The sequence below is a fragment of the Echeneis naucrates genome, chromosome 13 (genome assembly GCF_900963305.1).
Source record: "Echeneis naucrates chromosome 13, fEcheNa1.1, whole genome shotgun sequence".
Classification (NCBI taxonomy): domain Eukaryota; kingdom Metazoa; phylum Chordata; class Actinopteri; order Carangiformes; family Echeneidae; genus Echeneis; species Echeneis naucrates.
The window spans coordinates 3,763,815-3,835,903 of NC_042523.1; positions in this window are offsets into that span (position 1 = coordinate 3,763,815).

Genomic DNA, 72,089 nt, shown 5'->3' on the forward strand with positions numbered 1-72,089 from the left:
TCAACCAAGGTGAGAGAAGTGATGTAACCAATAATTTGTGAACGCCACTGAGGTTAAAAACAACTGAAACATGATGTCACTACATGTTTGATCACAAATCTCAATAATGAATAACTCAATAATTCCATAATTACATTCACTGATATCATTCATACCAAATGAGGTCCAGGCAAGCTGGTTTGGCTTCAGAGTAAAAAACAAACAAACAAAGAAAATAATAATAATAATACCATGAAGTAGCAAAATAAACAATTGGCAGAGAAACAGAAATAGCTACTGTAAGTGAAAAATAGTGTGTGCGACAGGTGCTGGTCCCTCCTAATGCTATTGCCCCCACCCTGTGGGATTGAGCTCTCAGATGAGTATCATCCTGTTTGTGCCTTTGTAGTTTTCTCAACCTGCTGCTTTTGACTCCACAGGTTGCACCCTCCAAATGGTGTGGCACTGTGAAATTTGTGTGTGTGCGTGTGTGTTTGTATTCTTGCATCTGACATCAAAGGGGCAGCTGACTGATCCTCCCAACATGATTCGAAACTCTTTTCCCACCACCCTCCGCTGACACGTCACCTCTTTTCCAGGCTTCCTCTTTTACATCCAGCGACCTTGTTTATCCACTTTCCTACTTTTTCCTTACCCTCACTTGTTTCTTCCTCTTTCTTTATCCCTTTTACTGATATTTTTATTTTCTTTGTTCTTCAAACAACTTCCTGAATAGACATAACCTTTTTGATTGTTGTTAAATATCTCCTTCCTTGTGGCTCTCATCATTAGTTGTTTTGCATTTCTTTCTCCCATCTCAGTATTTCTTTGTCTCAACACATACAGAGATTGGAATTTTTACAATTGGGATTAAATTGACTGGATCAGGCTGGTTTAACTCATAATATTAGACAGCTTTCAGTATGTTAACAGTGACTGTGCTAGAACCACCAGAGGACACTTTTCATCCTTTAATTGCTTCCTGTGGACAATGTTATCAGGAAGCACTACGTCAATTTTTATTGCAACATGGATGACAACAACCTGGATTTATCGATGGAGCCAAAAGAAGCAAGTCACACCTCAAGAATGTTTTCTAAATTCAGATTCCCCTAACTGGAATTATTGTCCGTGGCCCTATTGTAACTAACTTAGATAAACCTCATCCGCTCATGTAGTTACTCTGGAGGGCATTAACTTGCCCTCCAGGTCCTAAGGAAGGAACCTTGGAGTTATTTTTGACCAGGACATGTCTTTTGCCTCTCCCAAAAAACAACTCTTTAGGACTCCTTTCTTCCACCTGCACAATATTATCAAAATTGGAAATTTGGTCTGGCTTTTTTTTTTTTTTTGTTTTGTTTTGTTTTGTTTTGTTTAAACAGACTATAGGTAAACTGACCAGCCTAATAAAAACACATCAAGTCCCATGATCAGAATCTTGTCTCAGCAGGTATGCCAACTGTCAAAATTTCATGCAAAAGCATTCTGTGATAGTTCGGGTAAGTCCACCCAAGTCATATCACAATGCATCGTGAATAAAACAAGAGGCACACGAATGCGTGAAGATAATTGAGCTGTACTTGTCTAAAAAATAGTTTTTTTCTGTGTCACTTGCATCGTTGCAGATGGGAATGACAGCCTTCTGTCCTTTTAACACCAAAGTTACCATGTAAAAGGCACAGAGCAAAGGCACAGAAATGAAAGAAATAGGCTGACTGCCGAGCCTCTGTGGGAAGAGCTGCAACTTATTCTGTTGTCCCCTGAGTGCAGTTGAGCTATGGTGTTTCCGGCCCAGGCTTTGATGGTGATAAATGTATTTACAGTTCCTGTGCGCTGATATTACAGAGAATATTAGATTATTGCAACATGGGAAAAAATACAATGAAAATAATTAAACAAATAATGATAATACTGGTGGACATGCAGCAGGCTAACCATGCTCACCTGTGAAATTAAATCTATGGTCTTTTTGTCTGGGCGGATGAGAAGATTGATACCACTCTGGCGTCATTGCACTAATCATGGCGATAAAGCTTACTTCCCATGTTTTTAATCCATTTAAAGCTAAAATGTGAATCTGATGAATTGATCTTAAAATGGGCTTATTTCTTGACCAGAAACTTGCCTGGCAGCTCGTAAAAAAAAAAAAAAAAAAAAAAAAAATGAAATGAATAATAATAATAAAACAGTTAAATAAATCAATTAATAAAGCCAAACGTTATAATGGCATCAATCTGCTCATTCAACTCGCAGCAAGAAAATGAAAAAGTGGATTTCATAAAACATCACTGAATCTATTGAATGTGTGTGAATGTGCAGCCAGGTCTTTATTCATGTGTTTCATTCACCAAAACACACACAAACACACAGATACGGAAGTATTGAGTGGAGTGAACATTGCCGAATTCACTGGTTTGTGAATTCCCATTTTGATGCCTCCAGTTTGCAATTGCACTTTGCAGTGTGAACATGCACCAATACACATATCCTGTCAAAGCCTTCTTTGTTCCTCGTGTGTGATTCCATATGCCCATTAACCATCATTGTGTTGTTGGAGAAGGTTTACTTTGAAGAACTGTTAAAAATATGTGAAGGAAATGGCATCGATGTTTCAAACTTTTCTGCCCCTTCTTTTCTTTGACATTGAAGACTTTACAAAAGATAAAGGAGCGCAAAACACTTTGAACAGAAGCTCAAAGTGTGAGAAAGAGACTTGTAAGTACGTGTGTTAGAGAGAGAGAGAGAGAGAGAGAGAGAGAGAGAGAGAGATTGGTGTTGCATACTTCAGATGGAAATTCGGAAGTGAGAACGTAAAAGTATAAGAAGGAGAGTAACAAAGATGGAAGGACAGACAAAGAAGAGAGCAGATGACGACCAAGGTCCCACAATGTAGACGGAGAGAGTTACTGCTAATACACAGTTACACACATATACCTCAATCACATACACACAGACAGACTATAATACTTCCGTTGAGCAGCAGAGAGGAGGGAGTGGGCAATAAGACAGAATCAGCAGGATGAATACTGATGCTGCTATGCAACTCACATGTGCACAGACACACACAGCCTCCAAAAACATAGAGATGATGAGGAAGCAGAGGGAGGAGTACAGAGACTCGTGGAGTCTAAGAAATTAATGGAATGTACTTTAGACAGATAGACAGAGGGAGAAAGAATAGATTAAGGGTCAGGGCTTGATGGGAACTAAGGAGGAAAAAAAAACATTAAAAGGAAACATAGGAGGAAACAAAATAGATGAAAAGGGAGGACATTGAGAGAAAAATGGAGATGGGGAAAAAAGAAATGAAGAGGAGAGGAGGAAGGGATGATGAAGAAGACGAGTGTGTGATTTATATGTTTTGATCGTGCCAACCTGGGTTCTCTCCACATCCAAGCAGATTAGGTTCAACGCTAACTTCAAATTACCTCTAAGTATGCATCAAAGTGCGAAAAGATTGGTTCCCAATTCATCACACCGAGAAAAAAAAAATAAAAAAACTGAGCGAGAAGTCAGGAATGCCAAAACAAAAATCTAGAGATAAGAATGGTTCACAGTTCATGGAGGTGAAACAAATTGTTGTTAATAATTAAAATAAAGTGGCGAGACACTGACTGCGCTAGCCCATCAAAACAGCAGTCTTAATGGTCATATTAGATTAGCATCTGGATGCAGGCCCTTTTTACCTAAATCATTTCCCATATGAAAATTAACCAATCAAACCATAGAACATGTGACAAAACAAACATGTCGACTCCAGTTTGAAGAAATTGACCTTGACCAAATGAAGGCACAATAATCAACATCTGTTAGACAAAATTCCACAACAAACAATGCGTACTAGACACAATGCAGACAATATAAAAAAGAAACTAGGGCTGGGGGAAGACATCTTTTGGAAAAAGCAAAAGCAGGTGTGATATTAGGGTGTGGCAGACTGAACAAAAAAAATTGAATTAAAAGGAATTAAAATAACCACAAGACACACACAAGTTCCTTCAAATAAAAATAACCCGAAAGCCAAAATTAAATATCAACAAGACTGTAGGTAAAAAACATTAATCTTACACCAATATGTCCAAGTGGAGGATCACATGGGTGATCACAGTATTGTCATCAGCAATAGCAGCAGTACGGTTTTGGTTTCATTTTACTGCCTAACTGACAACCCAGCTGTTAGTCAAGAAGGCAATAAGGTGGAAAACCTACATTAAATGACTGTTAATGAAAGATATCATCATCATATGTCTCAATATATACCGCCTAAAAAGTCGTCAGTCATGATGAACCGTGGGAATAAATCCTTATTGTTTTGTTGGCTTTTTAATTTTCACATGATTTTGTCCCCCTCCCCAACATTTAAATTAAAATGAAGGGCTTCTGATACCGAAACAAATTGCACTTTGTAAATAATGTAATCTTTTACAGTGCAGCAGAATGGCTCATTGCCAGAAAAATATTTGAATCTGTGGCATGGCATTGATGTAACTCATTTGCATCATTAGTTCCCATCCTGGGGCCAGGAGCTGGCACAACTTCTCATCTCCTCATCTCTTTCTCTGGTATCCCATCAGCCCCCAACCCTGTCTCATTCCAGTGTCCCTCTTAGACATTTGGCACCATCATCTCTCTAGCCGCTCCCAAGTGCTCCTATTGAGAGGTGAGGATGGAAGCCTACGGAGAAAAAAAAACTGGAGATAGATGTGCTGGAATGGCCAATTCTACAGAGGACACGATAACGGCTCATTGTTCCTCTTTTTCTTTCTCTTTGCTATCTTTCTGTCTCCTGGTTTTGTTTTTGTTTTGTTTTCATTTGGGCCTAATGGCTCACATTAGTAAAAAAATTCGATCAGGTCACATCACAACCTTTGTATTTCTTACACAAGACAACACACATTCACGCAGGCTTCTGTTTATCTGTTGCTGTGTGCGTTTATGTGTGTCATCCCAGGTGATTCATGGCTTTTACAATTTATGTATTTCAGCCACAGCCTTGCTCAGGATCCTCCCAGATGACAGACGCTATCCTTTCCAGCCAAATAATCCTATTACACATCCACACACATACACACGTAGAACAAGGAGCCCTAGAGGGTATCTAAATCCTTCAGAAATGGACTGAGGTGTTAAATACATTCCCCATATTGAGGAGATAATATATATACTTTAAAATACGCAAAGTTGCACACACACTGTCACTGTATAAACAGTCCCTCGCACACACACACACACACACACACACATTCTCTTCCTTGTAGCCTACACTGTCCACATAGAAGGGCCCCTGAAAAAATCTCAGTGTGACTTAAAACAATGTTACTACTAATGCATCAGAATTTCAGAGCATGGCGTCAAATCCAATATTTTAAGCGGTTAAAGAGTATTATCTTAAAACTGCAATTAGAAAATTTCAGGAATAGCAGGTCATAGCGAGAAGGTCATGGATTTGATTCCAGGGCCTCTGGCCTGGCAGAGTGGAGATTATTATTATTATTACCATATTAACACAGCTAATGGACTTTTACACGACTTCACACTAAAGCACTAGTGTGTGCTGGGGACACTAGTCAACCAGCATGGAATTTATTTTCTTACCTCCCAACAGAAAAAAAGCTTACTGAGCATCAAAGATCAGACCTTTCGCCTAAGGGATAGTTTTTACTCACTCGCTTTTAGTTTTATTGTCTTATTTATTGTGTTTTTATTGTTTTTTCATTGTAGTTACTTTGTTCTTACTTTTATCTATCTCAAAAATGTAGCATGCCCCTTAAACCTACTTGGTGCAAAGGGTTGCAGAATCCCTGGACGTCTGCCCATGTTTCTGTTGGACTCCAATTTCTCTTACAACATTTTAGTCATTGTGAAAGGAAAATCACACATGCATCCTTAATAACAATAACAATTTCTTCAGTTACTTGTTGGTTTCAAGGCACACACTTGTTTTCAACAGAAGCCAGTCTAGTGGCCTTAATTGCAAAATGTCTCATTCATTGCTTCAGACCTTGAGGAAATAAAGGATACTTCCGCGGTCCTGTTGTAATTTTTTTCAGAACCCAAGAATGAGAGATTGGCTGCTATAGCTTTTATTTTAGTAATGAATTAAATCGCTTGATTTTATTGTTATTTAAAATAAAATTTTAACAGTTGACGTCCAAAAATGAGAGATGGCAGCTAAATACAGATGTAATGCCATACAAAGTCTCATGCTCCTAATTTTAGCACATAAACAAGTTCTTGTTTTTTATTTAACCAGACTTCGCATGTACATAAAATAGCAACTAGCAGTGTTTTTCAGAAATGCTGCAACCTCTTATTTTGGATTGAATCTGCATGCTAGTGACACCTTTACAAACCTATTAGGCAGTTTAGTTCCATGCAAAAATACCTCATAAAAGCTATGGCAGTTTATGGGGGGACAGTGGCAATGCTATATCTGTATCTGGTAATTAATGATAACTTGGAAGACATCCAATAATACCACCCTGTGGATTGCAAAAACCACAATCGCTTATCATCTTTCCTAAGTGTGGAGGTACATAGTATCATAAATAAAATAAATAAAAACAGGCATAGCCACAACTCTGAGTCCATTTTTTGATCTCAGCCATGGCAGAAATAACTTCAACTTACGCTTCAGCAATGCCAGAGTGTTTTTTTCTATCAAATTTTTTGGTGTTTTGTTGTAAGTTCATAGTGTTTGTCCAACATATACTGTCCCATTACCGCACTGTCAGTCTCTAGCATAACTGAAAAGATACTGACACCTTCCCTGTGCTGTGAATCATCTGGACAGTCATTTTTAGAATAACTTGTGGTTAAGGACAATGTCAATATTGTAGAGTTATCACTGTTCTATTTGATGCACTCTGCTTCAAAAAACATTGCGTTTCGTTCCCCCAACTCATAAGATTTCCATCGCAAATATAAATAATTGATTGTGGAATCTCAAGGATCCATTTACAATTACAGTTGCTGAGAAGTGAAAAAAAAACAAAAAAAAAAAACATTAACAGCCTTTGTTATCATGAAAAATGTATCTCTCAAATTAGAAAGCTTTTAAAAATGTGATTTTGAGAAAAACAAGTTGATTTGAATTGGATTTCGGTCTGTGACCATGTTTAGATGAGCTGGAAAATTGCTGGAGGTGGAAAACAGTCGAATGAGATTTTAAGTCCAGTCTAAGTCTGTTTTGTCAGGCTTATGGAGAAAAACCAAAAAATGTTTTCTTCCAGATAAGCCTGGCAGTAACAATAACAGAAGTGGACACGAACTGACAGGGAAATTTTATTTTTTTTTATTTTTTTGGCTGTAAATTCATTACTTTCAGTTTGTAGATTCAGTACAGCTATTTGTCATATTCGTCTTTCAGCAGCCTAATGCCTTTTCTGTCGTCAAGACATAGTTTTTTAATGCGAAACTTTGCAATGTCATGGACACAAATTTACTTAATTCCCATTCATTTTTAGCGTTGTTATTGTGAAATGCTTCCCGGGAACAGCTTAGCACCAGAATGCAAAGCTGTTCAGTCAACTGGCATCCATATTATGCCCAAATTGGGGGGTGTAATCAGGAATAAATTTGAAAACTGAAGGATGCGTTTTTCAGAGACAACACAGAGAATCTCACCACATGCAGTAACAGGGACCAGAGTGACAAAGACATGGAGAGAGAGAGAGAGAGCTGCTAACTGCAGTACAAACTGATAAAATGAATCAGCTTATCTGTTTCATCCTCAGGCCGGTGTTCCTGTAAAAATATCCGTGTGAGATGCTCGATAAATGGCTGTGTGTTTCTGAAATCTAATTTGGGGTTGCAGCTCGATTCATTCTCAAGTGTAATGTAGCTGCAGGTTTTCTGTTTCAATCAGAGTTTTTGTTTCTGACCCCTAAGCAGAAACTGGCATGGAAGAACCAGTTGAACTTGGTGCAAGGAGACTTTAATGTGGAAGAAATGGGGAACAAAAGATGGGAGAAGGATGACAACTGGGCGATGGTGAGGGATGAGTGTGGTTGCTCTTGACAGGGAGGACAACTGGAGGCCAAAGAGAAATCAAGAAGTGGTGGTGGCATGGACAAATGACAGAAACCAACAAACGGAACACGTGCAGGAGAACACAGGTTATCAGCAAGCCTACACAAAAGACTCAAAATTCACAAGAGGAATTCAGGCTACTGCCTTGGTGAGGGAGACATCAAAGGTAAGATAGAAACTTGAGAGAGACTGGGGATTTAGGACAGACAGGTTGACAGTCTTGTAGGGACCAATGAACCCGAGGACAGCTTGTGTGACTCCACCTTGGGGGAGGGGGGTTCATAGAGGACAATGGTACCTTCTGTCCTGGTAAGTATAAAGGAGCAGGAGATTGATGCCTATGGGCCTGGCGCTGATCTTCAAGCAGCTGTGTCCTCAGTGCTTGCCACAAAGTTTTCCACACATGGGATGTGAATTAAAGAACCAGATCAGAAACAATGTTAAGTAGCATTCTGGCTGCACACACAGCAAATGAGCAGATTCGCCATCTCTAAAACTGAAGCATGGTTGGGAAGAGGCATAAAATAAAAGTGGTCTACTGGCGTGAGAATGCTGGTGTTACCTTCCGGTGCAGGGTAGCCAGTGACAGATTGAACTGCAGTATGAGACCAGGGTAGAGATGAAATGTATCATAGTTGATGTACTTGTGTACTTTGTATCAGTACATTGGTAATCTCCTTACACATGGATTGTGTTTAGCTGGGGCTGTCCATCTATGTGCCCAAATGGGTTTTCAAAATAAAGGGTGGTTGGACAAATTTCTGAGCACTTCATCAACCACATTCTGATGTTTTGGACTCTAATCAGGCACTCAATGGGACTAAACAGTTAGTTAATGCTCTCTTCCACTCACTCATTGCAAAGTTTTAAGAAGATTGGGGCCTTGATGGAGAGGTGCAAAAGCAGACTCAGTGAGGGGAAGCAGGTATTTGTTATTCACAGTGATGTAATTAGGGTATTCAGTGCAGAGTATGAGGCTCCCATGTCTCATGTTAACAAAGAACATGAGCTTGTTGAGAAAGAGGCGGATGAGTCAAGGCCTCATGGATGCACTTCTCGATTGCCTCCTGTTTGGGTTCGGAGAAGTTCAATAGGCTATTGGAGGAGAGAGAGTATGGATGGTGTGGGGGCAAAATGAAGGCTTCCCCCGCACTGAAAATGTCAGCTAGATCCTGGTAGGTAGCTGGAACATTGGAAAGATCTTGAGGCCAGCATTAGGAATTATACACGTAACACTGTAAGGAGACAACAATAGCTGAGAGGAGTTTTGTCTAATTTAACAACAGAATTATTCATTCATTCAGAAGCACATTGTAATCGTGCAAGACACTGAAGTTATCAAAACAAAACTTCAAACCAAAATTATGCCATTACATCACTCCCCTGCATATCTTTCACTTATCTAGTGTTGCATAAATACTACTGTGATCACAGCATGTCTTGTTGATTTTCATCCATTTCTTTCTTTCCTGCCTCAATTTCTTTGAGTAGGTATGCGACTTGCCTTGGTAATTTGCAGTATTATTATAGGTTGAAGCCTGGTGTACAATGAGACCCGATGAAGTGGATGAACATGTCTGAGTGAATACAAACAGCCTGTGAGGACAGCTGATTGTGCGGAGGCTTAATATCAGGCAGTGATTGAGATAGCTCAGCAGGATTTTTGCATCCAAAGCTTTGGTATGTATTAAAAATTCTTCTTTTATCTTAAGACAGTGGAGAGCTTTTTGACCTTCCAGTTTTATTGTCACTTACTGTTAAGCATTTTCATTCATTATAAATTTAGGATCATTATGTGGAGAAACTGCTTTAATATAAATAAAAAAAAACAATAAAACTTCAAACTTCATATATGCTGCCCATGATGCAACATCCTCAAATAAACAAAATGTATGTGTGTGTGTGTGTGTGTGTGTGTGTGTGTGTGCGTGTGCATGACAGCATGAGTGAACAGATGGGGTTGTTTGGCACATTTTCTCACTTGCCTCCTGCTGAGGTCTCAAGTAATACTGCAGTAATACTCACAGCCTCTGTCTATGGTCACTCTCACATAGGAGGCACAGCCGGGCTGGCTGCCATTCAAGTTAGATCCAGAATAGTCAAAGGCTTGCAAAGGATTTCCCTTACAGGCATATTTATATCACTCACTCCCCTCAACCTCATTTCCTGTTGACAAAGAAACGACAAACAAGCCCACAAAGTAAGGCTTTTAAGGTTTATCAGGTTTTCTGGTAGCATTATGAAGATGAAGTGAAACAAATAAAGATTCAAAATCAAACTAATGCCCTTCACAGTAGTCTGGCGTGCTTAAAGAAATGGGGATATATAAAGAATGGCTTGAGCATTGTAAAATTACAGTCAATTAAGTCATTGCAATGCAATGTTGAAAAGAGAATGAATGAATGAGAGTAAAAAAATCAACCAGTGATGGAAAAATAGAAAAGACTGAAAGGAAACTTTAATACAAGCATGCATAGATCAGCACACAACACTGGAATGCAAAAAGATCTGAATATGACATGAATTATGGAAAAAATGCACTGGTGAGACTCGAAAGTGGGTCAACACCAACACCAACAAATGAAAAAATTAGCACAGCGTAACATGCAGTGCATGTTGTGGGACTGCTACGGCCAGAGTCAGTACAGATGTAGGCTGTTGGTGGTGAATAATGGATAGTGGCAAGTTTTCATTGAGAAACGTTGATGATATATCATGGAACTATTTTCCATCCAGGCCACACAGGCACAGTCATGATCACATAGTAATTTTTATTATTCATTCATATGAACAGAAAATATTTGCACAATAAGTGCACTCAAACTACAACCGTCTGTTGAACAGGCTCTGTACTGAACCAGGTGGATGTAACATAACCGTAACCGTCCTCTTTCTGTCTGTCTCTCACTCTTCCTTTTTGTCTCTCCATACACACACACACACACATGCATGCATGGTGCATGCATGTGTTGGTTGTTGGTAGCTACGAGAAAAATTCAGTCCATCTTCCATCTGTCTACACACAGACTATATGTATATCAGAGTGTACAAATTCACATGTAAGGGGGTGTGAGTATTTTCGCTTTGTTTGTCTTTGATAAACATTTCTGGATGGGTGTGTGTGTATAGGCAGGCAGAGCACTATAGCTCATGTCAGGTGTCCAATGGGTGCAGCTGACAGCAGTCTAGCCACCCACATACCGCCTGCATGAGACGCATACATACGCATACACAAACACACAAATTCATCATCATATTCATCATCATATACAACTCACACAAGCCTTTATATCGCGTTTGACACGACAGAGCACATAACACAAACCAGCACAGACTTCTTATCGCTCACATGTAAGCGCCTACACAATTTTCACAAGCGTCCTATCTTGGCTGTACATTCACACACAAACATGCACACACACACACACACACAGCAATGCAAAAAACGTCATGAACAACTGCACTAGCCATGTTCACATACAGAGCCTCCTCTCTTTCTCTCTGAGCGGATGTTCATTTGCGTGCTCATCTTTGTCTCGTTCTCAGAATCAAACTCGCACTTTAGGTGAACAAAGAGACTGGCAAACTGAGCACTTTGCACTCATGCGTAGGGCTGATATGACACATTATTGCGATTTGTTTTGCTTTTTTGTTTTTCTCTGCTGTATGAAAAAGGTGCAGAAAAACGTATGCCATCTAAAAAAAAAACAGTCTTGTATATTGTGATTTCCCACGTGTTGCTCCTTTCAAACATCAAGACTACAGGGCAAAATAACATAATTTCTGGCTACCAGTTGGAGGTAAAGCTGTTATTATTTTTCACATCACTCTTCTCACACACCTTCTGTCAGCATACAGCTGCTAATATGACAATGACATGCCTTTACTCAGCTCACTTTGTTTATGCTGCAGTTATTTTTTTACAGTTCATAAACAAAACTCACACCACACACCAATGATGTTGGCACTCACCATGTGACCATTGGTCGAGAATAAATTATTTTCAAGTAAAGTGCTGTTACATGAATGGTATAAGCAAATGTTATTAGCAATAAAGAAACTGTGAGTTTTGTTGTTTGGTTTGCTTTATGCAAATATTCTTGTATTGGGTGGAGATGAGTCAGGTTTCATCCACTGTGTCAGTACACACAGAGTGCATAGAGTCACAGAGGCATTTACATTTCCAAAGTTTATCTTGTCTTACCAGCGTTTTTGCTCCCCTGATGATTTGAGGTACAGATGTGCTTTCTAGCAAAACTTTCTCATGAAGTTAAGTAAGTTAGGAACAATCTGGATTAGTTTTCCCCTTTGACTGGCTCGTTGCTGCTTTACTTCTTTGTTTATCCATGGATTCTCAACCGTCATGTTTGCTTGGAACATGTCATCATTCCGAAACACTCATCAAACACACTAATGGCCCCGGTGTGTGATGTCACGGCCCATCAGCATCTCATTCAGAGGCCTGGCTTTCAGATGCTTGATCACCCATAGTAGATACTGTGTTTTTCTGGTCTCAGAGGGAAGGGAAGTTGGTTTTAGTTTATTTCTGTCTCAAAAAATAAATATATAAATAAAATAAGAGAGAGAGACCAAGAGATGGAAAATAAAATATGTAGGCTTTGAAGCTGATTTTTCAGGGAGAAGAAAAAAAAATGCTACGATCAAAATTCTAACTCCTTTGTATTTCCCACAGCAGAGGAATTGCAACAAAATAATTATCACATAACAACAGAAACTTCAAATCCCCTCAACAATAACCTGCATCCCACTTTCCTTTTCCTTAGATTACAGTGTTTATCTCTATAAAATAAAGAAATATTTTTTTTTTCATTCAATTTTTGTGTATACATTATTAGTGTATACAAGTCCTTACCAAGTAATGTAATTTGCTGAAGGTGTGAAGCACTTGGTAATATATATATATATATATATATATATATATATATATAAAATAAAGGAAAAACACCAAGGCATTAAAGAACAGCAATGCTTTCATGTGAGTCAACTTCAGGCCATCATCTTAACAGGTGTTGAGATGATGGCATGAAGCTGAAAACACAGATAGTCATAGTTTAGGCTTATACCAAATCACCATTCCATTTCAGAGAGATGTGAGATTTGAAAGATTTGACCTGGTGGTGACAATGGACCTCTCTTTCAATGAAACCGTTCACGTTACGCACCCTCCATGAATTGCATTTTTATCTGACCCAGGCTGAAATCAGGTTCACACTTTCCAGAATGTCATTCAATTTCATTCTTGTCTCTGTGGAGACTGGAAGTTTCTACACCTTCAACCTGAGAGGGAATTCAAAAACAGCTTACATTTTAATATCTAATGTAAATGTACCGACAGCCGTTGCAGTGTTAAAGTTTTATGCTTAGAGAAAATAGGGAAAAATAGTCTGCGTGTTAGAGAGGGAAACTTGAGCTGGCAGAGGCAGAATAATGTAGAGATGGAGGAGTTAAAACTGGAAGCAGTAGGGCATAGCTGAAATTGGGGAACTGAAATCATAAACAACAGTTTGAGCAAATTACAGAATGGAGAGAAAAGAGAGATGAAAAAATTAGACCTGAGGGAGGGACGTGGTCAAATGGGCAAATTAAACAGGTGTTGGATGGACAGACAGTGAGACGGAGAAAGAGAAAGAGTCATCAGGGAAGTTTAGAGTGATGGGGAGAGATGAGGCTGGAAAGGAAAACGTGGTAAGATGAAAAAGGGGGTAAAAAGGGAACCCAGAGAGGGAGCGGAATCGAGTATTGGAGGCAGCAGCACTGACACAAACAAAGCACCAGCAGCGACAACACAAATTTTGTGTTATGAATGATTCCTGAATACAATTTTTGAGAGTGAAAAGCATATTATTATGAGAAATAGAAGAACATTTCTAGAATTACAAATGTTAACACTATTGTTACGTTTAATCACTATCTAGTTTGAGAATTAACAATGCTCTGGGCAATTCTTTTTTCAACCACATGTACAATGCACTTCTCAGTGCATTTTACTCTCAGACATTTTACCCTTGAAGTTGAAGTGTTAAACGCACATCAACTTTCTCCAATTTTAGACATCACCTGTGGCTTAACATGTATTTTGACAGGTTTAATAGATGGCCAGGAAAAGAGATGAGATGAACCCTTTATTAGGATGGTGCAGAACATGTATCTGACTGTGTGCTAGAATATGCACTTTCATTGGTTTTCAAGGCCCAATAGCTGACAAAAATGAATGAAGGCTGTATTGCTGTAGCAGACACAATGAAATCACTGGGGCTGCTTTAGGTCCCAACAGATTTTTATGGGTCAATACCTAGCCGTAAGACTTACATGTGATGGCATTGAATTGAATTATATCAACTCTCCATCCATTAATCCTTTATCTATAGCATTTATCTGTCAGGGTCATGGAAGGAGGCAAGAGCCAATACTAGCTGACATTGAGCGAAGCGTACACCCTGGACTGATCATACAGAGACCTCCCATAAGGGAAGGGTGCACCAGTTAGAACCCACGCAGGCACAACGAGAATATCAGGGACCTCTTGCGTTGTGACTGACACCTCCTGTATCTTTTTATGTAGTTTTTTTTTTTTGTTTGTTTGTTTGTTTGCTTGTTTGTTTGTTTGTTTTGTTTTGTCAGATCAGGCACGTATCTTTTTTATTTATTAAAGGGACTTACACGCCTTTTATCTAACCAACATTCTCAACACTGACACACACGCTCTCACTCTGTCTCTCTCTCTCCCACCTTCAGTCATTCAAACACACACACTGACACTGTACTCATTGACATCAGTCCAATAAGCCCATTCCAGGATTTGGTGTAGTCCCTGCAAGTCTCAAACTTTTGTCTTTGCGTCAAAGAATATGTGAAAATGTTTTCTAGTTCTTGATTAAAGCATAATTAGCTTAAAACACACAAATACACTTACGTTGACTTTACTGAGTCAACCTCCATGTGGAAAATCATCAGCGGAGATGTTCTTAACTTAAGTGCAATATTGAGGCACTTCAAACTTAAGTGTTTCCATTTTATGGTATTGTACTTTCACTCCACTACACAGGCAATATCCCCCCTTCTATTCCAGCACATTTATTTGAAAACTGCAGTTCTAGTAACATTAAAATACATATTTTACTGATAATAAAATAAGCTTTAAAATTTCAAATATTACATGTTTAGGTCTTCAGGAGAAGAAAGGAAAGATGGTCAAATTATAATAAGAATATATTTTGCTTTGTGTGTTTCTAAATGTGTGTCCTTTGCAGAGGCTGAAGGGCCTGAGAACAGAAATCAGATTAATCTCAGAAGCACCAAATGATATCAAATCATGATGCTAATATTAGCATCATCAGGAAACAAACTAATAGTTGATATTGCATTTAAAAAAAAAAAACAAATTAGTTCAAGTTCTTCCATTTATTTTTCCCTGGAACAAAGCTTGTTCAAAATCAGTCGCAGCACAGTGAACTTCTAAACTGAAATTGGAAATAGATTACTCAAGATGTCACAGGGTTTTATTTCAACTATTAAAATATTGGAAAAAGTCAGTGGCGTGGTCAGAAAACTCCTGTTTTTTGTTAATGATTACGCTGATCTCCATCAATCAGCAGGCAGGAAAGCGAAGAGAAACAGAACACCACTGCAAATTGGAGGGCTGTTACTCTCTCTCCTCCACTTTCTTCTTTTCCCATCAGGATCGTTACTCAGCATGGTACGTTTTTTTCTTGTTGTTTGTTTGTTTTATTTTAGTTTGGTTTGAAGATCACTGAATGTCCTGTTTTCAGCTTTGTTTTGTAAGGTTTTTTTCTCTTCTTTAATTCAGGGCTATTAGGAGGAGCACGTGGGGTATGACAGCTCCTCCTGGCCCTGCAGCCTTCTCTCATTTTGTTCTGCTTGGCCTGGTCTTCTTTGGTTGTGCTTTATTTTGAATTACATCACTTAACCTCGTTTTGCTTGGCTCATGCCCAGATAAAATAAATACATTTTAACCCTTCAAACGCTTTGCTGCTCCCTTTATATGTTTCGGTCTTCAATTGAACTTTGATTTAAGAGGGCCATATCATTCTACAATAACTACTCACCACGTGATAGCCCCTCCCACTATACAAAAAAAAATACATCTCAAAAATTTCATTTATTTCCAGTTGCACATATACAAACAAAACGAATTACACACACACACATATATATGTGTGCGTAAATATATATTTTTCAAGATCATAAATTCAAGTACAATTTGAATGCCTTGTTTTTCAATCTCTGCAAATATTTTCTGTCAAGTTATTTGAATAAAAATACTACAGCTAAACTATAAAGACACTGTTCACGTGACCATGAAAGCATGAGATAAAAATATTTTTTTTTAAGATGCAGGAAATTTTGGTAGCAGGAGAGTGGACACAAAGTTTGTGTAAATGTATGAATAAATGAAAGTAGAGCCAGGTGCAGAAAAGGGGATTTAGCAGTGACGTGCATAGTTGGAACATGTGCTTCGTAATGGAGTTTTACCAATTTGAGATATATAAGCCACTGCCAAGAATGGCATAGAAAGCTCTTCATTTTAGTAAGAAAGGGGGTAAGGGTAAGACACAAAATTTTATTGGACCAACCTCAGGTCCATGTGTCTCTCATCTACCCAGAGTGATTCCGTGATCTGGTTCCCTTCAAGGTAGTATACGCACTGGCCTTTACTGTTTCTGGCACTCACAAAAGGACCTCATGGATATTTTTGGACCCAAGTCACCAGAACTGGAACTTTTGGTGATGCCCGACCCAACCTTTAGCACTGACTGAACATTTGAAGGTTTATAGGGCTCTCTCTCTTTCTCTCTGGGGGAGCAGACCAAAAAGCTTATCAAAAAGCTTATCCTTTCTGATATATTATGTCAGTTTATCTTGTGTTTGTCGATATATTTACATGTGTTTATCTTTATATAACACGGTGTGCACTCCAGCTTTGAAAAGTGCTCAACGAATTGCCCCTTTACTTCTTTATTGTGTCAAAGAAACACGGAGGAAGTTGCACAAAGTTGTGCACGTGTGTTGTCAAACTGATCCAGTTCATTGAACCCTCAGGGCTCCCGCAGAATAGAAACACTTCATGAAAATTAAATCTACATCTATACACTTAATTCGTTCACAATTCAAGTGAGCAGGTTCCAAGAAATGTTGCTATTGTTATTTTATTTACTTTATATATTTGCCACTAGTTTTTGCTTTGATATCCAGCGACCTTTTGCTAGAAAAGAGCTCATGCAGTTGCACATTAGGGATTTATTTCACACAAAATTTGTGGAATTATTGGACACTTCAAAGAGACGCTTACCTTTGTTTGTTCACTGAAACATAGAAGGGGTGTGAAACGCACCAGTGAGCTTGTGTGCTTTCACCAGCACAAATTTATCACACGACCGTGTGTGATACCAGTGTTCGAGAAACTGACAATGAGCAACAGCCTTCTTCATCTTATGTTTTAAGCATCATAGAGATATGGCTGTTTGGATTGATACCAGACACTGCGCTGCAGCTAGCTGCCTTCCAAAATTTCAGAGTGGATCATGAACATAGGCTGTGTGGAGACTCCAAATCTAACCACTGAAGCCAATGCAGAAGTGACTTAAATTTGCATTCTAAACTTCACTCATAAAAAAAAAAAATTAAGTCAGATTGCACTGAAATGGCACTGTTTCTCATTTGATCTACCTTGATTTCATACTAATGAGTCTGTGATCTCTTCAATACAATCTGATACTCATTTTTTAAAACACGGTCCCATTTAAAGGAAAATGAACAAGGGATTCTGGTCTTGCACTGACCTATGTGTGTACAGCCATAAATAGACCTGCTCAGTGAAGAGCCTGGAGCTGATGAGGAAGTCAGAGTAACAAAGCTTGAGAGAAGCCAGCTACGCCTCCCACCTCAGCAGTCACAATCACTTCCATAACCAGGTTACGGCTATGGAAGTGATCACGTGTGTATCTGCTTTTCTTTGTTGTTTGCTGAGGCTCAATTACTTCAAGTTAGTGTGTGCTGTGTGTATTGTGTGAAGTGTCTCCCTTAGCTCAGTAATCATACTACACCTTCCCACACTGCAGTAGTCTGTACTTCTTAACTAGGTTAACCTGTGGGTGTGTGTGTGTCTGGCGCCTATCTCCCAACAGACACGCAATATATGCAGCTATATAATAGGATTAGTGTGTATGTATGTGCTTGTGTGTGTGTGTGTGTTTTGCCTCATGTCACACAGTTTCACATACCCACACACACATACACACAGAACCTTTCAAAACTGGTGTTTACAGAATAAACCCTATGAATGATCCCTTTTTTTTCATCCAAATTCAACATTTTCAGCCCTGCAAGCAGAGTGCGGCCATTCAAAAATAAGCATGAACATCCACACTCTCAAATCACTCTCAATTTTCAGGAACTGTTAACAACAGCAAACTGTACTAAGGTGCAATTTTAAAGTGACACAAATAACTAGATCTTCAAAAAGCACCTGAGCATAAATCAGCACGTCTCCAACCTCATCAGCAAAACACGCGAACAAAACAGTATCTTGGCGCTCTCTGCGTTTGCCTTTGCTTTCAGCTTATTTCCATGGCAGCAGCAGCAGCAGCAGTGCAGGCTGCACTTTTTCAGGCCGCTTTAAAAAAATGACAATTTTAGCAAATTACAGATCATTAAGGCTATTACCATGGCCGGTGTTGTGCCAAGAACTAGCTAAAAGAACTAGCTCAAAGTTCAATTCAGACAAATAAAAATCAGCTAGTTCACATTCAAAGTTATTCTTTGTTTTTCTTTTGAAGTTAGTTCATAATACCAAATCTTGTTGTATTATCAGATATCTCAGTGAAGACTCTCTCACCCATGATCCGTCTCCTGGGTTGTACCTGCTCTGGGGTTTCAGTTGCAACAGAGCCATGAGCCTTAATAGTTTTATTTGAAAGATTGTGAGAGATTTTGCACTTTAATTTTGTAAACTGTGATGGAAGAGAAGTTGGCTATTCTATTAGTGAGCTAAGAGCATCGCTGATGAATGAAATGTCTGTTCAAAATCCTGAAATGTTTTGAAGCGCCGTTGATGAAATGTAATAATGGTTGTTTTATTTCAATAATTGTAAATTGGCCAATCTCGTTGCTAAAACCTGAGAGAAATGTGAGGATGTTTATTTTGTTAGCATTATTGCTGTCTGGCATCTACTTTGGTTTTTCAGTCTCTCAGCATTAATCATGGTGTCTTGTAAGGCTCTTTGGGCTGGGCATATTTTTTTCTATGAAATCTAAAATAGTCTGTTTTTGTGGGAGGAAAAAAAAGTCCCTGTTCAGATGTCTCTAGAGATCAAATCTCAGGTGGCCAGCTGTAGATAGATGTGAACATTTCCGTTCTGATCATCCACCACCTTCAGAGGTGGCCACATTCTTTTTACATTGTGAATGCAAATGCACTCGTTCATTGAATGACCGCCTACTCCACTAATCCACACTCTAATTAATCTCACCTAAGTTTCATTGTGAAGCAGAAATATTTGAATATTCCAAATAGGTTAAATCTAATTTCACTGTTGAGTGGAAAGTGATTTCCCCCAACCCGCTCTCGCTCTTTCTCTCACCCACCCACACGAACAGACAGTGACAATGGACAGTGCTAAAAACAATGCACACACATTTGTGATCAGGTCATTGAATTCAGGTATAAACAGTGCTATTGTTATAGCTTGGATGAACTTCCAACAAATGTCGCAATTTCAAACTAGTAAGGAAAAAAAAAAAGTACACCCATCCAGCCTGCCCCCTGACATTTTGGATGATCAGTTGATTCATTAGAGCTAAAGCAGAGTCGGGCTATTACCACATCTGACAAAGTGGGTGAGAACACATCATTTGTCCCCATATTTATTCATTTCTATAGCATGTTGTCTGTCGTAGCTTCACCATTTCTCTGTAGCAGGCATGCATTTGTTATCGCAGGTTTATTTGTGTTTTGCACTATATTTGGTTTCAGCTAATATACAAAAATAAATTTGTTCAAATAAAACAGAAAGTATCATTAAGCTTAACGTTATTTTGTAATGTTAGCCAGAAATTCATTTAACCTCTCCTGATTTTTACTTACTATGTTGTTGCTTTTTTTTTACATTTTAATATAAAAAACGTTGTAATGTAAAAAAAGAAACAAAACATTATAACGTAAAAATTATGTTTTTTACGTTATAATGTGAAAACTCTTGATAAGCATGATCACATTCAGCTGTTTTTTGGTTAATTTCAAATCATGAGACTCAACAACAAAGTTCAGAATACAGATGAGACATTATTTATCAACCTGTCTTCAATTCTTACTTGACTGTGACTTAAACTGAGTTGTGTGCCAAAACCTGCCATTGCCTTTAGCACTGAAAGGTGCAATACAGCACAGTGTTGGTCAAACAGATTAAAACAACTGTCTGCAGGGAGGCAAGGGCTCATTGCAGGCCCATTTGGCAGGAGCCAGATATCCAGATATGCTGGTCACTGCAGTCTTTGTTTTACCTGCGTTTTATTGAAAGTAAACTTTATAATGCGCTGTCTCAAAACAGATTAATTTAACTGCAATATACAGGAAGTGGGTTTTTTTTTATTATTATTATTATTTGTTATTTCCGAAGTTAATTGATTCCTGATCTGCAAAAATTGTTTTGTAGTTCTTTTATTTATCTTAAATTGGCCAAATAAACTCCATTTACTGCCATAGGGGCCCCTAAAGGATAAAATTGTTGCATAAATGGTGTTCCCATGGATAGATGGCAGATCTGCACCATTAAGTGAAACTGTGTAATATCCAAACTATAGGAGGTCGACTTTTTGATGAAGGTAGAAGTGTGTCACAATGTGTGTCACACAGCCCTTATGAATTATATTTTGTATTTAACAGTTTATTGACGTTGTGCCATTTTGTTCTCAAATAGGGTTTATTTTGAACTATTTTTATACTTGGTGAAAGTTGTCTTTTACCTCAGGGATGCAATCCTAGTGTTTCTGTGTTTGGTTGATGTATTTGCCTCAGCCCATTTAAACAGCTATGTCAGCATTAAAAGAAAAGAAATTAGAAATATTATATAAAGAGCCTCAAAGAGGTTTCCATCACTTAACCTTGCGAAGATACTACATGAACCCAAAAACATGGCATCATCAATTTTCTATATTTTGAATTAAATTGAAATTGATATCCCAATTGAAGGGCAGCACGAGGGATTAGTGGTTCGCACTGTCATCCAACATGGGTTCGGTTCCCAGTCTGGTTCTTTCTGTGCAGAGTTTGCATGTTCTCAGCATGTCTGTCCTCCTGTTTCCTCCCACTGTCCAAACATCATCTTTAGGTTAAACTGGTGACTCTAAATTGACCTTACATGTGAATGTGAGTGTCTTTGTGTGTTGGCCCTGTGATGGGCTGGCAACCTGTTCAGGATGTACCCGCCCCTCGCCCAATGTGAGCTGGGATTGGCTCCAGCATCCCCGCGACCTGGAAACGGACACAGCAGTTGAAGATGAATTAATGAATCCCAATTGAATCCCATTGAAACTGATAAATAGTGTCGTTCACTCAGGTTGGCAGGCTGAATGGTGGCCCTCGACCTCAGAATGCCACCGAGCATGCCCTTGGTCTTGCAGGTGTTCAGCAGGGGGCAGTTCCACTTAGGACCATTGTCAGATCCCTGCACTCCCCTTCCTTATACGCACTGTGATAGTTGAGACATCCAAGTATTTCTGGATGTGTCTGTGCTTCTCATCACTGTCCCTAAGACACAGCTGCTCCGCCTATGTATGCCAAAATCAGGATGTAAATGAGGGATCCACCCCCATCCTTTCCCGTATGTCTTTGGAAACTGGGGTGGTTGGATGCTGTGTGTAAGAACATAATCCTTGTGTAACCACCTAGATCATTCAATAAAGGATGGGCCTGGTGGAGTATATAAAGGATAGCATCATCCAGTCCACTATGTATCGTGTAAGTAAAATCACGTGCCCTTAGCTTGAGGAGACAAGGAAGCAGTTACATAAGGGTCTCTCTGATGTGGGAGGTAAGGGCCACATGTCCTAAATAATTTCTCATTCCCTACATTAGGTGACTTAAATTGTGAATGGTCAGCAAAAGAGCCAAAAACAGCAACATTCTCTCCTTCAGGCATAACAAAGAAATCATGTGTGGTTGTTACCAGGGAACTTCTTAGTGTGTTCTTACTGTTCACTGTTTCAGCCAAATTAGAAAGGAGAAACATGAAGCTCAGAGAGTGGAATTTAAACAACAAAATGCTCGGAGGCAGCGGAGGAATGTTCCAGCACATTCAACCTCCAGTAAATACCTGGCAGGTGAAATGCGAGACAGGGCAGTTTTGGCTTGGTGCTAGTTTGTACAAATGTTTTGCCAGCCCTGTGCTTGTCTTAGCTTGCTGTTTTCTTTCTGTGGTTTATTCACAGCTACTTCTGCAAACAGTTTAAAATAGATTTTCATATAACGTTTGCTGTTCCTGTTGCTTTGCAGCTTTAGATATGAGTTGGCCTTATGCTGCTTAGAAGATAAAGTCAGAAGGGAAATCACAGGAACCAACCACAGGTGTGAACAGAGACACTGAAAAAGTTGCGTGCAAAAGGCAAGAATCAGGTTAGGGGGGACAAGCCTGTGAAAACTACAAATTGCTTGGACAGGCAAGAGAGTTCCGATAGTTAAAATAGACTAAAATTAAATGATTATCTCAGTTTAAAACACAATGGGCCTTTATCAGCCATTAGAAAACAGTGATTAGGACAAAAAAATTTACAAAGTGAATTTAACAGAAGGAATTTACAAAGAAAATTTCAGTGGGACGTCCAATTTGTGTACTCAAAACTTTCCTCCCAGTGGAGCATCCACAATCAGCTTTGTGTATATTTCCCCCGCACGTACAAATATCTGGTCGTTGCGAGTCTGCAAGCAAGTGAGAGAAAGACATGATTCTTGTTTTAGTGTTAAAATTATGATGCAGTAACATCCATGGATTTATTTTAGTGACTCAATGCATTTCCACATCCAACCAATATCCAGTTGAAAAAAAGAATACAAGACACTAATCTTTATGATCCCAAACTCCCTCATTTAGCAAAATAAAGCAACATAGCCATTTTAAAATTGTACCTGCAGTGCGCACACAGGATTACAGCACCCAGCACCTATGAGTACATATGTCTTCAACCAGTGGACCATCTTGCTTCCGAATGAAATAGCGAGAGAGACAGATTTTTTTGACCAAAGCCTCAGCATGACAGAAAACTATTACCAGCTATTCCAGTGTGCCTCTTTTGAAGTTGCTGCTCCACCCATGTGGGCTGCCCCGTGCTGAGAATGAAGTGTCTCCATTATTCCGCCCTACAGTAAGAGTGGGAGACATGGAGAAGAGTTTCCTGGGAGAAGAGCTGTGCATACATTAGAGTAATTAATCTGTAATTAATCTGCAGGAGACAGAAGGATGGCTCGGATTGGAGAGAGTAGTGGAGGGAAGAGAGAGAGAAAGAGGGAAACAAAGACAAGAGAGAGCTAGAAGAACAGAGAGAAAGAGAGGAAAACGAGGGGAGGATAAGTATAAATTAGTGCAAAACAAAAAAAGCGTGTGTGTGTTAAAGTGTGTAAGTAAAACAGGCAAAGAAAGGCCTGACGGGGAGTGATATGGAAAGCCTGAGAAACAGAGAGAGAGGATAATTACAGAGGTTGAGCCACAGGGCTCCTCTATGGATCATTAACCAGCTTAAAGAGCCAAGGCCCTGGCACTGTGTGAAGAGACTCAGCAGAAAAGGTCACAACTTCTGTAGCTTTGGAAGAATGCTTTTGTCGTTGTGTTTTGCCTCATTTATCTAGGCAGTTATGAGATGCAGGTCCAAAGATAAGAGGCTAATAAACTGCTGTGTCCTAAAAAATACAGACATGGTTTCAGCTGAAGTAGGTTGTTTAAAAGGATTGTTTTGCCTTCTAAAATATTGATTTCCTGAACCTGTGGTGGGAGTTCAAAAGGGTACAAAACATTAGCTTGACAAGTATTGAACATTCAGTATGAAAAAAAAAAAAAGAAAAGAAAAACAGAAAAAGAAAACTGTCTGCTGCCAGTAGCTTTTCTGCATAAAAGGATTCAGCAGGAGTTGGATTTACCTGACAAAATACGCTTCAGACAGGGCTCAGAAAAGAGTGAAAAAGCAAAGTTACACAAATTCAAAACCGCAAAATAGGCCGATAGCACATTATATCTTTTTGATAAATGCATATTTTATCAGGCCAGAAAGTGTGTCCTTATGCCAAATGTGACTGAGCCGAATGAGCACAGTTGAGTTGAATCAGAAAATGGAAATCCAAAACAAATATATCCATAACAGATATATTATGTGTTACTTATTAAAAACTGGCTGAAACTAAGCGAACAGTTATCATGACCTGCAATGTTACAAAGGAGATACCTCATTATTGTTACTTTTCCATTATTTATGGCATATTTGTCACAGTATGGTGTTGGGTTGCGGGTGACAGGAAACCAGGAACCAGGTTGTAAGAAAAATAATGCTTTTATGAACAAAACCGAAACTACAAAATAACAGACACTGTGATGCTGCACAAAACCAAAAACTACAAAAACTGAGACGGCGGGACGACAGGTAGACCAGCACAGACTACAGGCAGAGACAACAGGCCGAGGGACACAGTGTTTTTGACATAACACCAAAGATGCAGGTAATGTCTAATACATTAGTTACCTGTCAGCTTATATGGCTTCATCCTTATTATTTTTGCTCTAACTAATGTGCAAAGGCAGTCTGGAAAAAACGTTCTGCTCGTCGATGGATTGCTAAAAGACAGCAAACAGGATTCTGCTGGATAGACTCATTAATGCAAGAAAAGGATTTTTTTTTTTTGTCCGTTGAACGAGAAAAATGTTGCACATTTTGAAGCTCCAGCTGCAAATATGATGTTGCCATGATACAATTAGCAGAAAAAACAGTGACAATTGTTCAAGCTAGGTTATTCACTTGCAATGCCAATAATGCAATTTTGAATTAAACTGAATCGAACTCAATCTCAATACATAACTACAACGTGTATGTGTATGTGATGTGTGTTCTTTTTAACATTTCAGTCTGTTACAAAAAGCAAAAGAGCTGTGCATTATGTATGAAAGCATGACACGTACAGAAACTCAAACTTCATCTTCAGAAGATGACATTAAAGTACCACAGATATGGCTGAGCTGAAGCAGCAGTGAGAGCAGAACTGGGACGAAAAAAATGAAACCTCAAGGATTATCATCTTCCATCATCTGCACATGCAGTCACACACATGCGCATCAAACAGCTTATGGCGTGATCTCTGCAGTCGCATGTGCTGAAACCACAAAATCCATGCATTGTTAAAGTGGAAGCTGTGCAACAGCTGCATCAGCTAATCTTGAAAGTTTCTTTCAATGATATGATGGCTAACGCTGGCTTTTGCTACTTAAAGCGGAGACTTACAGCTTTAAAGAGGCTTGACAGCGCTTCGTATTACCAGGCTAAAAAGCAGGTTTTAAATCACACTGGCTGCAGCCTGTGTTAGATGAAAAAAAGCGACGAGAGAATTGTCATTTCACCTGCACTTCGCCCTGTAACCACAATGACAACTCTTCTCTCGGCACAGCAAATAACCAGACGCAGCTCTTTAATGATAGCAAACTGTTCCATGATGTGCAGTTTGTAGAAGCGCAACCTTTTTGAAGATACTGTTGCTGATTGTTGGGGGGTTGTGGTGCTGCATGTGAGGGAGTTTTCTCCTGTCCACTGGCGTGATTGTATCGCTCCCCGACCTTTGCCGTGGTTGACATGAAGGCAGGGGCGGGGGGGTTAGGTGTCGCCCACTCGGATAAAATGGATGTTTTTAAAATAGCTGTGGACCAGAAAGGCGTTTTTGCAACCCTCAGATTTCGTTGGAGAGTTTGAAATTTGGCAAAAGCACCTCCACACTCCGACAGTTGACCCAAGTATGTGTCCTGTACGCAGACAATGTTGGCACACATTTGCACAAAAGACTATAAAAGTGACGGAAGTTTTGATCCTATGGGCTTTTATCATCTGTGTTCCTGCACTGTGTTGATGTGATGACTATAAAGTCCTGCCACACTGACTGCTGAAAGACAACGCCTGACCTCTGAAATGATTATTTTTCCATTGCACCACCTGATGAGTATCTGACTCAGGGTCACTCTGAGGCCTTGCACTGAAACTTACAGGCCTTGAGACATGCAGGCAGCTCCTCCTGACACAGCTGTAGGTTTCTGATGAGACTCCCAGAGCCGGGGCTGATAAAAACCGACGGCATAGTCACATTCTGACATCTTCTCCCTTTTCTTGGTGTATTTGAGTATGAACTATTGATAGTTATCTCTCTCAGGTACATTACGCTCTCCTCAGAGGTTGCTGCATCAGATTTGAGGCGACATTGTGCACGAACACTGCGTTGATGAATCCGCCTTTCTCCTTGATTGTTCAAACCTCGATAAACATCCTCATTCTAAGACATCCTGTATTCCCTACCCCTTTCTTCACAGCTGATGATAAGATTTTCTCTACACTGTTCTTGGACTCTACTTGTATTTTCCCAGATACCATTGTGAAGAAACCTTTGACACCAGTACATAAAACCATTTACCTACTCATATATGTATATATGCTGCTCATATATGACGTGCAGCATTTGTTCAGGGTTCAGGCCACAATACAAACACACAATATGAATATCCATAAATAGTTGACAATACCCACTTAAGATATTCAATTTACCATTTACCATTCAGTTTACTAGACCAGTCCAGCCTGACTTGGTCTGACTTAATATGGAAACAATGTTACTTTAGATACTGTAGCCCTAAATATCATAAAAATAACATAATGAATAGTTTAATTAGAAAAAAATACACGCGTAGACGTTACAACAAAGGAAAATACAACTGCTGTCAAAATTCTATTCTATATTCTAAAAATTTACAAAAATAAGTTGCATCTCTTACATATTGCAACATTTTAGTCCAACCAACTACCGTCTGCGATCAAATTAAAAGCACTTTCATTTTGAATCATAAATCATGAATCCAAAGCCAGAAAATTCAGCTGAGATTTGTGACAGAAATATGTGCAGAAATGTCTGTGCAAACTAAGCCTTTTCTTGTTCTCAACAACAAATCAAAGCTTTCAATCAAACAAAAGTGCATCCCTGCGTTACACTTGTAGGAATATGAAAAAGTATGCTGTTTAAAATACAGAAACCAAAAGTAAAACTGGGGGAAAAGTTTAAGTAAATCAAAGAGACAAAGAAACAGACAAAAGAAAAAGAAATAAATTGAAGAATATCTCGGCTGTATCTTGCAGCCTCACCAGTGCACCTCATCATCGTTACAGGCCATAGCTGCCTGGTTAGACAGCGAGGGGAGAAGAACCAGGGGTGTTTGAATCATTGATCTTTGTCTATTTGCATATAGTGCTGACCGTCACTCAGCTTTCACCAACATTCAAGTGAGGCTGCTGTTGAATAGTCTCTCCAAAAATGTAAGAACATGCTTGCTTGTTTTATGTATCTGTCACTGTCACTCAGTGACTGTTTATCCAGTTTATCCATTATGATCACGGGGACTGCTTCGGGCGAGGACAGGGTCACCCTGGACAGGTCGCCAGTCCATCACAGGGCAATAGAGACATACAAAGACAACCACACACACTAACATTTAGAGCGCAACTTAGAGTCACTAATAAACGTATGAATACATAACTCTGAAAACAGGAGTAACCGGAGGAAACCCACGCAGGCAAGGAGAGAACATGCAAGAAATCAAACCCATGACCTTCTTGCTTTTAACCTGTTTTTAATTATGGTCAGACCCTTTGTTGCATTTTATTCCCCTTCTGTTTCCATTTCCTGCAACTCTCATTAGTCCGATTACAAAAATGTCAAATAAAAAAGCAGTACTTCAAAATTCCAAAAACATGTGATAGAGAAACACCCTGAATTGTTCTCTTTAGATAATGCCCTGATCAATCCAAGAGAATTCCTGGAGCAGTCTCTTTAGAACAGAATTGAGGAAACTTGACTTTAACAGATGCACAAGAGAAACACCAGCAACAGCATCAACACATGTCACACTATAGATATTGTTCTTGTGCAGTGATGATCCACCACATGATTAGAGCCAATAGATAGAATGATGAATGCTGTTATTTTAAATATTATTTGGATCCTCTGGAACAGAAACTGTGACAGTTTGTGTTTAACCAAGATGCAGTTTAAAAGGCAAATGTCATAACTGAATGTAAAGAGAACTGACAAAAATAACCCAAAGATAAAAATCTGAAAAATAAAACAAAGACACTGCAGCTGAAGTGGAATAAAAAAATAATACTTGCCTCCTGTACAAATGTATATCCCAATGTTTGTGTGTATTTGTATATTGCATTATTATATCTGGACATCAGATCTAAATCTTTTCCTATGAAAAAAATTCATCAGTGCTAATTCGCTGCTGCATCTGAAAGTGTCTGTTGAGGTCTGATGATCAAGGCAGCTTACAGCACGACAGAGAGAAATGCAGATTACCGCCACCGATTTAGATGGCACCTGTCATTAATGTGTAGAACCAAACTTTGTAAGCAGAGCTCATGTCTTTGCAAAAGCAAGAAGTCAGTATTGTGCCTGACTCTCAAGGCACAATGCATAACTTCTGCTGTATTTGAGTGAAAGAAATACATTACAGTGTTAATTCTGTACTGTAATATTGTATGGGAGACAGACTACTCTTTGTTTTGATCATCTCACTAAAGACTTATGGCAATAAAGCAGTTTAATTTTAAACCATAATAATCAATTAGTAAACCAGTGGTTGGCTGATTTGCGTTCGTGGACACAGGTTGGCTCTTGGTGGCTGGGAGCTGTGTGCCTTAACATTCACTTGGCTTACCTGATTTGAGATTCCCAAATTCTCAAAATAAATGGGTAAAAAGTGGACTTGATGCTTCTGATGTGCAACTAATAACTGATAAAAATGCAGCCAGATAATGCTGTACCTACATTAAGTCATCTTCAGGGTAGACCATAGACAATTCTTGATTGAAATAATGTAAGAACATAACTCCAATACTACACACTATTCTGTGTGTGTGATATATGCATGTATATTCAATAAGGTCCCTTTAAAAAAAAATAAATAAATGAAATAAAAAAAAAAATATATATATATATATATATATATATATATATATGTGAAATGTTTTCCACAGATCAATTTAATTTGACATGGCAGGCATCTAATCTCCAAGCTCATGGATAAGCAGTTTTGTGCTGGGGTCAAGTTTACTATTACATGTTATAAGTGCAGTATTCTGGAAGTGGAGATTTTCAGGTTATTTATGTAACAAGATGAGAGGGTTAGATCTGTTTCCATTTCATTCATCCACCAAAAAAATTGTGGAAGGATGTAATAGGTAGTTGACAGTCTTACATTCAATAAATGTCAGACCCGAAATGATTTTTCAAAAGCGGAATTTGACAGACTGTTGCACAAAGACATATATTTAAATAGCAAAACTCAAAAACAGGATCTAACACAGCTAGAATATTTAAATCTGCAGTGAAAGAGGAGAGGGAAAAGAAGGATATTAGATACTAATTCCTTATTGATATATTATTCTGCATTTCAAAAGAAGCTTTTCGCTTACTGGTCACGTAATGTGGACATTTTTTTTTTCTTGGGACATTTACAACAAATACACATCCTGGAATTCACTTATTGAGTGTGTTCTGGGTACAGAAAGTTTCAAGGGTTTACTGATACCGCACAGCAGCTCTGTAACCACTCAGATTGTAGGAAAGAATGATAGGACTATGACTCTGAAAGCTATTTTTGGCTGGACAGCAACAGTGGGGCCAGTCCTATAACCCTGAATATACACTTGTATTGGCAGTGAAAAAATTGCAATGCTCACTGCTCAGCCGATGGTCTTTATGTGGGATTCAGCTGACCAATACTGGAACTTGATCACACTGTCAGTCTGTCAATCAGTCAGTCGAAGGCATTTGTAATTATAAGGTCTGGATCCACCCAAATAAATCATGTGGAATCAATTTATATCCCAAATTCTAGTTATTTGACAGACAGATTCAAAAATGTCCAAGTTGATTTAAGACAAAGGTCATATTGGTCATTAATGCAGGAGATGGCAAGAACACAGCAGTCTGGCTGATGAGCTAACACCATCAGGCTGTCACATGGGCTGCTGGAGCCAATCACAGCTTGCATCTCGAGCGAGGGCAGGGTCACCCTGGACAGGTCATCAGTTTATCGCAGGGCCAAGACACAGAGACAGACAGAGACCAACAACCACTCACACTCAGACTTATGGGACATTTTGAGTTACCAGCTGACCTAGACGTGCATGTCTTTGGATGGTGGGAGGAAATCTGTGCCTCTTAACATGCAAACAATATAATTCTTAATGCCGGGGTTGTAATTATTCTAAGGCAAAGTAATTTAAAGCAAAATTGCTTTTTTGGCAAAAGTAAAAAAAAAAAAAAAAAAAAAAAGCTTACAACAAATGAAACACAAAGGTTTGAACTGTAGCCAGGCAAAGCAGTGGACTACCTGTCATGAAACTTGGGGCTTTTCGATAGTTCTGAGCTTCTCTGAACAGCAGGTTATACAAAGCTGGAGCAGTTGAATGCATCAGTCTCTGCACGCCGCAGATTGACAGGAGAGTGGGTGAGATCTGAGTGCCTGCACAGCAGTAGGAAGTGGAAAGAGAGGGAGAGAAAGGTACATGGAGAGGGAGAGAGAGTGTGATGTCGGGAATGTGCGATCTTTCCAGTTTCAGTTTCAAAGGGTTGCTATTGGTTGCACACAAGGTCAGGGACACTGCTGTACGGAGACCACTAAATCTGTGTCTGGGGAGAAAATACTGAGAGGAGAAAGAAAGGCAAGGAAACAGATGTTTAAAAATAAAATATGAATCTTAAATGAGTGTGAAGTCTGTGACAATCATTACAGTAATTTGAAAGATGGACTGGCATCTATAACAGATCAGTCCACGTGTAATCGATTTGTTGCACACACAAAGGGACTTCCCGACTTTAATCAAGTCCTGTTAATCTTTCCTTTTCCTCTGAAATACAGAAACACAAGCACATCTGCAACTTAGCTGCTCATTGCAGGTTGTCAGTTTACTGAATAACACATCTGCCTGCACCTTGCTTAAAGGACCGCTGAGGACACCATGCTGCCCAAAGTCCCTGTGAGAGCTTTACTCATAGTAGCCATAGTAACCATACATTAACTTACTAAAATGTTACTGCTGTAATTGTAAATAATCAGGATATTAATGGGTAAAATAATAATCACTAATAATCAAAATAATTAGCACTGTTACCTCACAATAAGAAGCTTGGGGGTTTGGTTCCTGGCCTGGGGCCTTTCTGTGAGTTTCCATGTTCTCCCTAAACATAATATTACATTATTTCAGCTCATACAAATATACAGTATTATGTTTGTTATGGCACCATACTATATTTTATGTTCACTTTCAACAGTGTGTTCACTGAGTTGTATTCCAGATAAATGCGAACCCTTTTACTAAATGTACTCAGTAGGTGTTGCGGAATGCATTGAGGGTGGTTAGATTGCTTTGACTGATTGACTCGGTGAGAATGGGGTGACCGTGAACAGGCAGCCGCAGTTGGGTTTGAAAAAAAAAAAAATAAAAAAACATTACATTGCCTCCTCTCCACGATAAGAGAGAGAGCTCACCATGGTGACAGCCAGAAAAGCAGAGTTAGCTACTGGCCCGCCAAAGGGGGTGGAGTTAATTCACAAAGGGTTTGGTCATAACATCAACATTTTGAATATACTTAAAGCATTAAAAAAAAAAATGTGGGTAAAAGTTTTCTTGTTCAAAACAAAACAGGCAGGATGCTTTACTAAAAATCTGAGCAGAACTGCATGCAAATCAGTCTGTCCCAGAACAAGCTTGGGTTAAAGACCCTGAAGATCGCCTGATTACTATCAAATTTCTTTTTGACACCTATAAATCTTTTTGAAAGACTGTTAAATGTTTATGTACTGTAGAAAATCCAGACTGATATCCCAGGCCTGGCTTTTATTTTACACCTGCCAGATAAGTTGTCCAAAATGTATTTTGGCAAAACAATAGTCAGTAAAAAGAAACAAAAAACAAAATGACCGCAAAGTTTTTTTTTTGTTTTTTTTTTTTTAAACCTCCACTAGGATGACACTTGCTTTTAACAGTGCTAATTTATTTGAGAAAATAACGACTCACTCTCCAAACAAACTTTCTTCTGCTATCTGCTTGCAGTTAATCGGTTCCAGCTTCAGAAATAAGACCTTTCTTTATTTATTTGAGTATTTCCACTCCTAGGCTTCATTGGTCCTTTAAATAGTGTTGATATTTTGTCAGTTAGTTCATTTAAAACTAATTAGATAACATATTGGGTCTTGTTAAGGTTAGACATCCTAAAGAGATGAATGCTGGAGGCTTTACTTAAGACTATGTTTGCTAGCACTGAGAATTTGGTGACTTAACTCATGATGTTACTTATTTCTCATTGAAAATGCGGGGACTTTTACTCAACAGGTCAATAAATCAGCAGGAAAAATAAGAGGAGTGAACAGATTAATGCAGAAAGGAGTCAAAACAGTGACGCTCTCCTCTCACTGGAGATGTTCTTTGATGAATATTGTCTTTGTTTTGTGAATTGCGAATACTGATACACATAACTAAATGATATGATCATATATTAAATTTCTTTTTTTCTTTTTTTTTTTTACACTTATATTTTATTCAGTTTTTTATTTTACCAGTTACAGTGTCAGGGCATAACAATTGTTTTGTAATTCATCTCGTATCAATGTCCTAGTGTTGTTGCTGGTGCTAGAATTCTGAAATATCATATATTATTTATACAAAAGAGATGTTTGCGCTTTCCAAAGCCTAAACAAGTGATTTGAGCGTCAGAAAAATGTCACCTGTTTGCAAAGTGTGATTTAAGGGAATTGGCAGGTGTAAAGATGTCTCTTATGGAAATAAAAGTGATTTGTGCTTTTCGCCTGAAAATGCATCTAAATAATTTAAAAGGGTGACAGTTCCTTTTAGTAAAACATGTGCAGATTGACAAAGAACAACAAGTGAAGACTCACTAAGATCACCTCATTTTCTAAAAGAAAAAAAAAAATGTGTTCAATGTTCTCACAAAATTCTCATGAAGTTCTCACAAAGATAAAGCCATGCCCTCACATACACACAGGCTACAGTCAAAGAGTTCACTTTCAATGCCTCAAGGGAATAGAAGTTGACTCTTGGCCAATTCATGTACAAAAGCTCCACAAAGCCTGTCTCACTGACTTATGGTGAGGATAATGAATGGAGCAGCCTTCTTCAAACCTGAAAAGACTAAATCCTTCCCTGAGTGAGGCAAACAGAATTGTTTTTCAATTGAAATGGTTACTCAACACCACGATCAAGACCTTGCCTTTGACTTTGCCTACAAAATATTTATAATTCACCATGTATCTGCAGGGAGGATTAAACAAAGGAAAAATAGGATTGACATGAGACAAACCTGAACGATGACGCCATTTTTCCCTTTGTTGTCAAAATTTCATTCACCTCAGTCAGTTGAGTATCAGACTCAAGCCGAGAAAGCCAGCAATCAAAATGTTGCCTGAAGTCCAGGGGAGCCCCAAATCGGTGGCATCCAACTAGCAACGGATGCATGACTTTACATTTGAAAAGTTTAACAGCAGGCAAACATTTCAGTTTCTATGAAATCAGCGGACAATATGAATTAGCCCTGGCTTTTTTACAGTTAAGGAAGAAAATTTGGACGCATGGAGACACACAAACACATGAAGCTCTTCTATCCCAACTCTAACACATTGCCCCAAATTATCTGGTATTGTATTTGCCACACCGATGTAGTAATGTAACTTCACTTCTACAAAGGCAATACTGGGGAACTGCTTGAATATGGCAGCTTTTCATTCACATTATTTCACAAATGCATTTAATTTTTGTCCATCTTTTGGGTGTGTGTTTTTTGCATTAGACTGCTGTTTTTGAAGGTTAAGCCGATGTAAATAAGACGGATGCATAGCTGGAGTAATGCCAGTTTGATTTACTTTTCTCTCTAGTGGGTGCTGACTTTTGATTTTGTATTTTATTTATTTTGTAATATGAATAGGAAATAAATGACAAGTGAAAAAAGAAAAATATTACTAATTAAGAAGCCATTAATATTAAGTTTTGAAAATTACTGAGAATGAATATTGTTCAATAGACTGAATTCAAACCCAGCAGTTGAGACATAAGAATTCTGAACCAAATAATTATTTAAAATACTTTTTACTACTTGCGTTCTAGAACTACTGAGTGGATATTTCTAAAGTTGCACGCAAAAATATGTTTTCCCCAAGATGCAATGACTTTGTCGATTTCTCAAAACTATAATATGTAAAATGATGCTACTTGTGCAGTATGGATGGCAGAATTTCATATCTTGGTCGTCTCCTCACATGTTCAATCCTGCTTAACCAGCTGGATGACAATAAAATTGGAACAAACAAAATTCTACTCTGGCTCTGATTGGCATCATTTTCAGTTAAATTAGGCTAAATTGCCAACCCCTTGGGCAGCACGGTGACATAGCGTGCTGTTTCGCCACAACAAGAAAGCTCCGTTCCCAGCCCGGGGCTTCTCTGTGTGGAGTTTGCTTGTTTTCCCCGTGCCTGTGTGGGTTTCCTCCCACCATCCAAAGACATAATGTTTGGGTTAACTGGTGACTCTAAATCGTCCGTAGGTCTGAGTGTAAGTGGTTGTTGGTCTCTGTCTTGCTCTGTGTGTTAACCCTGTGATGGACTGGTGACCTGTCCAGGTGTACCCTACCCTCACCCAGTGTGAGCTGGGATTGGCTCCAGCACCTCCCACAACCGGGAAACAGATAAGAAGATGAATGTATGAAATATCAGATGTACAAATATTCATTCATCAAATCAACAACCATCCATCTTTTGACCAGAGCTCCAAAGGTAAGCTAACACCACTGCTTCAGCATTGCCTTTTCAGGAACCACGCTAATGACAACTTCTATCTAGCGCCTCAGACGCCCAGAAAGCAATTTTGTGCCACGTCATTTTCATTCATTCATTCATCTACAACCGCTTATCCGACATTTTCAGTGAGATGGCTTTCAAATGCCAGTCACTGAGACAAAAGACATGATTAGTTAGGCAACTGGACTTGCCATAGATTCTACAGACAAATGGGCTCTATGGGAATGTAAGGACATATATATCGGGGAGACTAAACAACCTTTAAACAAACGCATGGTCAAGATCCTGGACAGAGAAGACAGATTGTTTGAAAGAGGGTTAAAATAGCCATCTATATAAAAGTGGAAAAAACATCCCTTAACAGGGGAGGGGTCTGCAACACCACCTATCTCCCATTTACGATGTCGCTCAAAGATCGTCATCCACCAGGTGTACACCTGACCCTAACGACTGTCGTCCACATGTGACCACAACAATGGTCAAGTGAAATCAGTACTTCCACAGGTACCTTTGGTGAACACACCCACAGAGGTTAAATACCTGGGTCTTTCTCCACTGTCTTGGTCAGACTAGTGTGGACTTGTAGACCAACAAGCATGAAGTGATGAAGCCCCTTGGATAAGAGGCAAAATGTCTTCATATTCAAATAAAAGTCCAGTTGCCTACAAATCAATTTTGAGAGGGAGAACAATGACCTGGATGATTGAGAATATTCATAGATGTGATTTGTTAGGTTACTTTTGTTTGTTACACCATGATGAGGCATTCCTACATCGAAACATACCATAAACAGAAGCAAGGAAGTTAATATCAGGCATATTCCGCCGTCTCACAAAGCGCTAACAACAATATAATGTCAGTGGACCATATCTGAAGGACAAATATTTGACATTGAAATCACACATGAATACAGATAGTGTTTGGTTTTTATTAAGTGTCTATTCAAATTGTTGGTGCTGTTATCGTGTAGTGGCAACCTGCAATTGGCAAAAATATAAGCAGGCTGTGTTCGTTGTGACTGAGGTTTGAATTCTCTAAGCAATGATTTTCTCCACTACAAAAGGGACGGAGGTGTAAAGCACACAGAAAAAGTGAAGCTCTGATGGTATGCAGTGAAAAAGGGCTGCAGCAGTGCAGCGTGTACGTCTGGAAAGTGGATAAAATAATGCAAAAATGATGTACGTCAAGCTGCCTACATATAATGGGTGTCACACTGTAAATAGTAAACAACATGAGTTTCTCATTTAGATGGTGTGCATTTTTGCAATCTGCTTAAGTCTTATTGCTCTTTTGTTGGCCTTCTTCCTCTGAATTGTGTTTTTTCCTGACTTCTGTCCCAGATTCTAGGGAAGGCACTGAATAATTCTGACTGCACATGAATGTTTACAGGGCATACAGAAAGTTTCAGAGGGGTGAGGGTTAGTTTTCAGACGCTTTCAAGTTTCCTCCATTTTGTTATGTTTTAGTTTCATCCGAAAATGATTTTTTTTTTTTCTCTTTTCATGTAAATCTACATACAATACAACCATTTTGCCTTGATGCTGTCGTTCACCAGTTGGCTTATATGGCTCCAACGACAGCCATTCACTGGAGGCCTCACATGACTAACAATGGTCAGTGAAACTCCACTAACAGGCAATCGTCACAAAGAGCTTAGTGAACACTCCCACAGATGTTAAATACCTAAGTCCAACTCCACTGTGTTGTCAGAGTAGTGCAAACTAGTCAGACCGATGCGTTACTAACTGATGAAGAGGTGAAATGTCTTTGAGAAACCTAAGTCCGAAGTCCAGTTGCTTTTGATTCAATCGTTGGCCGGATATGACTATGACCTGGATGAATGAGAATATACACAAACATATTGTTCTCTTGAAATGGTCAAGCTTGTTCAATGGCGGAGCCAGAAAGTTTTCAGTGGGGTGGCCAGGGTGTAGCCTGAAATCATTTGGAGGTGGCATAGAATTCACTATTGTACGAACATAAAAAAGTTGAAAATACGGCGCCATATGTTTACACTGTACAATTTTACAAATGTGCTGATATATAGACTCTTTTAGTTAACAGATTATTTATTATTCTATTTTTAAATTCATGTTTGTTTTTAAACTTCTTCCTGGTGAACTGTGCAGGACAGTTAAGCAGCATTTAAGCTGCATGGTGTGCAGCGTAAGTGTCCGGCCCAAAATGCTGTGACAGTGCAGGAAAGTTCCATTCTGCACGTGGGATACCATTGAGCTGTGGTGTTGTGCCAGAGGTGGCCAATAGGGTGGCCAAGACTCAGCGTGAGGCAGCCACCCCTTACCTCCGTCACTGAGCTTGTTGTAGGCAAAATCCAAGTTAGATTGCCAACATTTTATTTTAGAGGAAGACTGTAGAACAATTACCTTTTTGGAACAATTACGTTTTGGTCCTTTTTTTTTATCCTGGTTTCTAGAAATTTTGTTATATTAGTATAGTATAGTATCTAGACTAAAAACATTACCATTCTCATAAAATCATTTTACATATCCATTTGGTGGATATTTGCATTGGCCTTTTTATGTCATAATCTTCATCACTCTTTGTTTTAGTTAGATTGAATCAGTGCAGGGAAGTATTTTGTAAATGCAGTAGAGAGGATGAAAAGGAGAGATAGGAGAGTAAAGTGAGGTGAGGGCTGCGAAAATATGAAATTAGAATGAGGGAAGGAATTGCTGTGCCATCCCTGCGAAGGTTAGCATCATCGGCGTGTACCAGAACCAGAAGATATCTTTGCGATGTGAAATCAGAAGGGTGGAGGCTGTATGGGAGGAAAACAGAGCCAACATTGGAACGGATCTGTAGGAGGTGGGCAGCATGTCTCCATAAGCTAATGATTAATGGCTTAATTTGCTTCTGTTATCCAATGAATGAGCACTAATGAAATCCCATAGACCAAGCTGCTGCTGCTGCATTATTGGTGCACTGTTAGAGAAAATAACTGGCCGCATTTCCTCATTTATTAATCTGTATTGCGATGCACACATGCACACATACACACACACACACACATATAGAATGAAGTGCACTTCACTGTTTCTCACATGAACATGTTAACACTTCACATACATAAGTGACACACTGCCCAGTTCATTAGTGCCTAGTTGGAGACCCATTACCAGACATTAGAGAGGAAGAAAGTCATGAATAAAAGACACCTGCGTTTCAAATGAATTGAGCTCCTCCATTGAGTAATGAGAGATTATCTCTCCACAAAGAAACCGACTGTCCATTAGTGCGTTGCTAAAAGGAAGGCTGGTGAGATGATTAAAACCATTAGTGCTAGGTTCCCTATGAATCATGAAAGATGTTGGGTACAATACTTCAAATAAGCAATTTGTTATAGTTACTAGTTACTACTACTAAAAGTAACTGAGCTAATAATCAAGTTACAGCATCATAAAAGCGACTAGTTACCACAGAAAGTAACGATTGCATTACAATTTATTTTTATTTAGTATGTGTCCTGGTCATTTGTGGTAGAATTGATATGCATATGATTCAGTTTATTCTCTTATATCTGGAGCTCTGAATATTACCCAACCTTGTCTACAGAATGTAACCAGTAAGGCTAACAACTGGTTTAATGACAATCAAATGAGAGTGTGCGGTTTTCTTTATTATTATTATTATTATTATTATTATTATTATTATTATTATTATTATTATTATTATAATAATAGAGTACATAATAATAATGTACTCTATTTTACTCTCCTATTCGTGTGACCCTAAAGAATCCCTCCCAATCACATGCCCAGCCATAGGGAGGTGTTCTGTTGGATAGTGACAGTAACAGTAATGATGTCTGTCACTCTATTAACCAATGACCTTTGATTGCTTCCACACGTGATAAAAGAGTTAAGAGAGAGGCGAAACGATTCAGGGTCTGAAAGTAAACAAATTATGTCATTTGTCTATGGCCCTTTTGCAAAGCTTGACCAATAGGGCTTGACAGATCAATCTTTCTTGCATGGAACTCAGCTGGCTGCGTCATCACTCATGTACTCTATCTTAACAGCAGAGTTACTTAAAGATAAATAAGTGAACCTACTTTTTGCCTCTCCACTGCTGTTGTCATGTTGTGAGCACTCAAACATAAACCAACAAGCATGGAACAGCACAGAACAGAATAGGCGCAATCCAAGTTCTGGCACATGAAAAAAGCTATGGTATTATGGACTGTCTGGGTGGCACAACAACTACAGCGCATATTTATTCCTTTACTGGAAAAGTTGAATCCAGCCTGTGCTGTTTGCTGCATGTCATCTCTCTCTACTTCAGTTTTCCTGTCTATATTTCACTGCCCCTATTACAGAGAGGAAATAAAAAGAGAAATCGATTCAGGAAAGAGGAGGTTTCCAGCCACTTTCCGTTGTACCTCACCATGTTCCATCACATATTTGCTTTCATCAGAGACTCACCTCTAACAAGTAAAAGATGCAAATTCTGGCATCCTCAAAATGATGGCAAATCATTGACAGCTCAATAATATGTATTAATAGCCATCCCATTCTTAATCCGTAGAGTTTAATATGACGCCGGTCCACCCTTTGCAGCTATAACAGCTTCGGTTGTTCTGGGAAGGCTTTCCACAAGGATTAGGAGTGGGTTTATGGGAATTTTTGACCATTCTTCCAGAGGCGCGCTATTGTTCCTGTTGTGGCAGAAAGTGATGGATCGATGAAGATTAAATATCAAAACAGACGCTGAGATGCAGGCATCAAATGGGGATTGCTCCTTTATTCACAGTAGCCCTACTAACAACACAGTCTCAGATATGTCAAAATGTTACAAAACTCTGTGGTGTCTTTTATATGTATATATTTTATCATGGCGTGAGTATGTTCAGCCTGTTTTGACCCAATATCCAACAATATTTCTTAATATCATTTATCCTGGAGATTGCCCAGTGGGTAAGTGGTCATTCTCAACATCGTGTGTATTGCATTGTCCTTTGGCACAACCTTTACTTCTTGACACAAGTGCAAACAAGGTTTCCGGGTGTCTGAATGCTGTGCTGTACTTTGGCCTTATTAGACAAGATTCCCAAATGTTCCCCGGAATCTTGCCAGACTGTTCAGGCCCTCAGCGTCCACATCATGGTGACCTGGCCAAATTAATGTCTTTCTCTTATTCAGTATTCTAAGATTTTCATTCTTCCACATTCTGATTGTAGCAGATGGCATCAGATCTCGACAAGACCATGCTGGGAAGTCTTATTTCATCCAAAGAATATGCTCCCTGACACTTGTGATAACTTGTGGGGGTGGATGTGCATTGTTCCAAAGTGATAATATTGAGGTGGACACAGGCTCCGTCGCAGTCATAAATAAAATATAAAATATCATACAGTGACCTTCAATTGCAAGACACTTATAAATGTCAGACTACTCTTATATGCGTAAGCACGGTCATACACACAAAATTTTCTGTTTTCACCCCACCCCCACCACCACCCCCGCCCCTACATAGAAATGTATCATATATATACAGACATGCACAGAAATTAACAATTAACAAACCTCAACACTACACCCCCCACCCCAACAACCTCCCAATGGAGACCCCATATTCTCCCTGCCCCTCCCACCCTGGATCTCTTCCTCATTGGAAATGAGTAGAATTCAAAGTTATTCACGCTGCAGTTTCACTTTCACTTTCATTTTGTAGGTCGCATCTCTTGCTTGAAATGTCTTAAGGCTATCTACAGCCATGGAATGTTCCATAAATGTTTCACTTCTGTAAGCTTAACACTTTAAGCTACAACAGAGGGCCACAAATAGTCTTCTTTTTTGTCTCATTTCACATAAAAATTTGAAATAAAAACATTTTTTATTTCTCTTCCTTCTTTTTTTCAGAAGGGAGCCAGCTCTGGTAGTTTTAAATTTGGGGCAGCAGTCTTGAGCTAAATTCAAGGAGAACCAGTTGTCTCATCTCTACCTCATGGCGGATGTGTAGCACTTTACAGCCTTAATGTTTCATGACCATGCCATGAAAACTGATATGCAACCTGCAAGTGAACAACTAATCACAATGAATGATGCGTCAGTAAAGGCATGATCCTTGACTCAGGAAGTGATGAGGACAGAGTTGGATGGAGCGAGTGTTAATGTCTGTGTTTGTTTGACAGATGGGTTCACCAGTTAACTGTTCTGGTAATCCTTGCTATATTCAGAAAATATAATTTCATTTGAATAGGAACAAATCATAACAAAGTTATATCATGTAGACGAAATAGACCTCTTCCGGCACTCGTAGACTTCCAGCCTTCATAGATCTTTCATGTCAGCGATTTTGTATGACTGAAATCTGGATACAGCAGTCTAAGTGAATATACAGCTGTAATATTTCACTCCAGCTTATTAATCAAGCCTAGATCCAAACTTAGTCATAAGCCATTTGAAAACGTTACTCTCAGTTTTTCACATGCCATCTGGAATAATCAAAAACCAGTTTTGTTAGTCAAAGTATCTCATCTAATTGCCCCTCACTTAGAGTTTCTATTCTCTCTATTCTTTTTAGGAGTCAATCCTGACTACATACAAAACAATTGTTGAAAAACTGCATTGCAATTATATTCACCAGACAGATTACTTTTTTTTTTCATGGTAGCAATGGCACGCATGCATGATAAAGTTAACCCTGGAGTTTCACAAGGCTCTGTGCTAGGCACAGGAATACTTCCCATTCTCTATAGCCTTCCTTTAGGCAATATTATCAGGAAGACCACATCTTCATTGCTGCGCTGGTGACACGCAGTTGGATTAGCCAAATGGGGCTAATCAGCTATTAATTTTACTTTTAAATATCAGACAAAGCCGAACATATTGCACTGAAGTTAAGCACCTTAGGCAAACATAATCCGATTATGAAATCACTCTGTATGGAGTTGACTTGGCACCAGTTTCTCTCCCTCTCTCTGTTTCTCTCATCCCAACTGATCAATACAGAAGAGCACTGACCCTGGTCCTGTTAAAAGTTTCTTCTGCCCCAAGAGCTTTGTTATTGAGCGATTTATTGGCTTCCTTTATTCTATAATTCTATAAAGAGTTTTGTGTAGACCTGCTCTATATGAAGTGCATTTATTGTTATTGTTATTGATTGTTATTATTTGGTGCTGTATAAATAAAATGACATTTTATGTGTTTCAATGTGTAACAAAATATTTTTCAATTGTAACATAAAAAATATACACAGCTACATTTTATTGACAAAACATTTATCATGTTGTTAACATTTTTATGTGGAATATTATTCAATAATTTCATGCGTGCCAAAAAACCAGAAGATCTTACAATAATTTCAAAGGTCATCATACTCAGGCAGCGTGAATCAATGCAGAGGTTCCCAATACTGGCTGCAATAAGCTCTAATTACAGTGCAAAAATACTGTACCAGGAACACAGAGTTCCAGAAACAGCATTTTTCTTTAGGAAAACATAGCAAACGGACTTGGGATTAACAACACAAAAGGAAAGTTGTACAACATAATCACAAAGTTTGAAAGGAGGTTGTGAATGTTTCAGCAGATACACATAAAAATGATTTACGTAATGTCTCGTTATCGTCTTCTTTTATTATGTTACCATTACATTTCACAATTCACCATGTTTTGTTTTTTTTTTAATATTACTCACAGTGTCATGTTTATCTGCTTATACTAAACAGTTCATTAAATAATTTATCCAATTCCAAGTGGCAATAGTAGTTTCCTTTGTGTTATTTAGTGTTAAATTCAAAAATTTTTTCAGAATCATATACTTTCCTATAGGCAGAGCATAACACATTGAGGAGTTTTGTTTTTATTCCCGTATTTATTTGCCTGTAGAATATTACACTCACTGCTGGATATGTGGCTGCTGCACAGGAAGTCTTATCCAGGGTAGCAGCCGTTTTGATTCTTTCTCACAGACTGAATAGCCTGTCAACCTTTTAGTACTTCTGGGTCCAGATGGGTGAAGCTCTCCCTGGCTTGTAATCCCAGTGGGAAGTTCGGGGTCAGGCCACTCTTTGTGTCTCCAGCTCTCTCATCATTTTCTGCCATCCACAAGGTTTTCAGTCAGTATAGCTCTGTGACTCTTTGACTCACATTAAATCTTATATCAGAAGCTTTTACCCGAAAACTTAGTTCAGTAAAATCATATAATACAAAGTATCTCCCATGTCCCTATGGATCTCTATCCTTTTAAGAATTTAAAATAAGCCACCTGACCTGTTTTGAAGACTAAATTTTTTAGTATGGTGAATCGAAAAACCTCCAGAATGGATTAATACTCAAATGTTTGAGTGAAAACCATACATCCTGTATTTAACAAGTGCTTCTGAAATCTCATATAGAGTATTGGATATATTTACATCATCAGTCAACATTTTGACTGGTGTTAAACAAACCACAATAAATTATGTGTGATATTTTAAATTCCTTAATTTTGTCACCTTTTGCTTTGATGACAGATTGCACACTCTAAGCATTCTCTCATTCAATTTCATAAAATAGAATGATTCTCCAACACTCTTCAAAGAGTTCCCAAAGGTGCTGAACACTTGCTGGCTGTTTTGCTCCCAATATCCAACTCATCCCAAACCATCTGAATTGCAACATTGGAAAATACCCACTTTATAAATGCAACCTTGACTACTCAAGCCTCACATTAGCTTCGTCAAAACATGCATTTAAGGATAAATAAAGGCTCTTTCTTTTTATTTCTAAATTTCACGATTTGTTTCAGCAGTTGACTTAAGGTGTCTTCAGTAACAAATCAGATTTTCCAATAATTTTCAACTACCAATCATGCTGTTATCGCCAAACTTTAAAACTGCAAATCACATCACAAGACAACTGTCTTCTGATTAAAATGCGAAGACACAGGAAGACTGCTCGCGGAACAAGTCAAACATCTAATAAGATTAGTTATCTTCACCTGACAACACATCGCTCCACGAGCCTGGCGGTGTTCTTCCTCGGCTGCTCAGAAGCTCTATCTGTTTTATATCTTTCCCAGAGAGTTTCCCTCCATTAATCACTGTGTTCTCCCGGAACCAGCCTGCTTCTGGTCCTGAGGATCGCCTAAAGCCAGACCTCACCACACCTATCTGTTTCTGCCTCTACTGCCACTCATTTTTTTCCCATCAGCCTTACAGTAAACATTTAAACGCCCCTCAGTCTGTGTCTGCATTTGGGACCAGCTAATACACCACTGTTAAATTTCTACCTTTTGGAATATGGAATTTTAAGTCATCCTTTTTGGGTTTGAGAACATTTTAATGGCCATTTCAAATATTTTTTGACTTTCACAGGTGAAACAAGGTATCTGTAAGTTAACTGGCAATTTAATTTAGAAAAAAGAAGAGCAAGTTTTTGGCCATGTTGTTGTTAGTGGCACGATCGTATTCTTCCAGAGAGGGTAGATTAGAGACTAACCATGTTTATTGCTGTTTCACGTTGCTGCTCAGCTGAAAGGCAGAAGTGAGGAAGAAAGGACAGAGAGGAGGAGGCGGACAGAGAGAGACGAAAAGAGAGGTGATGAGATGGTGTATGAGAAAGAGAGACGGAGCAAACAGAGAGAGTGGGAGGAAAAGAGAGCATTTTGTGTCTGCAGCTGCTTGGTTGACAGACAGAATGTAGAGCTGAACGCAATGCGCTGTGTGTGTGTGTGTGTGTGTGTGTGTACTCCTGCATACCATACTGTGCACATGTATGGCAATGTGCAAAGCCTTTTGAATTCATTTGCATGGTTGTATGTGAAGAAAAGAACCATGCAGAGGGATGAAGAGCTTTGTTTTGGTAGTGAGATGGAGGTGGCATTGACCTAAATACAAAAAAAAAAAAAAAAAGTGCAGGAAAAATACAGCTTCAGCACAGCGACTTATGGAGGATTTAATTGCTCAAAGGATGCTGTGTGAACTCTGTGCAAAATGTAATAAATATTAGAAAATATTTTTAGAAATGTCCAACATTATGATACATTATTAGGCTAACAGAGGTACAAGATAGGGAACACTGGCCACAATCAATAGCTATAGCTTTGTTGTTTGGAGTATTTTAATATTTATTTATATCGTCTTTGGCTTTACCATCCAGTAAAAAGAAACAAAACAATATAATGTAATAAAATATCCATATTTGTAAATAAGGGAATTCAACAATTAAATAAATTTCAAATCGCAGACGACTATTTGTCTCAAATAATTTGCAGGCAAAGTAGGAAAGGACCCTGAGGTCTTTGCACCCCACAAGCGAAAGGCACAAAAATATCAGGTCCATCTCTGTGAATTTCATGACAGCTAACTCCCTTGGATGAATGCAAAGGAGCAGACTACCAATAGAGATCTATAAATATATAGCAGTTCACTCATTTACTGTGAAAGTGTCAGCAAATTCATTGAATTATGCAGTTGTTTCGTTATTTGAATATGCCATTTGGGCATTTCAAAGTAAATTATAACGAGGATTTTATTTTATTTTTTTCGGATTAAATAACAACTTCAATAGCTCTCATGAACTTCTCTATCATTGCTGGCCTCACTGCCGCCTTTACCATGGCACAGAGCAAGCCCCCCAAACACCTGGACCTGTTTGAAGTCTGTCTCAGGTTCTCCATAGACTCTTAAACGGCCATCTCAGACTAGGTGCTTTCTTGGTTTGAATCCCACCTCACTAATATGATCGATACCAGAAACCTCAGTGAGTCAAATTATCAGCTCCGATTAGCACCGTCAACTAACACCTGGTCATCCAAGCCAGTGATGTTCTCGGTTACAAGAAGCAAAAGAAGCAAGGTCAAATTTGACGAGTCATATGAGCTGTATGTCTTCCAGTTCTTTGGTCTGAGGCATGCATCTCTCACCTCAAATACTCCGATCACCATCTGGCAAGCCTCCATTTGTGCACTCTGGTCCTTTGTGCAGTCCACCAAAACGGGCTCATCTCATCAGGTTTAGTTAGCAGCCTATGCTAGACTAGAGCCGAACCCATGTTGTTTATGATTGCCTTCAGAGTAACTTTTGGGACTGCGCTCATCTACTTGAACTCAACCAGGAATGCACTTGTTTTTCGGACACGGCTGTACTCCAAGCATCGTAAGGAGTTGTTGCCATTCCTGCACACATGACAAGGGCAGTCCAGACTGTTCTTGTTTGTGTTTCCCGCAGCGGTGCTGGATGCTACCAGAGCAGGGCTGTCCCTTTCTATCTTCAAGAGTTTCTTGAAGAGTCCATGTTCATATATATATCAAAAGCCTTTAACTCCCTTGTGTTTTTAGGTCTCTGTCTTCCCCTGACTTGTAAGTCAGTTCAAGCTCCTTGTTGTCAGGCCCTGTTGAGTTGCGCATGTTTCATTCTGTTTTGCTTTCCCTTCCGTGCCTGATCGTCTTAACTGTTTTCAGTGAGCATTCCAGCATGCTTTTCTTTGAGTTTTCCTTGTGTGCTGACCCTTTGCTTTGTTTTTTGGATTCCCTGAGAAAGTCTATGTTTTTTTTTGGATTTCTGGTTTTGACCCTGGACTGTATTAAATGGTATTTGCCTTCAACTCGACTTTGCACTTTGAGTCTTCAGTTTCCTAGTCAGTTCATTACGCTTATACTTATTAAAATGATGTACCACTTAATACTCATACCAAGGTCTGCCGCTACAATGTTTTTTTCTTTTTTTTTTGTGATGTCCCCGTCTTTTAAGTCATTCACTGACTAATTGCCCAAGGAGTCATTTCAAAATAGTACTTGCACAGTATTTGCTGTGTCTTGTAAGATATGCATTAATAGGTAGCTTTCTGCAAAACACGATGTGGCAACTAATTTAAAGCACTTGATGTGTGACTAACGTCTCTGATGTCAATGCCTCCATCAGTGTGCTAAAGACTATTGGAATTGTCTTCAAGTCTGTTCACCCTGAGGATCTTCTCATCTTAGCAATGGCTGCAGACAGCCCTGCACAAAAGGAGCTACGTTGATATATGCATCACATGTTACTGTATACTTTTACATTTCATGCAAACAATGAAGGTAGACTTTCCAAAGTCATCCCAACCTAAGGATAATATCTGTCTTTTTCTTTTGGAGGAAGTCACTTTCAAAAATATGTTGTCAGTGCTAAATCATTTTGTTCAAATAAAGTAAACATTTATACATTCGATAAACTAAAGGAGACGAATTATCTTAGTCAATCGTGAGATAAAATCAATATCAGATCACATAATGAATGGCAAACGATGACAAAGAACTTAACTAAAAGGATGACTGACGAAGAGGATATTCTCTAGGGCAGATTAAGCATCAGCCACGCTGTTTCTCTCGTGTACAGAAGACAAGCATTGTGTACAGAAGACATGCATCGCGAAACATCATCACTCATATCATTGCAAACATATTCATCTGCATCGAGAATTTGTCATGGGTTTGGTTTTACTGTCAGGGTTTGAGTTTTTCTGTCATGTTTTGGGTTCTGTCTGGTGTCTAATGTGTTCGGACTGTGTTGTCACTTCCTGTTTTATTTTGAAGTCTGGGTTCTGTCGTGTCTCTCGTTGCTTCACTTCCTGGTTGTGCTCTCCTGTTGATTACGTTCCCTGCCCTAATGTGGTTCACCTGCGTCTTGTCTTGTCACTGTGTATTTAAGTCCTGTTTTCCAATTGGTCCGCGTCAGATCCTTCTCTCTTGTGTACTTGGTGATGGTGTCTCTATGTCTCCTGTTCATTTGTTGATGTTGTTTCTCTGCCTGTGTCCCTGCTGGAGTCTCTGCTTGTTTACCTGTCATCCCTTCATCTTAGTTATTTTGTAGTTTTTGGTTTTGTTCATCGTCAGTACCTCTGTTATTTTGTGTGGTTTTTTTTAAATTTTTTGTTTTGTTTTGTTTGTTTTTGTTAATTAAAAGTACTCATTATCACACCTACCTGGTTCTCGTGGCTCCTTTGTTTGGGTTCTCATTCCCACACCACCACCCTCAACAACAACACCAACATAATGGAATTCTTTTAAATCACTATGAACTCTTTTGACATGATACTTAAATTATTTTAACAGATAAATTAAGATTTCTTTGAAACATTTTAGGATTATTAATTTTTTGTCATTATTTATTCACATAGTCATTAGTCTTTTTGTTTTGGACAGGGCTACATGCAGAACAAATTTCTGTAGAGAAGAGCCCTACACATTAATGAGAAACTGCATGTTGCCCTAAAAGTAGCGCTATAAATTCTATAAAGCAACTGAAACAAATCTAAGGTAATCAGAAAGCATTTTTCTTCCAACTGACAAATCATTAATAAATTGGATGCGTTGGAAACAATACATGTGAAAGAATGCAGGTTATAGCTCCAGAACACCACATCTGTCTATATTAGCTCTTATGATAAGCTGCTCTTCAACATATGAAAATAACAGTGCAAAATTATAACTACAAAACACCACATTTTGTGCCCAGAGTAGCTGTACCTAATAGGTAGGAATTGCTTGTTGGCACAGAGAATAACACCATGAAAGTGCCATAGAAAGCAATTTATTCATGCAACTAACATTTTCACTTGCCAGTTTGCCAGGGACCAGCTTTTGTGTGGTTGTGATTTTCATTTTATCGTACAGATGTCCGTTGCACAGTTTGGAATTGTGTTGTTCCTCGCCGAACAAGTCTGCTCGCACAGGTATGTTGTCCCAAACATACCTTTGCCTTAAAAGTATCTTTTTTTCTTTTTCCTGTTGATGGAGATAGTACTAGATTTGATTTATCGTGTCATACAAATGTCTTATTTGGCTAATTATGCAGTATATATGATACCAAAGTGTGAGTAGTTTAATTAAAAAATAAATAAATAAATAAATCTACAGTACCTTTTACCCCCAAGACAGCATCTTGGGGGCTGGATGACACCTGGTGGCAGGCTGGATCCGGTCCGCAGGCTGTAACTCTGACATCCACAATGTTTACCATGATGCATATAAAGTCTATTTTTGCTCATTCGAATGAGGGTGGATGCAGGCGGGTGGTCCTGATGCCAGAACTTTCTGTCGGGCCTTCTGGCGGTGTTGTGCTATGGTGTTGTCATCTTTACAACCCTTAATTTAAATGATTCACCCAACTTGCATGATGTGCATTTGTTGAGAGTGTACACTATGCTTTTAATTGAGAAAAGAAGCCCATCTGTTGCAAGCAGGCTAGGAATTTTATCATTTTCAATTACCCTAATTCGACTTTAATGTGCTGGAGTGGGGGGTGTTTCTTTAAGGATTGAATCCATATACAATGTTAAAAAGTGCCTGAAAGTGCTCGACAAATGCGGTGAAGATATCCCCTGAAGATTTGGGTGAGACCTCCTGTCTCATTCAACTACACAAGCTTCGGAGAATGCAGAAAATGAATGCTGACTGCTGCCCTTGACTACTGGCTGACCGCTGTCACCCCGGGCCCTACTACCTTGGATCCTGACTTCAGGGCTGACGGGTAGAGGACACCAATGACCGGTGACACCAACAGCAATGTCCTACAGCTTCAACTCCAGTGTCTCAGGTATTGCGTCAAAAACAGTCCTCTTTGTGTGGTACAATAATTAAGGAAGGATGTGCCAATAAACCTGGGTGGAATAAATTTGAAGTGCAGCAATTGGCTGCAGCTAGAGAAGCCTTTAAAGTCGGATCTGAGACTGCAAGGCCTTGACGGGGAGCATTATTTAAGCATAAAAACCTGCTAGGTTTAAATATGCTCTTTGTTTCATTAAGGGAAATTGGGATATAATTAGAGCAGATTTGCTTGTCAGGAAGCTGCAAGATAATAACCACTTTCACATCTAGAAATATGTCAAGGTCATAAATAATCGTAAAGCTCCCTTACCATCACATGTTGAGGGTGTCAGTAGCCCAAACAAAATAGCTGATGTATGATGTGAGCATGCTGTAATCTACTTAACTGCGTCAAATGCAATGCAGTTGTAGTTCCCCCTGTAGACATGATAGTAATATCAGCTAAAGTCTCTGATGGTATGAAGATACTGGATAATAACCAGGCTCGTGGTATGGACGGCATTACCGCAGAACATCTAAAGTATGCCAGCTATTTTTCGACTGTGTCGAATGCTTGTCATGTGCCTCACTGGCTTTATGGTTCATCCTTTCAGACTCCATCAGGTCTGGACTGTTAGCGGGTTACAACAGCTGCTGAAAATGTGTTCTCTGTATTGCAAATAAGATTACATTAAATAGGATGCTGAAAAAAATAAGGTCAAGACAATTAGAAGATGAGAGCACATTAATTCATTTTTTCTTGTCTAACTTGTCTGAGAGCCGTCTTAGCACACACAATGAAATAAAATACCATGGTCACGTTGTTTTTATGTATCCTGTTGACATTAAGGATTTGCTGTTTAGAAGCTGTTACACCTCTGTGTACTATTCAGCTCTGGTGTGCTTACAGGGGGAGCCGTGTGGAGAGGCTCAGAGTGGCTTTCAGTGATGCTTTGAAATTATTAGCCCATGTCCCCAGGTGCCACAGTGAGAGTCAGCTGTCTATGTACTCTAGTGTGCCATGTGAGGCGATAGAGAAATTAATCAATTTCATTGAGTTCATCAGCTCTTTAATGGGCCATAAATGATTTTTTTTAAGTGTTCATTAATGTGTGACAGTGGACATTATTGTGCAATAACTCCAGAATTTTTGTGTTTTAATAGATTTATGTATGTTCTTATTGTTGTTTATTGTATTGTATTATATTATGTATTCTCTATTTTAGCGTAAATGTTTAAGGTCTGATTCCTTGTTTGTTTCTCTTTATTCTCCGTTGTTCTCCTGTGTGTGATGACTTAAAGAGGCTGCTGCCATAACTAGGTAATTCCTGTGAAGGCTAAATAAAATATCCATCATCATCATTAACAACCACCCTTAACTGAACAATCCAACATTTTCTTCATTTCAGCTGCAAAGGCTGGGCATGAGTCCCACAGCATGGGATTACTTTCCAATAATGCATAGCCCGCTAAGCAGCTATGCTGGAGAGGAAGTTAATAAAGAAATCTATCCATCACTTATATGATTGGCACCTAGCTAACCTAAATGCGGACACAGGCTTGAAAGGCAGTGTAAGAATGAGGAGGCAGGTGAGTGGAAGTCTGGCTCGATGATGTCAGTGCACTTGCATGCAACCGTGAGCTAGGCTTATTCAAAAAGGTTTAAAAACATAACGAAAGAAAAAGTAATTTTAAATAGATAAATAAATAAAATAGAGCTTAACCCTTTTAATTCATGAATCATGAAAAACCTCCCGATTTCGGACAATGACTTGTGCTTCTGACATTTTCTGTAGTCTGTCGTCATTCTGCTGCAGTATCTTGTCTCCAAATGCCAAAGCAGCAGATCGCACATCAAGATTACTTCACCCAGATCCATTTCCATTTGCTGAGCCAAAAATAAACCCACTCTATCAACATACAGATCATTCTGGGTGCTGCATGTGACTAGTTAAACAATGTACCCAGAGCCTGGAGGGAGTCCACTAACCTGAAATTAAGGTGCTGCCGAATCTAGAATAAACGATTTGTCACCGCAAGACGGTCAATTTTATACCTGATGAATCATCAATGCAGTTTTTTTTTTTTGTTTTTTTTTTTTTTTTTGCTGGTGCTGTCCAACAATAGGGAAATACAGATGACTTCTGTGAAATTAAATTGGCACATGTGATTTCACTTAGTTGATCATTAATGGCTGTAAAAGTTATTTTTCTAGTTGCCATGGAAAATGTTTTCTTTTTTTTCCCCCAAGTTAAAACACAACCTGATGTTTACTGGAGACTTCACAAATAACTTACATCCCCTTCTTAACGCAACAATCTGTGAATGCTAAAATATGGTTTGAAAGCCACAGTGTTTTATACTGTAACTTTCATTTTTTTGTCACTGTAAATCTACAGCCCCTCTATTCATATTCATTTTCATATTCCTTGTAACATAGTTCAAGGAGGAGTGGGAGCTGCAATATTTCACTCCAGCCCTTTAATCAACCCCGCATCAAAACTTTGTCATAAGTCATTTGAGAGCAATATTCTCAGTCTTCAAGCTGGAAGATTCAGAAACCAGTTCTGCTGGTCAGAGTACGTCTGGTCCTTATTCTGTTTCCGTCTGAATTCTCTGAATTTTTATCACAGTTAGTCCGCAGCATGCATTAAATCATTAAAGTGGATGACGTTCGTTTAGATGTTGGCAGTGACAGCCTCAGTTCCCGCATTCAATTCATTACTGGACTCAAGTGGCTTCTCTCAGCATGTAAATGAACCCACTCACTGTTTTAATTACAACCTCAATCTTGCACTGACAGATGGCCTAAAAATTTAATGTTTAATAATAATTCCTCACAACTCTCTTTTGTCGGAATTTTTTTTTTTTTTATACACTTCAATTTACAAAAAATGGACTTTACACATTTGGGAAAAAATCGCTCTTCAGCAAATGTCTGATCAAGTTATAACTACATTTAAGGAGAAGGTTTCATTGTTCTTTCCATAATAGAGGACAGCCAGCAGAAGTCAGGAAAACTGGAGAGGAAGTGGTGTTCCACAAACAAAAACAACAAACATTTTATCCAACCTTGGGAGCAATTTTACTCCTACTAATCATCTATGGTAGAGACTAAGAACAACCACTTGGATGTTTTCAGTATTGCAGCTGGTACGACTGAACTCTCAAGTGCTGATGAGTTGATGAATTTCCTTACAAATAAGAATTGTCACCTCCAGCCCACGACTGTAATGAACTGCTGTTCATTACAGTCATTCTTAAATCAACTGCAACGCTTATTTTATATTTGAATTCCTTACTTTTTATGCAATCTGGATTGCATAGTTTTATCACCCATATCATCAACTTTGTCTTTCAGACTCTAATTGAGTGTTTTATCGTGAATTGACATTGACATTCCATTGTAGACCTAATCAATTTGTCTCTCTCAATACTTAATATACCCACACTTTTCAGACTGCCCTAATTAAACCTTCACTTAAAAAACTGAGCTGTTCTCGCCTCCCTTTCATCTCTCAGAACCTTGAAAAAACTCTGGCAAACCAATTGGACAATCATCTGCATAGCAATGGTTTGTTTGAAGATTGTTAGGAGTTAAAGAATAAGATTCTAGTTTTAATCATGACTGACACTGAGGTAGCACTTTTCAGTCACTTTCTGAAGGCTGTCTAGGATTGAATTTGGGTTGATTTTAATCAATTGAAACTATATAACAAAAAAAGAACCTTTCTCAATAGCTTTATATATTTAATTGATTTATAGAATGATAACTAATGACACCATTATCCATTTGAATTTGTCAAGAAGCCAGCGCCATGCAACTTTTTGTGTTTGCGTGTGTCTTTACTGTTTGTTTCTGTTCTGCTACCTTGCCTGGTTTACATCAGCTCATCACCCAGTCTGCACTTCGTTGCTGCACCTACCTTCAGCCTCTGCTGGATCGTCACTATGAACATACAGTTTGTGTAGAGAGAGAAGCCTAGCCTTTGCTTGCCAGAGAATTCAACACCTAAACTGTTTTCCTTTTTGTTCAGTTCCTGTCCTGTCAGCCAAACCATCTCCCCAAGCCCCCCTGCAGCTACCTTTCCTTCTGGACCAGAACCCCCTTTTCACCGCACCTCCCGTTGCACAAAAAATCTCTTTTTCCACAATCAATGTCTCATACAGGCTTCCTTGTACAGACATGACAGAATTAAACATAAGGTGAGCAAATGTGTTGAAGATAGTTATCAAATTATACTAAAAGTTCAAAGATTCAAGGTGAATTAAACATTGTGATAAAATATTTTTCATTTGCATGTCTTGCAATATGCAAGACATGCATGTTGCAATATTTGATAATTATTACCACTATTATTATCAAATAGAACAACTGATGTTTGCTTGTTTTTTCCACATATGTATGTCCTCATTGTAAATTTCTCATGTGTATGCTTGAGATGTGTGCTTCTACTGTAGCAAACCAAATTGCCTCTCAAGGGTAATAAAGATTATCCAGTCCAATCCAACATTACATTAAAAAGGTGTGAGTATGGGATTCGGTCGTGGCGATGTCAGTGACATATAATGTATTTCAAGTTGGGAGGCACCATGAGATAGTAGCCTGAGGTGAATGCTGACATCCCTTGATAAACATTTGTGAATTAAATTAGTTCAGGGTGGCGTGGTGATCAACTGGGACTTCTGTGTGTGCAGTTTACATGTTCTCTCCGCGCCTTTGTGCGTTCCCTCCAGTTATTTTCTTCCTGTACCTAATTAATGCCCCCCACAGGACGGGGGGTTGCGGGCATCAACAGGAAATAGGGAAAAAATTATTAAGAATGGTCAACGAAGAGAAAAATGTGCACAAAACACGCAACAAAACGCTTGAGGCCCCCGAGCGCCTGTGAGCAGTCCAGGTTGGGAGACAGGGATCCTGTCAAAGGTAGCATTTGATTTCAGTTTGACAAGTTAAAACAAAGCAAACATGAAAACAAAAGATAACAAACAAACCTAACACCTTCCATCTTCCCAGAACTGAGCACTTCTGTCATCGATGATGGGCCTGAATCCATCACCCCAAACTTCAGATAATGTATTTTTAATAATGAATGCACATAATTCTGCACATGGCAAATTCTGTGATGCAATTCCAAAGTCTTGTTATGTCTCAATTGTCAATATTTTGAGATGATTTTGTGGAATACAGTTCAAACAGTAAAGGAAGTAAAAGGATTCAAGACTATTAGAGCAAAGCAGACCCGAGCTTTTGACTTGATTAGTTAAATGACAGCTCACGTATGCATGATGGGCAGATACTTTTTATTTGGTCATATGCAGAGAATAAATTAATGCTCTAATAGGAAAAGGCGTTCCCTGAGATTCCTCTGCAGACTGATTTGTCTTTGATAGAGTCCTTCAGGAAAAGTTTCTGTTTGCGTTGATGAGATCCTCTCCCTGCTCTCACACTAGAACAGCAGAGAAACCAGGGCACGTTTGAGTATGTCCTGAATTCATTATTGCAGAGATGTTTATTTTGTAGATTCAGCCCCTAGATGGAGGTTATATTCAGGAGATGAGCTAGTTGTTTCCCAAATTGTCAATCCCAGTGGTGACCGAAACATGCTCTGTGACAATGCAGGGCACGGGGAAGAAACTCAGGTAGTTCCCATAACGCTGAAAAAAAATACTCATATCTCTGCTTATGGAAATCATTATTTATCAAAATGATCACATTTATAGGCAATTGTGCAGAAATTATCTAGGTCAGAGCAGCATAAACACACGTGCATACAAATGCAGACACAGATATCCTTGCTTAATAAATTCAGTTTGGGTGCATTAAAGCACCGGGTAAGCACGAAACCCACAGGATCTTCACAGGACAAAGTAATTGCACTGTTAACACATCCTCAAAATATGAAAATATGTTGGATGGCTCACCTTCCCATCCACTATAAAAAATAATAAAAAAAAAAAACTGTAATTGGGTTTATTTAATATTTAATAAATAGGTAATAGTAACTTTTACATAATAAAAAGACAGCATGCAGTTTGGAATTAGATTGTGATGTGTTCAAGAAACCGGGAGGTCTCTGGTTTCTCTGGTCGTTGGATTTAATTGTGCGACATTTGGCTTTGTCATCTGCCACATATTTCAAAGAGTGCTGCTTTCTCAAAGGTAAGACCTGTTCATAACCAAGTTGCTGTATCCATTTCAAATTATTTTGCTGTACGTCAAGTTACTAAACCTGTTGAGTTTACTGCCAGTGAGTCAACATGAGAATTTACTCCAGGGAGACGTATAGTGTACCAATGCAAGGCCATCTGAAGATCTGTCTCTGTCTGATTCAGCCATTCACCTGAGGGTGGTATACAGAAGAGAGATTGGCTGAGGTACCGAGAGCAAAAGGTCTTCCAGACCAGCCGAGGCCCTGATGTGTCACGAATTGCTGGTGTATGCCATGCAGCTCGAACACATGATGGGCCATGAGCCTCGCCATTGCTGAAGCTGAACATGTGATCTTTGTACAGCCAAAGTGAGACCTGTTTCTGCATTCTCTGCACAAAGTCAAACACATTTCCAGTGAGGGCTCTGCCAGGGCGGCCCTTTGTCCCCAATCCTATTTGCGGCATGAACAGACAAGATTTAGATAGAGCTATCCTATTATCTCTTCCCCACTTCATATGTAAATAAACAGCAATATATTGTTGATTTTAGTCAATCTGATACCATTCAAATGTGGTCTGAGAGATGAAATGACAATGTGTCATCTGACACTGATATCAATACCTTTCCTGAAAGGGATCTTTGTGTGTATCTGTGTGCGAAAGACACAGACGTATTCATGTTACTTTCTGTATGTAAGAAACATTTCTGTAGCAATGCAAAGTTAACGTTTACAAAACTGAGGTTTTCATTGTTTACTCCAACTTTGTCCATTTGTTGACCTGGAGGTGGTCTGGTTCAACATCTATCTGTGTGTTCATAACTGAAGTGTCCCTGGATGCCAAGCCAAACATGTATATCATATTACATTGTCCAAAATGCTAAATGGAATGCAAATTGAATTGAAAAGAATTGACAAATCTGAGAAACATAGCTTACATTCTTTTCTTCTTAACAAGGAATATGTTGTTGATGCCGGATGGGAGCTCTGCAGCTGGTGCTTGACTGAAGCTAATTGGGGAGAGGAGCAGTTCTGCGATGTATTTCTGTGCATCTCTAAAATACATTATTCATTGAAATTCAAGTGCAACTGCAAATTTTGTCACACAATATATGTATGTATGAAATCTGCTGCAACCAATAGCAACTGCAAATTGGCAGGAAATGAATTCAAAATAATTCAAATCACACATAATTACGCACACATGGGTGGTCCCTTAAGGCAAATTCAATGAGATACCAAGTGCATACAGTTGTGTTGTATTGTAACAGGTCTCCAAGTGAATCCCAGGTGCAAAGTGCAATGATAGCCTTTTCTGGAAAAAAGGTTTGGTTCCCATGTCTGGGTCCTTTTGGTGCAGAGTTGGATTCTCCCCGTTCCTGCGTTGGTTTCTGGTGTCCAAAGACATCATGTTTGGGTTAACTGGTGACTCAAAATTGTCTGTAGGTCTGAGTGTGAGTGTGAGTGGTTGTTTATCTCTGTGTGTCTCTGTGTGTTGGCCCTGTGATGGACTGGCATCCTCTCCAGGGTGTACCCCCGACCTCACCCACTGTGAGCTGGGACTGGCTCCAGCAACCCCTGTGGAAGATGAATGAATGAATAAAAGGTTCCGTACGCAGGAAAGCAGCCCTACAAAGCACCGGGCGAGGTGCAAGAGGAGACAGAAATGATATGTCAGTACTGAACAAAATGAACTGGCAAAAAGGGCAGAGAAGTACTATAAACATGAGATAAGGTCAGCCACAAATCCTTCTGAATGTATAGGCTTGTCTAAGAGTAGAAACATTCTTCGCCCGAGTCAACTTGTCAGGACTTTTAACCAAACGAGTAAGACTATAGACCATAAGTAAGACCTACAGATTGTAAAGTGCCATAAAAGATCTGTGTGACTAAAGCAAAAACATTTACAACTTCCCAAGTGACACTAAGGCTATGACCTCAATACAACCAATCCAAGCAACCCCTGCAAAGCAATGAAGTCAACAATAGCCTGCCGCACTTCAGAACCAGACCCTGAGTGTCCAAAACAATCGGGCCAACAAATCTTAATAAGGTGTGAGGAGTCACAGATCCACAGAATGGATTGTACCAGTTAATAGCACCATGACCTGCAATGATTTAGCTCACCCAATCTGCCCCATTTTAACACCTGATCCATTAAAGAATTTGTGCTGATCATATGCCAGCCCTAACGCGGCCACAAAGTTTGAGACTGACGCAGCTACCTGTAGGAGTGGTAGTGCATGCATTTCACCCGTGTGCTTTGTGGGCAATTGTGGATCCTTCCCAGTGTTATCAATCCAATTTTGGTGTCAAAACTGGAGTTACAGGTCCTTTAACAAGGACATGCCGGTTAAGTTTTAATGTCTAAAAACCACAAATGTCTCTCTGCGTGATGCATTCATTGAAATATAAGTGAAACTGTATGCGCCCACGACTGCCATATTGACATCAACAGCAGTTGTGTAACCAACCGGTGAAACGATAAGCCCTGTGTACCAGCCTCCACCTGGTATACATTTTTCCTTGATGCCATTGCCTTTTTCACTGGCAAAGACTTTCTTTAATTTATTTGAGGCTTTGATGAACTTAAAATCTGAATCTGAGAAAACGTCTGGCAGCCTCTACTCTCTTCCAAAACTACTGCGATTACTTCAGTTCTGAGTTGTGCTCTTGAGGTCAAAGAGATCAAAATACTTGTTCAGTGGGAAATCACAGGGTTGTGTATTTGGCTATACCAGTACTGCACACTTTAGCTGTCCAACTGCAGTTTACCTCGCAGTTTAAACAATTCCAGCAAAACGTTACAGGCCTGATTCATCAGTTCAAGCAAATCTAATTATCAGCTTGTGATCAGTTAATGTTTGTTGCTTGTCTGCTACTTCAGTAAATAACCTGCATGCTTTGTGTGCTTTGTGAGCCTGCCAAAATGGTAGAGAAAAGAAAATCAGACGTGATTTCAGTGCAGCAAAACACCAAGTAAGCCCATTCATCAGTGATGAAATATTCATAAGAAAGGAATGAAGGGCTTATGGAAATGTTAACATGATAGTGTTATTAGGCAAAGGAGATAGAGAGAACAGAGGAAGGCATAGAGAGGCAGGGAAACCAAGGGCACTTAGACAATTTTATGTTTCAGTTTGTTCTGAAGTGTTTTTTTGTGAAGCATGAGCCGCTTCACAACAGAAAATTTGTAGTCTGACCACAGCTATTTTAAGCAATTTCCTACTTACATTTAAACACACTCTGTTGCAGTGTTTCCCACCATTATGAGTTTGGAAAATGCAGCTTTTTCTGAAAGAGACAGCAGCAGACGAGGGGATGGCGTTGCCACCTGCAGAATAGAATCCAGGGACAAAGCTAGTTTCATTTCAGACCTCAGTGACTAAACCAAGACAACAACCACATCACATGTACCAAAAAACTGGCTCTTTCAAGCAAGTCATTCAAATTTTGGGAAAAACTGTTTCAAGACTTTCCCCGGCTGATTTCACTAATGGACTGGAATCCACCCATGAAAGGAGTCTTGCAATTAAAATTATTTTCAAAGTAAATCTCTTTTGTAGAAATATTTGATGCTGCATAATGGGTCATTGTCAAAGGTTTTCCCATACATTTGGTAATTTGTTTGGGCTTTGATGACCATGACCTTGTCTCACATCAGGGTTTATGCTATTGGCATACGGGCCAGGTTATTGTAAAGGGAGTAGCTGATGTGTTGTTGAGTAGGTATGCAACAGTACAGTTTTCCCACGTATCGGTATCCATCATGGTTTCTGGGCCAAGGTTACAGTACGGTTTTGATATCTTTATAGAAAACTATTCACTTGAAAAGGCAATATACAGCATGTAAAAATAATTAAAATCAGGCACAGACATAGTAAAACCACTTTATTGTAAAAGTGCAACACCCTTCCATAAAAAACAGAGCAGTCTCCAACAAAGACAAAACAAACGGTAAACATTAATGTAGCCACCATAATTAGAAACAACTTAACTGTTGCAAATAAAATATCAGAGAATAGCACAGATGTAGTCAAACCACAAAATGTAAAAAGGGAGCACTTATCTTTCTTGCTCTTTATCAAAAATAGGCAATATCAAATAGAGAGTGTAGTATCTAATAAAAATAAAGAAAATGTTACAACCTGGAAAGCAATGCTTGCACACCGTGCTTTGTTTGTTGACCGTCATTTTTCCGTTGTCATCGTAGTCGACGCTAAATCCAAAATGATCCCACACCGTGGACTTGTGAGAAGGCGGCGCCTCTTCAAATTTTCTTTTTTCTGAGTCTCGTTCACTCGCCATGTTTGTTCAAGGTTTACTCTCCGCTCTCATTTGCATGCCAAGCGCTGATTGGCTTCTGGGAAATTCAGGAACGTCCGATTGGCTCTGAAGCAGCAGTGCTGCTTTCTCTGCTGTGTGTGCTCCGAGTGTATCTAATCGCAAAGCATGCGCTGTACCAAGTTTTGTGACGGGCCGAAACATATGGAAATACCGTTGTTTGCCTTTGTGTATAGAACCGAACAGGTCGTATTGAACGGTTCAATAAAATATTGAATATTGTTGCATCCCTTTTGTTGAGGCTTAATCCACCCTGCTTCATCTTTGGTTGACTCCTTTGAAGGAACTGGCTCAGTTGCGACGACACATCCAGAACGCCTTGCGAATGGAGCAGTGGAAAGTTTTGGCCATTATAGAGGTGCACACTAGTGATGTGTCGGTCGCGAACGATGCGGCTCTTAGAGTTGGCTCTTTGAAATGAACAATGGGAACCACCTCATGTTATTTCTGTTCAAGCCCCACGTGATTGTCCAGTCCATGAGCACTGAGCAGGAGGGGGAGAGGTGGGGGCTACACACAGCACAGAGAGAGAACAGTCGCTAGCACACCCACACAGAATCGCTGGAAACAGGTGGGAATTGAAAAACGGTTAGTTAATTAGTGGCAGGGGAAGAAGCAACATTTTGATGCATTTCAGTTTCATTGATCAAGCAAAGGCAGAATGGATGACCGAGGCTTCAGTCTACCCACACCTTGCACGTAAGATGGCATGGAGACTGTGTATTGTGGCCACATAGGCCAGTCCATCGCAGAGCCAACACACAAGAACAAGCAACCACTCACGCTCGCATTCACACCTACGGTCGATTTAGTCTCCAGTTAACCTATACACGCATGTCTTTGGACGGTGGGAGGGTTAGGCCCATGCAGACACGCAGCATGGGGGTATGCAAACTCCGCACAGAAAGGACCCACTTATTTATTGTTATTGCTTTTATTTTGTTCTTTTTGTATTTAAGGTTGTTTCACACTAAATAGTTAAAAGTTGATAAATAAATAAGTATACAATCAGAGATTGGACCTTTTGTTTAATTGAGGTCTTTGTTTTTGTATTTACTTATATTTATATTTATACTTATATTTATTTTTTGTAGCACTCTGCTCCATGTTGAGTAAAATAATCTATAAGAATAATAAGCATTTTATATAACGTAAACATATAACATGTAATTTTACATTAGTTATGGTAATAAATTAATTTAGGCAACAAAAAATCTGAGGAGCCACTTGAGAGCCGGAAAAGCCATCTCTTTTTAGTGAGCCGTGCCAAAAGAAACCGCTCTCTAAACAGAGCTGGAATTCCCATCACTAGTACACACTGGACCACAGTGCCTCAAGATTTTGCAAAGGTTGACAATGTGTGCTTTTTTGGGAAGTTGTTCAATTGGATGGAAATATCTCATAACGCAGTGGAGAGGCAAGGCAAGAGAGGACCTAATATGCTGCCAATGAAGATGCAGGTGTTTGAGAGGGGGGGGGGGGTAAATAAAATTTTAGGCAATGTACATTAAATTGAAATTAAATGTAACTATTTAAACTGCCAAATTGTTAGCTTCATAAATTTGTATACATTATTTTGACAAACACAACAATATTAAGCTATTATGCACAACCAACACTGGGCACATACAGTCTCATTTTTTGTCACCTGGAGATGAATTTTTCTTCTTCAGAGGATGGTCCCCAGGGATACCAGGTAATTTGACTCATGCTTTGAAGGTAAACAGGAAAATGTGTCGGATTTTTTCTGCCTCAATCTAAATATTTGCAGATGTTTTTTTCGTCCCCATGGCCCAATTATGTAACTAAAAGAATCAAATAAGACAACTTTTTCTTCGAGACATTGCAATCTTTGTGCGCTGTATGTAGATATTGTAGATATTGAGTGATTGACATCAGTCAATCATTCATCTTCTACCGCTAATCCGTTTCCGGGTTGCAGGGGGTGCTGGAGCCAATCTCAGCTCACACTGGGCAAAGGCAGGATACACCCTGGACAAGCCACCAGTCATTCACAGGGCCAACACACAGAGACAGACAGAGACCAACAACCACTCACACTCAGACCTACGGACAATTTAGAGTCACCAGTTAAACCAAACATCATGTCTTTCGACGGTGGGAGGAAACCGGAGTGCCTGGAGGAAACCCACACAGGCACGGGGAGAACGTGCAAACTCCACACAGAAAGGCCCCAGGAACTGAACACAGGACCCACTTGTTGTGAGGAAACAGCGCTAACCACTATGCCGCCCTGCTGCCAGTTACCACTCAGTAATACTGTTAAAAGTCACAGCTGATTACACACATTGTTGAAATGTGGAATTTCAGTGGTAACAGTTTACATTGCATAACTATATCTATGTGTATCATTGATGTAAAAGTAGGTAGTTATTTATTAGTGGCACAGTGTGCAGAGCTCAGCACAAATTAGTACAAATCAATCTTTTCATCCATTTCCTCAGTGTATATGAGAGCTTTATAAAAACAAAAAAAATCGTTAACACAAACCTGTGATATCTTGAGGAAAATAATGCATTTCTTTCAAATTCTACCACATAAAATATATTTGCCTCCTTGATTTTTAAAGAACAGCACCAGCTCTTCTAGACATTGAATGAACATGTTTACAATGCACAGCTGAATCTACCTTTCTCCATTCTCGGAGGATGAACTTTTTCAGATCCCGGATGATGGATAATTGATGATGCTAAAGGGTCCTATTGGGTTGGTGCCTGGTGACAAGCTTGGCTAGGATTTTCTTTTAACCTTGACCTTTTTCTTTAAGATGTTTTTTTTTTTTTTTTTTGGCCTTTTCTGGTTTTATTAGATCGGACAACTTGAGTAGTGACAGGCAAAGGGGGAGAGAGTGAGGAATGACATACGACAAACTTTAAAAACTGTTCTCTCAAATGCAGCAGCCAGTATTTTTTATTTTTTTTTCAAGTTTCACTGACAAAGCAGCACAGTTTTATTAATTAATTAAAGGGGAGCTACACCTTGCAGTTGCAGTTTGAGGACCAGCTGGGTGACAACTGAGAGTCATATGGTTTCTTCATGTTACTATACATTGTTGTACAACTGCTTGTAACTTTTATCGACTGTGTGTTAACACTTTTTTCTCTCTTCATGCAAGAAATGCAAAGTTGACATATTTTTTTGTTTGTTTACGTGAAAATGTTTTCAAAATCTAGTTTGGTGCCCTGAATATCTTTTCTTTAAAGAAACATTGCCGTTGTGGCTGTGGTTGACTGGATGCAAATTTTCTATGTTAAACTGAAATTGGACTGATCTGCTATGAACAGACTTGTGAGTCAATTTAACAAGCATCTGATATTCATTATGTAGAAGCAGAGGGCCTCCTCATAATCTTCCCATGCGGTGGAAGACATCCAATAAGAACAAAAAAGCCACGCACTGAATCAATTGTGGTTACCACACATTACCCAATTCCTTAACCAGATGCAGAGGAATTTGTAGATAGCTTTAAAGTAGCTTGTAGCTTTAAAGCAATTTAAATCTACATTTAAGTAAACTGGAACTGAAGTTTTACTTCATTTTTCAGTATTATATTTGGCACAATGCTGAAATGAGTAAAGAGAAAGTTTTGAGTTGTTTTTCAATTATAAAGTTCTGTCTGTACTTGTGTTTTAGCAAACTTGTGAAATGCCATGTCAGACAACACCCAAGTACTGCTCCAATTCAAAGTCTGCATCAACTCAAATAATCATCAAAATTCTCAAGCATCCCCAAATGTTGTCATTGTTGAGGATGAATCAGGACCTGACTTGTTTGGGCTTGAGGTAGCTAAGTATCCCAAAATGTGCAATTCACCAAATTGCAACAACAGCAAAAATTCTGATCGAGTCAAAAGGCCAGGACAGTTTTCTCCCAGGCAATTTAATATAACTCTTCATTAAACTTTATATTTTGCAAAGCAAGAAAGTGACTATCTAGATTATGAATATGTGGTCACTTTGTTTAATTAAAGTACATTTGGGAACACGCTTGGATGCGTCTGAGTCATGAGGACCGTGCTGACGGGTGACATCAGTGGACATATTAGCAGCACTAATATGGCCGCTGTCCACCAGCCTGTCAGTGAGGACTCTTATCTCAGGAGACAAGTGTTCTCTCTGCAGCCCTTAGGTTATTTTCAAGCTGCTGGCTGTGATGTTGATATATGATAAAATTCTTGCTCTGGATGAAGAAATTTGGTCTCTGAGTTGAAATAAAATTTGTTGCTTTTGCTTAATCTAGGAGGAAGACGGTTAATAATGTGATTTCATGGACAGTTTGACAGCTCTTCCTCTGTGAGCGCCTGATAAGTGCAAAACTACATTATAATATTTCAATAATAATAAATATGTTTGTATGTTAAAATTTCATTTGATATTGGATATGAAATGGAATTTTTTGCTTGACTGTCAATTATGTTTTTTGTCATGTTGTGGAGATGCAAGTAATGGGTGTTCAAATTTTCTTTTTCTTCCAATTTATTTATATAGCGACAAATCATAACAAAGTTCATCAAGGCACTTTACACAGAGAGCAGGTCTAGACCAAACTCTTTATGGAGTTGTTAAAGAGGCCCAACATATCCCTCCAAGAGTAAGTAAGTAGTAACTTTGTGACATCCATCCATCCATCCATCTTCTACCTCTTTTCCATTTCCAGGTTGCAGGGGGCGCTGGAGCCAATCCCAACTCACTCTGGGCGAGTGTGAAGTGCACCCGGGACAGGTCACCAGTACTTGGTGACAGTGGCAAGAAAAACTTCCTTTAATACTCTGTATTTGGGCTCTCAAGAAATCAGGCCCTTAGTGAACTCTGTATTCCCGAAGGGTTTTGATGCTCAAAGCCATTATATCTGAAATATTCACTAAACTGGTATTTTAGATCATATCCAGTTAATGCTTAAGATTAATATATTGATTTTCATATAAAATTACCACTACATTATAAAACGTGTTTAAAATAGTAACATTTGATTTTATCAAGATCAACATGCAGAGTCAACCTTATCATTGGTTATGCACAGTTGTACCGACACATGACCTGATTTTTGGCTGATTTTCAACCTGAGCCCCTCCAACACTAAAGCCTCCTCTCTCATCCTTAGTTTTAGTTTGTTTCTTTGTTTCTTTACAGTACTTTGCTAAAGTATTGATCCACGAATACCTGGTTAAGTCAGCGATAGGAACCATTAGCACCACTTTGAAGGACTGTGGTGTGTAAGTCTCTTTGTTAGGTTGGTCTATTCAAGCTACAATATGTTTTCTGTGTCAGCTGGTGAGAAATCTGGGGCGCACAGCGTTGCAGTCTCCACTGAAAGTTTTAGTTTTCATGCTGAAGATGAGAGACATTTGACTGTGTTGCAGCTCATGCTCACAGCCTGAGAGCTATAGGTCATGTAAGCAGCTCTTGAGAATAATGTCAATCGCTTTGGACTCAAATGAGAGAGTTTTTTTAACCAAAAAGCTTTCTCAGTTTGACATCGTCTCTGGGTTTCCTCCTGACATTCCTCGAAATGTATTTGAGGATATTTTGCCAGTTGAGCTGGTTTACAGATTGGCATCAATAATAGCAAAGTCATTTATATGAGATGAGCTGAATAAAGGTACATCAATTAAACTGTCAGACAAAACAAACCACATGATTAATCACGGACTCCCTTAAGTTGAAAAATTACTGGAGGTAATCCCCATGAAAATTGAAGTTTACTCAGCTTTCACTGATTTTTGATTGGACCTATAGCCCCAGAAAATAAGCAAGCATGGCTATGGATTTAAAAGACGTTGAGTTAGCCAAACATAGTACACAACCTTTGATACATTGGCCAGTTGTACACTTAGACCAAGCCACATGGTGACCGACCTTAAAGCTTGTCCTCGTTCCTAAATTCCTTCTGTGCTTTGCTATGATGTAGAGCTGAAACAAAAGTATGTTGCCAAGTTCAGATGCAAAACTGAGGACAAACTCTTCTTGGGAAACTGGTCCAGGAAAGGGTTGAGTACAAAGTTTAAGTCACTCATAAACAGTCTAACACAGTAGGTTTTCATCTCAATGGGTCCCTGCCTGGCTGAAAAATTATCAATCACTGGAAGTGATGGGTGAAAGGCTAGCTTGAAGAACAAACTGGCAATCTACTACACTCACTTCAGCTGGGGTGTCCTGAAGTGATAACTTCTGATTTACCAGTGCGTTCTGAAGTGAACATCCCTCCACACACACACACACACACACACACACACACCTCACTAATAAACTAAATGGCAGAACATAAGGCAGGCTGTGCAGGGAATGGCTCTTCTGAACGCAGCTTGTCGACCTCGTGAAGTGTCTTTGTGGAGTTGAAAACCTTGAACAGTCAGATAATGAGCCATTCGGCTTTATTCAAAAGACCACTTGTTTAGTATGTAAATCCTGATGCAGTATCAGTGTAACATAGATTAACATAGATCAATGGTATATTTGTATGTGTGTGTGGGATATAAATGAGGTCCATCTGCATCATTCTTCAGCACGTCTGTTATAAGAGGCATGTGGAATCCATGGGAGCCAAAGGGTGAAGCGCTTTGATAAATTGCATCCTAGATGCTACAGTAAAGAGTGGTCATTTTATGGAGCTAGCTCTTTGCATGATGTCTAAAAGCAAAGCTGTACATCAAAATATAGCCAGTCACGTGGAGATTCAAATTGTTTTCCAGGACTTCAGAGGAAGCTTCATTCATGACATGGAGCTAAGCCTGGGGAAGATTTCATTTTTTTAACAAAAAGGATACTAAAAAATTAGTTTTTTAGTGTCCTCGTCTAATGTTTTGAGATTGGATTTTTTTTTTTTTTTTTATGTTTCAGTGAGGGCCAAAAAAGGGTTAATGTGTGTACCTTCCAATGGGAGGGCAGAGTGAGTGAATCATAAGTTATATCACTGGTCTGCTGGGTGTTTCAGTTTCCTTCAGTTAAACCACAGAATCTCAGAATCCGTTCGAAAAATAATACTTTTAAGTTTTAAGAAGATCTTAAATAAGATCAATGATCAATAAACATTGAAATAATGACTAAAATTACTAATGAAATACTAAATCACTTGTCTGCTTGTGATAGTTTTCTTTTTTTTTTTTTTTATCGCTCAAAATAACATGAGATTTTTGTGGACCTTCCCGGCTTCCCAACAGCAATAAATACAACAGTGAGCTCAGATTTTTGATGTTTATTTACATTATTAAGAAAACTGAGGGCCAGTCACAAAATTTATCTCAGGGTGAAGCAAGGCAAAAGCAATAACAATCAACGTAACAAAGGCCTTACCTCTCGACAGTACAAAGCAGTTATTGTAGAAGCGTGAGGTTCAACTGGTTTTTCACTCCTGCTGTGGTGATTCACTTTTTACCAGAGTAAATCACGATGGTAACTGATGCTGAACTCCTAACACACCGTCACAGTTTGTGTCCACTGTTTGTTCCACCTGAGATCCCAGTACTTTTCCATTTCCCCTCTTCTGCTCCACCCTGCCACTCATCCAGCCAGAGTACAAGCTCCTCCGATTCCCTCAGTCTCTGCCAGATTGTTCTTTGCTTTCCCTGCACGACTTTCCAGCGATCTTTGATTTTCTGACGTCGACTCTGCCTGTCCCTGACCTGCCTGCTGTTCCTGAATCTGAGTTTTTGTCCTGTGGCTCTCTTTGCCTGGGACTCTGTTTCACCTCTTGGATTTTGACCTACTGGTGTTTCTGCTCTGGCTTCGGTTCTTCTTGTCCCCTGCCTTTCTGTCTACCTGGAATGGGCTTGCCTTATTTCTTACTTGTTGTCACCCTTGCGACACCTCCAGCCGACCCCCCAGCAGCAACGCTGCCCCAAAGTCTGGCAATAGCTAAAATGCTGACTTATTCATTAATTTTTACAGGATCATGACCAGGACAAATGATTTTGGAATAAATGACTCAATAATAAAGTAAAGGAGATTTGGATTTAGATTTGTTTGGTGTGGTGGATGTTCTATGTTTGAGTATTTCCAAAGTTTTAAAACAGAGCTTTAATAAACAGCAGAACGTTTATTACACTAAATGAAGCCATTTTAAATGTTACAGCTTCATCTGAACTGAGCACACATTCTTTACTCACACGATCCCTGTAAGAGATGAAAGCTTTACTCGCCTCTTCATCAATGCAGAGGTATTGGACAAAACCAAGACAACGGATTAAGCTTCTATTTATGGAACTGGTTGCAACGAGTGCTATTTCATCCAGTGCAACACATATGTATGGCCTGACCTTTTATCAGCTGGGCAAGGTTCTTATGCTCTCACTTGCTTAGACCTTGCAAATTGGTACAATGAACTGTCTGCTTCGGTGTGTTTGTTTTGGGGCCACGTTCGTGTTAAAGTATTATTACGTGACTGTGGCTGCGTTTGGCACTCATTTAGCATAAACCAAACCTTCTATTGGCAACAAAGTTCATCTGATCAGATCTGTTCATTAAAATATTATTTTAACTGTAACTTCTAATCATTTATTTTGTTAGCAGGTCCTCTATTATATAGCCATGTGTTCATGAACATTGATGTACATGTCGCTGTCATTTGATGAATATGTATGCTATTGCAGTTGTGGAGATGATACGAAATGCCAGATGAAGTTGGAAAAGTGTTTTCATAAAGTCCATGATGAGAGCAGTTTAGCATATTTTGACAGAAGTTATACTTTTAAATAAAAATCTGATTTTCATCATTGAACCACTTTTATATATATAGAGATATATCTATATATATCTCTATATATCTCTATATAGATATATAGAGATATATATAGGTGGGCTTGGTTTGGCTCCGACTGTAGAAGGGGGAGGTGGCAGGGCCAGCTCTGCAGGACCAGCTGTACTGAGAGTACTAATGGTCTTTTTCTGCCTGGAGTAGTGGCTGGACAAGGAGGACAGGGAGGATGCGCACCGGAGGGAGCAGAAGAGAAAATGGCAAAACTTATGTATTTGACAGCGTGTGTGCAAAGACGAAAAAATAAAAGGTCTTGCAGAAGATCAGTAGTGGTGTGGTCATTGCTGGGGGAGAATCTTGGCTAATGGCCACTATATACATATTCTTTTTAAATCAATGGATTTGTGCGTTCTTTTCCTCCTAAGTATTTAAGCAATAGCTCATGACCAGCTGTGTAATGTGATTATTTTACCACAGAAAGGGGTTGTTTTTTGGCCTGACATGAAGCAAGAACTCTGAATTGGGGGAATCAGTTTCATTTTTTAAAACAGCTAATTTGAATTGGTTCAATCAAGTCTGACTGGATTAAAAAGCCAGCATTAATGGAGCCCCAATGCTATGATTCACCATGGCAACAGATGAAAGCATGAGATCCAAGTATGGAATTGGAAATGCTCATGCAAACATAGAGCAAAAACTAACATGGCTACCGCAGCACAGGCAAGAGAACTCGAAGTGGAGAAAATTGCTGCTCAATTCAATGTAAACGTTTCGGTGTAGTTTATTTATTCAATACTGCAATACACTTGTAATAGTGATAATCTGGCACATGAGTAGCCAAAAATGAAATAAAAAAACATAATTCAAACAGGTAAGGCTTAGGTGTATGGTTATGGTTGTATTTCACTTTAATAACATTTCACATTATACACACATGAAATATCATTCAGTGGCTATTTTAACAGTGTTTTTGACGCACACAAATGCCCTCTCACATCACATTTGACTTCTCCTCTGCCAACAGAAAAAAGACAGAAGCCTGCTAAAGGGTAGATGGCATTCCCCTAGATATACAGTAGAAATCATTGGCCTACAGTATGTAGTCTACTATCTCTATATGTGTTTATAGATATTTATATTTCATGGGTTTTTCATTTGTCAACAGATTTTGATGGGAACATCTGCCTCGTGGAATCTCATACCTCAACAGAAATCCTTGCAGCTGTAAAAAGGCTACTCGCTACTCTAGATTATGCAAATTTTATATAGTATAAAAAAACATAAGGCTTATCCCGAAAGGATGATGAAGATGACAAAGACCTATTGTCTGCTGCCGTAGAGAGGCCTGCAGTGGTAACATCTTAGTATTATGTGTTACTGATAGCTATCTCTCCATTCACATGCCCTTACATATTGCTATGTGCCGTGACAACACCCTCATCCCCTTAAACATCTGTCAGTTCGTCACAGCGTGACGTGGGGCTTACACTGAAATAACAGCCATTATTATCCTTTTCAGCAGAGCATGGCTCGACAGCGGCAGTAAGGTCCATCAAAGTCCGCTGCACGGATGAGCAATGAATGATGAAATGCAAGTCCATGACATTGATGTGAGGCCTGATGTATATTTAACTCCCTGCAGAATAATGCAGCCTTTTGATCTACAGGATCTTCAAAAAAAGGTCAGGCCGTGTTTGAAAAAAATAAAATAAATCTATGGGCCAAGAATGAGACCAGCCTGTTAGAAACACCACTTTTTCTCCCTCTTTCCTTGTGTTGTGTCTGTGTTGTCTCGCTGTTGTGTTAGTGTTCCAGCCAACCTGCTCTGCATTTAAGACTGGCTCACCTTTGCACTCATCATCAGTTTGTTCTGCCTGTTTATGCGAACCTCTGGCTTCCGCACTCGTCTGAATCCACATCTGGCTCCTTTACCCTGCGCGCCTTCCTCCATTGCCTCCCAGCCTGTCTGCCTAGTTGGGGCTGGCTGGCTGGCGATGGAGGAGTGATGGAGAAGCCACATTCCCAGCCTCCGTTCCAGCCTCCCTCCCATCCTGCCGGCCCGATTGTCGGCCCCTTCCCTGAGTTTGGCCCCTGTTTCTATTCCCGTTAAAGATAGTCCCCCCCCCCCCCCCCCCCCCCCCCCCATCTTCTCAATGCTGTGCCTGCTACTTGGGGAGTTCCTGCATCTCTGAGGTTGAGCCTAACACAACCTGGATTTTTAGTCAGAAAGATGATGAAATGTGTGTGACACAGAAATGATTAATGATGATTTAATGATGATTAATGATGAATCAAAGAATGAGGAAATAAAAAAATTGCTTTGTAAAAGGGAGGAGTCAGAAACTAGATGAGTATTAAAGAAACTCTGCCTCCAATAAAGTTAGATTCAAAGACTAATAGTATCAGGTTATAATAGTAACCGACCCCAAGCTGAAATTACCTCCCCCAAGGAATTACTCAGTTGGTTAACAGACTCCTGGGAAATACAACCACAGGCAAACAGAACTACAGGACACAAAGTCAGGGTCAGGAACAGATGGCAGGTAGGTTATTGGGGACAGCACTAAGACGGCATGTCATACACAGAAAATCAATCTGGAAAAGAGACCTTAAACATCTTGCAGGGAAGGCAAAAATAAACAAAGACTGAGTGAGCTGGAGGGGCTTCTTTTTTGGCTGGATGTGTGGCTCAGGTGAGGTGAGTTGGCTGATGGGAGTTCACTGAACAGCAGGGTGGAGCAGAGGAAAGGGGATTGGAAAAGTACTGGGATCGCAGGTGGAAAAATAGAGAGGAACTATGATAGCCCCTTCATGTGGTTTATCCCCTGTTTTTAGCAATACTTATATTGTGTGTTCATTTTTGTGTGTGATTGTCTTGTGTGGTATGACACAGTAGCAACTGATAACTGCAAAATGAGAAAAAAGAGTGGATTTCTGATGTGTGTGTCTTCAACTTCAACTGACAACACAGAGACACACACAAACAAACACACACACACACACACACACACACACACACATACATTTCACTCTCATGTCATCTAAAAGGAACTCTAACTAGATTGGACAGGTAGCATTTTTAAACTCCTATTTACTTTCTCTCAGGTGGGACCATTAACTCTACCACACAAATATACCATCACAAAATGTGTGTCTTTCCATGACAACCTGCACATTCAGTGTGGTAAAACAAACTGTATCTTGACGTGTATATATGAGGCATTCAATAA